Here is a 55,916-nt window from a genome sequence, read left to right as displayed (position 1 = left end):
ATCCTCTGCAGACAACAGTCTCTATGTTGCCAAACACAATGGACTTCTCAGGAGGAGTGGGCGATGTCGTGTCGGCTCTCAGACAAGACAGAATAAGTGACTTGAAGAGGAGGAACGCAGAGTGTGTGTGTCTGTGATTAAAATGCACTGGAATTTCAGTCAATAAGATTCAGTCTGAGAGGAGTGAACCGTTATTATCTTAACTTTTCATCTAGTGACCGGTTTCAAGTTTGATCGCTACACGTTTTTTTTTTTTTTTTAGGCGCTTTAAATCCAGACTAATAAATGATCCGAGGTTAGCCACCCCTTCTGGGAACAACCCTCCAGCCCTGGCTGTCACATATATCATCATTATCTGATGTTCACTGCCATGATTCAGTATTTACTTTATGACAAAGTGCCGGTTATATTATCGTTGTAACTTTACCTCAACCTCTCTCAAAGGCCCAGATACTGTGACCAGCGATTTACCAGAATCACTTCAAACATCCCCCTGAATCAACAGTTGTCTCAAAGAAAGCAGCAGAAAATTGAGATGCTCGAGTAAAGCACCTCGAGATCTGACTTTACTAGAAAGAGGAGCTCCTCGACACGACAGGTGAGAGGGTGAGCAGAAATCAAAAAGATACTGGTCATTCTGCTTCCTCTGTGATCAATAACTCCCATAATGATTTCTAAGTCCCTGTTATTTACAAAAATGCTAATTATTATTGATCAGAATCTGCTAGAAAATACTCATTTTGCAAGATATTTAACGCAATATGGCCACAATCTTCTATGGGAGAATAACAGTAACCTGGCTGTTTTTGTATTTAAATGAATTAACATTCGGTTGTGCGGTCAGTTACAGTTGCAGACTAATATGCAAACTTGCTCCTGTGGGAACGCTGGTTAGTTACATAACCTTCGAAAAATGACAAACGTTTGCGTCACACAGGTGAGCTGTGGTGTTTACCCACAGAGCCCTGCACTCCTGGCGAGGTGAGGTCACACCATTCCCAGCATACCTGCACAGTTTTCACTTGACTGGAGATCTAATCAGCAAGAGTGGTTGAAAACACCTGGCTGAGTGTGCAGAGCATTTAGTTTGCAATGTACAGTAACCACATCTGTTGAATATATTTAGAGAACTATTAGTAGTACCACACAAGTAAAATACAGGAGCTCAAAAGTTGTATTTAGTACTGTCTAGTACTTGAGCACCTCTATTAGTGTGTTTTTACTACTACAAGACATAACATGTACTGGTCTATAAATTTAATTTGTTAAATAGATATTAGAAGTTGTATTTTATCAGGTTTCAAAAATGCATTTCCCACAAACTTCCAGAATTGTTCCTTTCAGTTCAGTCCATCATAAAAAAAATACTTATGAAAGCAGAAAAAATTTGGACAAATGTATAAATTCAAATGTCTAAGTTCTATGCACTATTTACATAAACATGGTGCAAAATGGGAATTGGTGCAATATTGGATGCCCTTAATTCTTGTTTTTTGACATTATGATTTTAATATACTTATGCATGCATGTGTCAATGTGAGTATTGTTTTTTTTAGAGGCTGCACAAGCAAATGTGTCTATCTATCTATCTATCTATCTATCTATCTATCTATCTATCTATCTATCTATCTATCTATCATCTATCTATCTATCTTAAAAGTAAAGAATCAAATGATACGTAATGTATTTAATTTTTACTTTATTTCATCTTCATCATGTGCGTGTCTGCAAATCACTGACATTTAATGTTTACAAAAACTGTAATTTGCAAATAGAGGAAAGTCACTGCTGTGAGTATAAGCATCTGAGTAGTGTAATGATGTAATGATGATGAAGTGAAGTGATGGTGAAGCAACTGCTCTGCCTGCTGTATCAAGTTTGTACATTGCCCGAACAACCAATGATCACATGGAGATAAATAAACTTTGATTATTTGAACGTGCCGTGTTAATGTCAAATAATGTTCTGTTTATGTTTTTATAATGTTTGGATGAGGAGGAGGGATGATTTGTTTTTGGGCCCCTGGAGCCACGTGACGTGAACACGCTTTCCTGTTACTGCTGGACAGCTTTTAGATGAGCTGTCCAACTTCATCATCAGGAGAAAGACCACAGACTGAAGATGGATTACACAACAAACAACGCCTGGTGAGTGATTTATCTCATGTTCCTGCTGAGGGTTCATTAGGTGCCTAATGCACATCTAATCAGATTCTGGATTAATCATTAAAAGCACAAACAATAATGCTTCCCCCTCTCAAAAACGGACCCTGATTGAAGTTGAGCCTCATTCTGTAATATAATAAGCTTATAATAACCCAACCAATCATCAGGTACTGCATTAGGTGTAATAGGCTAATGTGATTGTAACTGGGAACTGACTGTGTTGTATAAAAGTTTCCTGCTGAGTCGGCAAAATCTACTCCGCTGTTTTTATTTAGAAGGAGGTTTTATATTGATCACCGTGGTGAGAAGCACAAAGGGTCAGCACAGGAAAGGGATAGCAACAATGTAAGTGAACAAACAAATCAAAACAAAATAATGAACATGGTGGTGGGGAAAAAAAGTACCTTTGTAATTTGAGGGCTGGAATATTATTCATTTGTGCATGTGACTGTATAAGTGTGCATCTACAGCAGTGATGAAAAGACAAGTAGCCTATTACAATTTATTTTAGTCCAGCTCTGCCTCCACACTAAATGCAATTATGAAACATTTCTAGTACTTACAACACTTCCAGAAAATTGAAACTTATTTATTGGAGAAATGTATGTGAATAAATAAAGAACAACAAACATTATTCTAACTCTAGACTTCACTTTTATGCATTTATGAACAATGAACCTGCCAATCTTCTGTGCACAGTGCAAAAGACATCCAATGCTTTTTACATTTTGATTTATCGGATACTGCCCCTACTTTATACTATGTCTCTATTATGTATGGCTTCTTATTTCATATCCTCTCCTATGTAGACATATTTAAAATGTTGTTATTTTATTGTCCTTTATTGTCTGTTGGGACGCCAGAGGTGGCTTGTGGACGTGTACAGGAGGAGTTTCAGCTGGCAAATCTATTTTTGGAGCATCTGTCATTGGCCTAGATGTCGTATAATGATCAATAACGTATTCTGATTCTAACTGTGACTCTACAAATGTTTATGTCCTGCTATACTGACACGACCTGCTCATCTGATCTGCTACACAGTTCTTCAAGTTTGTACAAATATTGGTTAAACTGCCCTTTCTTATGATGCCCGCAGCTCATGAAATGTACTCCAACACATCCTGAAGTTGGACGCACTCCCTTCAGAGTTTAGGACCTTAATCGTAGATGACTTTGTTTGTAATTGTAAATGTTTTAAATGATTTTCTTCTTTATCAAATGTATTGTTTTGTTTGTAATCATCATTGTCAATGTTTTAATTGTGCCTGTTAACTCAACAACATCGAAAATTAGGGTAACCTCAATGTCCTTCGAGAATAAATAAAGGTTAATAACAATAATAATAGATAAAGGGTCTTAAAATGAAGTACAAACTATATTTACTGTAATAGTAATATGTTTGTTTATTTATCATTGCTCAGCTCTGTTGTCATTATTTTTGCTGTATCATGTAGCCTACCTGTGATGCTGACTAGAGGCTGAACTTGACGACTTTGAAAATGAAAGTAACCTGTCCTTTGAGAATAAATAAAGATTAATAATAATAATAATTTTATATATATATATTTTATATAGCTCTATTTTTATTTATTACTCTCTGTTTTTATTAGTGTCATAGCCACAGAAACGAAAATTCGTTCATACATTCACTGCAAGGTGTGTTTTTTTGAATGACAAATATAAAAGTAATCTCTAAGAAAAAGAATATATTCTACATAAAAGGGTCTTGGATGTGCTAAATAAAAGCACATAAAGGGAGCTTAAGTGTGCGGTCCCCTCTTTTCTGTCTTCTTTATTTACATTTATGTTTGAAGCCAGCACCTTTTTAAATTGGATGTGCGTGACCTTTCTACTTTTTTGTATATAAAGGGTCTTAAAATGAAGTATAAACTATACTTACTGTAATAGTCATATATGTTTATGTTTATTTATCATTGCTTAGCTCTGTGTTTTGCTGTATCCTCCTGTACCTGTGCTGCTGGGTGGAGGCTGTAATGTCCGCTGCGGTCGACAGGGGGCGCTCTGTGCGTGTGTGCGTCACTGACGTGTGGTGGTGGGAGGAGGCGTTGAGCCAACATGGCGGCTGCTGCAACTGTGCCACTACTGATTTGTTTAGCATCGTTTTCCTTGCAAATTAGCTGCTCCAGACTTCTGACGGAGCCCTGTTACAAACCCATCACAGACGACAGACCGCGCTCTGTCCGGTAAGTGACGAGGAAACGTTAACTTCTAACTGACAGCGACGTGTTTCGGTGTTTTTCATCTTGTTATTGTTTCCTCTTGAGTGAACTATTATCATCATCATCATCGCCATCACTCCGGAGCTGCGATTGAAAACGTCTTAACGTCTTTATCAACGGTCAACCGCTCAAATAATGTTAATAAAATCTTCACAGACGTGTTTGTACGTAGGAATGAGTCTCTGCAGTGATTTAATTACGGTAACATCACAGTAACTCAGTCTGTTGTTATACTGTATTGTCACTAGTGGTGGCTGCAGACTTCCTTTTTTTTTTTTAACCAGGGGCACAGTGGGAAAATTTTAGGAGCATAAGCTGAATATTTAGGGGCACACACTGTAAACTGACTTGCAAAACAAATATTCACATTTGATTTCCATTTCATTCATGATCCTTACACACATTGGCCTGCCACCTGGCTGTAATGACAGACACCAGATCCCTTTGCGTCACCCTGCCTATTCCACCCTTTACCAGTGTTAAAACAAAAAAACAAAACACAAATTTACTGGTTGCAGTGCACATGCGCAGGTAGATAAAAAAAAATACTTGCACTGTCACTTTTTAGGGGCAAAATGCCCCCATTGGGCTTTATGCACAGTTCCACTACTTCCTGATATAAGCCAGCTCCTTTATTTCCTGTTTTACATGAGTGGACCAACTGATTAATTCAGGTGTGTCTGTCCATTGTTGTGAGGTCAGACACACCTGGATTAATCAGTTGGTCCAGGAGCTGGCTTATATCAGGAAGTAGTGGAGCTGTGCATAAAGCCCATTGAGGGGCAGTCTGGAGTCCTGACATATTCACAAGCATGTGTTGATGGGTCAGTGGGTGGACTGTGGTTCTTGCCTGTGTAGATGCTTCATAAGAATAAATTGATCTGTTACAAACTTTTATTTACAAAAATAAACAGTCTAGTTGTAGGTTTTTGTTCCTGTTCTCTTTTGTTCTTTTGACATAATTATGATTATCACATTCGGGGTAATGTTTTATTCAGATTTTTAAATTTTAATAAGCGCAAATCTTATCTTGAAAACCTCACAACCTCAGAACAGACAAAGCTCTCTGGACCCCTGAGATCTCTGGCGCCCCCCTGAGGGGGCCCAGACCCCAGGTTGGGAACCAGTGGATTAAGAGATAACTGACCCTCGGACTGACTTTTGTCATTTTTTGATTTATCATACACTACCCCTGCTTCAGTTACACATGTGTGACTACTTTGTCTTCATTATGCATGACTTCTTTTTTCTTATCCTCTCCTATATGTAAAATGTTTTACCAATAATAACTTCAATTTATATAGTACCTTTCAGGAAACCCAAGGTCGCTTTACAGTGAAAAATTAATTAATTAATTAATTAATGAATAAAGGAGAGAACTAAATGATTAATACTTAGTATAATATTCATACTACTATATTTGTTTTATTGTCTGTTGGGACGCCAGAGATCTAATCTTTTTCTGGTAATTTAGTGGGTCTTTTAACATAGCTCTGACTATGCAACAGGAAATATTAACACTTCATGCTTCATGCAGGGCCCCCACAAGGTCAGTTCAAGGATATGGTTTTTAGACCTGACTTCAACCATATAACTCCAGTGAGTGGGTAAAAAAACTGGTCTCAAACTGTTGGATCAAATATCTGACCACACAGTCCTCAGGGGAGGTGTAATTAGTCCCACGGTTTATTTTAAACACTACAACTAGATAATAATAATCTTGTTCTTCACTTACTGCAGGACGGGGCCGCGGCCACATGAGTACGTGAAGGTGTCAGACCTCCCTCCGTCCTGGGACTGGAGGAACATCCAGGGGAAGAACTATGTGAGCACCACAAGGAACCAGCACATCCCCCAGTACTGTGGCTCCTGCTGGGCCATGGGAGCCACCAGCGCATTAGCCGGTAACCATGACAACGGAGCGAGTAAAACAGGAGGGCTAGAGGGAGGAAACAACATTTTTTTAAATTGGGACGGATTGAATAAATATGATATAAACTACAGTAAAAACTAGAAATACATCTTGGTTATATTTGTTATATTATTTTTTGTCCCCAAGACCGGATCAACATCAAACGCGGCGGAGCGTGGCCGTCTGCGTACCTGTCGGTCCAGAACGTCATCGACTGCGGGAGGGCGGGCTCTTGTTTCGGCGGTGACCACATGGGAGTCTACGCCTACGCCCACAAGATGGGCGTCCCCGATGAGACCTGCAACAACTACCAGGCCAAAAACCAAAGTAAGAAATACATAGTTCTCCTCTGGTCGACGTGTCAGCTGTTAAAGTTACATTTTAGACAAAAATATGTGAACATTGATACTTAAAGGGATAGTTCAACATTTTGGCAAATTGGCCCATTGCCATAATCCCTATAGTTTTAGGAGTAGGTTTGTTACCTTTAGGGTTAGGGTCCATTTGTTAGTTTTAATTTAAAGGTGTACAGAAAAGAAAATTTAATTTGAGCCCACTCTGGATCATAAAATTAATGTAATAACTCATCTTTCAGACGATGTAGGCCAAACTTTGTGCAAAATTCTATTTTGAGTAAATCCGGGATGAAACTGTGTATTTTTTTTTTTCGTATTGGATAATGCAGGCGCACGGATTATACGTCAGCCTGCACACGATTCACCAGCCACTGATATTGGATCTGTCATCCGTCATTCAAACGTCTGAGACACGCACACACACGGAGCTCGGGCACGCCCCAAGCTTTGAATATCCCGCCTGCTCGATAACGACCAATCAAATTCGTTTTCCTTACTCGGGTAAACTCGTGTTGCAGCTTGTGACAACTCGGCGCGACAAACAGGACAAATGGCCATTTCTGTACACCTTTAAGGAAATTGTAAAGAAACTATTACAATAACATGTAAGACCACAGTTTGGTTGAGACCCATTCATAATTTATGACAGTACCACCCTGACAGTGCAATGGGTTCAGGGTTAGTTTTCCCAGTTTGGTCTGGTAAGAAGTTGATTGTCTTACACAGAGCCATGATCTCAGTCCATTCAAACACCTTTGGGGGTGAAGCGTGACACTGAGGCCTCTTCATCCATCATCAATCACTCATCGCACTAATGCTCTTGTGGCTAAAATAGGAAATTAGCAATATAGCAAATCCCTGCAGCCAAGTTCCTAAATCCGGAAACCAGAGAAAGTGGAAGGCAGCTATGGCAGAATATTAATACTGAAAGGGATAGTTCAACATTTTGGCAAATTGACCCATTGCCACAATCCCTATAGTCATAGCAGTAGGTTCATTACCTTTAATTGTCGGTGCAAGCTATTTTTAGCACAACGGAGCAGAGCCGCGAGCTGCTCAGAGCTACGCTACGGAGGCTAATGGGATTTCTTGATTTCCCTCATCAAACTCATCAAATCCAACAACTCCAAAACGCTCTGGTGGACAAGTTGTGACCTGCACATTCACCACGCTATGAGATAATAACAGAACGTTACGAGACAGAGTTGTTTGAGAGGTAAATGCAGAGACTGCTTGCTGAAAAGCTGTTCCTGACGGGAACGTGCATCAGCGGTTTTGCATGAATTTACCTCTGTCTCGTAACGTAATGGGCCAATTTGCCAAAATGTTGAACTATCCCTTTAAGAGTGAGACATCCAGCACTCATGTAAGGATGGCATGGTTTGGTGTACACATATTTTGGGACATACTGTATATTCAGAGGCATGTATCCAATTTAGTGGTCAAACTTTTGCTCTAAAGTTACCCAGTGTTTTTTTATTTGGACATTTTAAACACAGAGACTCCTCTTTAAATAGTATCTGTACCGTACAGTCTAAATTCACTAAAAAGTTATGGGTTCGGTTGTATAATGAATTTTGCTCTAAATTATTAATAAACAGTCTTGTTCCTTTTATTCCTGGTGGTGCGCAGAGTGTGAGCTGTTTAACCAGTGCGGCACCTGCTCCTTCTTCGAGTCGTGCGCCGTGGTAAAGAACTACACCGTGTGGAAAGTGGGAGACTACGGAGAAGTTTCTGGAAGAGACAGGATGAAAGCTGAAATTTACACCAACGGGCCCATCAGGTAGTGTAAGTCATCCTCCCCAGTCATTTCTAATTATTCATCCTCCTACATCCTCTGTGTGAAGGAGGAGATCCAGCCTAAACGTTTCACACAGCAGTTCTTAGTCATCGTCCGTTTTTATTAGATATGTAAATTTAATAATATTAAAACCTATGAGGACATTTTACAGCACTGAGTGTAGTTTTATTAAGTATTAAAATACAGGGAATTATATGAATTTAAATCTGCAACGTATTGAAATGATCATAAACAGATGGCTCTGGTTTTTATTATTTATTTGTTTTAATAAAACTCAGAGTTGTTCTTTATGTTATCCTGCCCATATACAGTATCATTTAAACAGCCTGAACCAGCTGTGATTCTTTTAAGTCAAAGTTTGGCAGCTTTATATTGTATTTAAATTAATTCCATGCAGTATTAACAAGGTCGTTTCTATTACCTAGATATGAAAGATCAAACTTTTCAAGAACTTGTGATATATGGGCTCAAGGATCACGAAGACTTTGAATTTATGGATTTAATACGCCTTTAGTTTCACCTTGTGTAAACCTGTAAGAAAACATTGCCTGAGAAGTTTCAGTTTGTGAACATGATTGTTTTTTTGTTTGTCTTTTATTGAGTTTTGCTCCAACAAACACATAAATAAATGATAAGGATGAAAACATATTGAAACACTCCCTTTAGGTTGTAGTTGTAGTAAAAATGTCTAAATAAATCAAATCATACTCTACCAACACGGAGTTATAAGCAGATCTGCTTTAGTGAACACACAAGAGCAGCTTCAAGGCAGAAACTGATGTGTGAAAAGAGTTCCCACACTGGACACGACACATTTGAGGCACAGAACAAATTGTGGCTCGCACAGCCAAAAAAAAAAAAAAAAAAGCTAAATTTTGACCCTTCTTTCACCCTGTAGAAATGTTCTGAGATTTATCACGGCGTTTTAGTTATTAAAGAGACATGAAAAAGCGACTAATAATTTAAAAAAAAAATGTTTTTGAAGAACTTCTGAGCCTCTCCTCTCTGTCTTTCAGCTGTGCCCTGATGGCCACCGACGGCCTGGAGAAATACTCCGGAGGGATTTTCTCAGAGTTTCACCCGCTCTCTTTACCAAATCACATCGTGTCTGTGGCTGGATGGGGAGTGGCCGAGGACGGCACCGAGTACTGGGCGGTCAGGAACTCCTGGGGAGAGTTTTGGGTTGGTTTTCCACTCTTACTGTGCACCACACCCTGCCTGCTCTGCTTTTAGTCTGCAGCTAAAACTTTACTCACATGCTTCTGTCTCCTTGAGTTAGTCCTCATGTAGAAAAGTTTCAGGGAAGAGCAGTCAATGCTATTGTAGAGGTGACTGTACAATGACAATAAAGCCAATTTAATCTAATCTAATTTAATCTAATCTCTCTGACATTGTGCTTCTTGCTTGCAGAGTCAGTAATCCTGTGCTGTCTTTTTGTTTTCAGGGGGAACATGGATGGGCGAGAATAGTCACTAGTGCCTATAAAGGAGGAAAAGGAAACTGGTTCAACCTGGGTGTTGAGAAAAACTGTGCATATGGGGATCCTATTGTTGAAAAGACACTTTAATAAACTTGATACACTCCAGTTTTGTCATGTTGGGTTTATTTCAATAGCTCCAGGTAATATGGTAACATGTAAAATTAAAGGAATAGTTAAAACCCTTTTTATGAAAGAAGTGTGTTTTCTTGCTGAGTGTTCAAACAAAAGTGTAAAATGCCAGTTTGCTGTTTTACTTGCCAAACTGTTTCTTGGCTTGGAGAAGTAAATTTTGTGCAATTTCAACTGGTTCAAGCCAAAAAATAAAAAAAATAGTCAGGCACACAGCTGCCAGTGAAACCACAACATGCTGCTTTTACACTTTGGTTTTTGGTTTTAATGAGAGAGCTTTAGATTTGCCTGTAGGTATTGATTTTTTCTTCTTCTTTGCTTTCAGACTGATTGAGGCTAACAGTTTCCCCCCGTTTCCAGTCTTTGTGCTAAGCTAAGAAAAAAACCTCCTCAGTTTGGCCTCACTCAGCTATACCATAGACATGACAGTTGTGTTGAGCTTGTTATCCAACACACTGCAGAAAGTGAATAAGCTTGTTTCAGTAAATGTCCAACTTGAAGTTATTGGAGGAAAGATTAGTTTCATTTTGATGTTCACTGATGCGTTAGACACATTCATTTTTCATAATTTATAGAAACACATGGACAGCCTTTTTGAGAGTTTAACCACTGTCAAAACTCATTATCAACTTCAGCACAGAGTCAGAACATAAATTGCCCACCCAAAAATGCAGCCTAAACAGATGACCAGCTCCTGGATTCAGTTTTAAACTTGATCTGTCTGTGAAAAAAAACAAAAAAAGAGAAAAAAAGTGCAGGTTCTTCACCTCAGATCCACCATCACATCTGTAGGGAAACTATTCCTGTGAACGAACGACAGGCGAGCTGAGTCACTCGCATTTAAATTCACCTGTGGTGAAACAGCGTTGGCAGGCCTGAAGAGACGGGAACTTACAGTTACACCCCCCACCACCACCACCACCCCCCTTCATACTGCATAACATCTGCAGAAACTGCTTCTAATGAGCGTCTGGAGGCCGAGCAGCTCGACTAATGTAACATGAATCAAATCTGGTTTGACACAGAATCAGAGAGAAGCAGCACACACTGTGAGCAGCTCCTGCGAACGCCAACAGGATGCTTCTCTCTCTCTCTCTCTCTAATATGCTAATGAGAGTCACATGGAAATTGTCCTTTTGTCACCTTCGTTTGGGAGGTTAACGACTCCGTGGTTTCTGAACATTTGAAGAAAAGGTGCCTTTGAGTAGACCGAGGTCACGTCCTCGGCATTTATTATCCGATTATGGAGGTTTTTGGCAACTTCACACGCTCTACAATTAAAAAGCACCACTCTTGAGGAATATTTTTAGACTCTCAGTGTATTTAAATTTTAAATTCAACTACCTCTAGGCTGAGGGGAGTGAAAAATGATGAAACGATTCAACCTTTTACTCTACTTCTCAGCAGAGTGGAGCTTTTTAAAACTTTAAAAAATATTGATCATGTTGAGAAGTTGTGGGCGTGAAGTGTAAAAAGCCACAGCTGTTATTTAAACGGACAATGTTTTTCATCCCAGTTTGTTCCACATCGCGTGCCGCCGACAGGCTCCATGAAAACAGCGAATGGTTCGAGGGCATTTCAGATGATTGTTCCCATCGAGCTGCAGTATAATTCAGCCTGTGAACAGTTAAATGTCATCTGTGACCCTGGAGGGAGCCAGTACAATGATTTAATCAGTCACCATTGAAAAATATTATGGGTAAATTCATGGTCCGGTACCTTTTGGAGTTCGACCAGAGCGTCTGACGTGTGAAGGGTCCTCGCCTTCAGCTGCACAGACTTTGTTTTTTATTACTACTTAATGTAAGCAATGGCAAATCATTAAGAGGAGTTCTCCCTCATTATCAGACATGCTCAAACTTATCACTGAAGTACATTACAAATACATAAAAGCGGAAGTGTAAGGGTGCCGTCATAACGTAATATAGATACATAATCAGTTTTACGACACTTCAAACACTGTATCTGACTAAACTAACACCCAGCATCTTTTCCTGTTAATAAACACTAACATAAATGTATGTTAGCAATCAACCGAATGCTTTACCATAAATCTGAACGGCTGAGATGAATGTTGTGCATTGAATTGCATTATGCATATTGCATATTTCATCATTGTGTCTGCTCCTCCTACACTTTCTGGACCGATTCACCTCTCAGGAATCGGTGTCGGTGTGTGTGCAGGCGTTCGCTTTGTCAGTAGCCCTGCACCTACACATTATGTGTTTGTACTTGCACACCTCTGAGCAACATTCATAAGTAATGACATTATTCAACAGGGAAATGAATGAAAGATATGTATTGTTCGACTTCAGTTTCGGTGTTTTTTGCTGGTTGCATACAGTATGTTGAACCCAACTACAGATTGCCAGATACTGACCAAGGCTGAGCTGACCACACGCACACACACAAAGGGACCCCAGACCTCTAGAGGGAAATGAGGACAAAAGGCTCCTAATAAAAGTCGCCCCGGGGGTTTTGCCCCCTGTGTAGGAGGTCAGTCCAGCCCCGACCCTGCAGTGAGTGGAGGCAGGATTTGTAACATAAAGGATTGTAAATGGTGTTTCTTTGTTGTTTTCGCCTAAAGAAGATCAGCTCTAAATAAAGAAATACAACTCATTGTTGGTTAGTATTTGTGGTGTGGTGGTTTGGTGTTTCTGAAAAACTCTCCGGGCATTTTCCTTTGGCCTGAACGCCGAGGGTATATAGGCAGAGAACAGCTGTGTTGTTAAAGGTTTAAAGGTGAAAGCGAGACGGAGAGAGAGCGAGTTGAGGACTTTTAATGCAAGTTGACATAAAAGCAATGTTGTCAAACTGGTTGAATGGAGTGAACCCATCACGCACATCTGGGGTGCAGAGAAGTTTTCGAGACTCCACCCTTTTGGCTCTGACATACTGAGATGCCTTTCTCTTGAATCAGGCTGCTGTGCTTCAATTTCCCTTTGTGCTGCTGCAGTGCTCTACTTTCACTGCTTCAGCTTCCTGTCTCTGGATGGATGAGTCAAATAATCATACTATGAATGTTTGGATTGGGTGTGAAAGTCACACAAAAAAATTATTGTCCTTGAGCATGCAGACGTGATGCGTGGGCACTGCAACCCAACTGGTTCAGCAGGTAACTCTACTCTGTGGCCATAATTAGCACGGTCCTGTTAGAGAGGTTTTTTCTGTGTGAAACTCCTCAGTGGTTCGAGTCCCTGCACACACACACAACCCCCTGGTGATTAGATTTCTGCTCTTAATCACTTAATCTCATTTGTCCCATAGTTGTTGGCACCTTTCCCTCTGTCAGTGTTTGTGCGTCTGTGTGGGCTGATGCCAGCTTTACTGGTCACTGATCGGATTTATCAATCAAGGTAGGACTTAGTAAGAATAATAGTAATAGTCAGGGTGAAAACACAGCCATTTCATAACTTGGAGTTCAAGTACTCTGAGCTTCCTCATATGGCATCCCATACATTTCCTTCCTAAATGCCTGAAAGAAAGGGGGGAGAAAAAAAAAGTCAAGCTCGCAGTTGTGAGCAAGAATAAGACCGGAAGTTGCTGTTTTTGCTCTTGAGTTGAGTTAAATTTGCTGATAGAAAATGAATACACAAAGAGTAGAGCTTTTATTTATACCCAACTATTTCAGGACACGCGTACAGTAGCTATTTCATTTAAGGATTTCCATTCTATTGCTTCATATAGCTTATTCCACTAGCCTATAAGTTATCTTTTATTTTACTCACAAAATACTTGATTATTAAATTCAACTGTGCTACCCAACCTTTTTCACCTTTTGTCCCCTTACATAAAGGATGTATCATTATAGCATCTCACCTTTGCACAACCCAGTTTTAAACATCTGCTTTGGGGCTCAAGAAGCTTACTCTCCAATATAGGCCTATACTGTCCTAATATTTTTGAATAATCATTTAAGTCGTTTTTGATGCAAAAGCCTTAACATTAGACATGGTTACAGCTTCCCAAATGTCACTACTACTCTTGTTGGTAGTATACAAACCATTTTTGTTTATTTGTAGGCTAATTAATTTTTAAGTGCAAGTAAAATGTGGATTGGCTGGATGGATGAAATAAGCATTGTGAATGTCTCGGTCTGAATTTCTCGCTATTTTCAGATTTTTAAAACAACAAACAATCAGAATAAAATAAATCATTGGGCTGCAGTCATATTATCAACCAAAATCAAATCGACCAGATGCAACACTTTAAAAAAAAACGCTCATTACATCTATAGGGTAGTGTTATTATGGTGGGATACCGTTACAAAGTGCGTCTACTGTTTTATTTTGAAAACCCAGCAGCGGAAGTGTTGACTCTAACTTGACCACAGTGAGCGGAGCGGAGCGCTGCTGTGATTGTGAAACAGCGGCAGCTGACGGTTCCCCGGCTCTCTCTCTCTCTCTCTGTGTGTGTGTGTCTCTCTCTCTCTGGGAGCAGAGGACCATCCTCAGCCTTTTCCCTCACGTCTCATCTCGTCCCCCCCTTTTTGGACTCCGGAGCTTTTGTTTCTTTTATCCTCACTGTGTCAACCTGCCATGAGCATCATCCAGCAGCCGGAGACCTGAGCAGTCGGGTCCGGTGGAAGAGGTGAAGATGCCTCATGGACCGCTCCATCGCCACCAGTGCGCCAGTTCAGGGCATCCCAAACGCCGAATAACAAAGAAATGCCGAGGTTTAGCGTCAGATGGATGGTTGCGGTGGTGCTGATCCTGGTGGTCGGCGGCGCCTTCTTCTTCTGCGAGTATCTCATCTACTTCCCGACCATCCTCAAGTGCGCCTGGCCGAAGATCAGCCATGCTGCCCGGGGCGGAGAGGGCATCGACGGCGGCGGGCCAGCGGCGGACTCGGCGGTCCGCGCTATGGTGCTGTCCGACACGCACCTCCTGGGAGCCGTCGGGGGACACTGGTTCGACAAGCTCCGGAGGTAATGACAGCGTTTGATTTCTATTTTTAGGGGCATGCACGCTGGTATATCTCCCCCCTCCCCTCCTCCCTCCTCTCCTCCTGTGTCCGTCCGTCCGCCCGGTCTGACTGGGGCTCGATCTGCAGGAGCTCCGGTTTGTAAACAAAAACAAGACATAACGCTGACTTGTGTTATCCAAACGCGCAGGGAATGGCAGATGGAGCGGGCTTTCCAGACGGCTCTGTGGCTGCTCAGGCCCGAAGTAGTCTTTATTCTCGGGGACATCTTCGACGAAGGAAAGTGGAGCTCGCAAAAGGTAACGTACTGCTGCTTCTTCTTTCTTCTTTTTTTTTTTTACATCCTTCTTGATGCGTCTGCAAAACCACAGTGCTCATAATGGTGGTGATGCTTTGAGAGACAACAGGGATGTGGAGGTGGAAGAGAGGAGCAGAGGCCAGTGCTCTCCGGTCAGCACCATGCAGCATCATGATCTTGAAGCATCCAGGCCAGAGAGGATGCAGGATGCAGGATGCAGGAGGCAGGAGCAACAACAACAGCAGCAGCAGCAGCAGCAACAGTCTCGCTGCAGCCTGCATCCTCTCATCATCAGCCCCTCATCATCTCATCCTGCTTTAGGAAAAGAAAAAAAAATCCCCCTGGGAATTCACACATCTCTCACTTGGATTGTCAAAAAGGATCCATCAAGACGAGCAAGTGCAGCACAGAGAGAGAACGCCTCATTAAAAAAGGAAACAGAGCTGGCAGGCTAGAAAATCTTCACTAATCTACTATGTTCCCCCTTCAGCTGCCTTCACTCAGTTTTTTTACACTCGGTTTGCATCTCGTCTAATTTTGCATTCTGAGGAGTTTTCCCTCAAATCTTTTAATTTCCAGAGAGAGAGGGAGGGAGAGAGAAGAGCTGCAACTGGTGATTGTTTTCATTATGACTCAATCTGTCCATTATTTTCTGGACTAATCCTTTTATTGTTTGGTCGACGTGTCAGAGCACAGTGAGAAATAACGACTCTGGAGTTACCAACAACCAAACCGACAATAATGATGGCTTCTGTCTGAAACCAAGAAAATATTTCCAGTATTGATCACGCCTCTTAATTATTTTCTCGATAATGAAAGACGTCAAGTTCCCTAAAGGCTTATCATCTGAAAAAAGCCAGAGTGGATTTGACTTTAAATGATTCTCATTGGTTAAGCATCCTCAGCTTCCTCATGCCTGGTTTAGTTAGTCTGAACAGCCCAAAACTCGGATGCATCCCATTTAAAATAAGATTGAAGAGGCATTTTTGAACCTGAAACCAACAAATATTTCACATTTTGCCTGATAAATGACTTTGAAAGGTTGATCGGTGATAGTTAGGGTTCGGATCCTTAAAAAAAAGCAGAAGATTCTCACGTTCGAGAAACTGAAAGAAGCAAATATTTGGTGTTTTTTGCTTGATAAATGTCTTTTAAATGACGATGATTTAGATGATTTAGATGATCAATGACGGACTAAGTGTAGTGTCGGAGAGTCACATCATCAGTGTGAAGAACACGTAAACCCACAGCACTGATGAAGAGTTAATTAAAGAGATCCCTATGTGCAGCTTCGGCCCCTGTAGGTGCAAAATTGAATCCGAGGTCTGAATCAAAGCAGCCGGGGTCACCCACAGGGGGCCCCCGTGACCCCCAGAGACCCCATTAACTCTCATGAACTTCCTTAATGACTGACTCTGATGTTTGTGCGGTGGTTGTTGTGTGGTTGTTGTTTCCACAGCACTGGGAGGACGACGTGCGGCGCTTCCACAGGATGTTCAGGCACTCCACTGACACAGAACTGGTTGTACTGGTCGGGAACCATGACATCGGTTTCCACTATGAGTAAGAACCAGATTTGCAGCGTTTTTTTGTTGTCGTATGATATGTCACCTTTGTGCAGGGATACCGAGCGATCCAGGCGAGAGTTCAGGGACAGATTAAACCGACCTTGATTTCACTACTTATCAGTCCCCAGAATCCCTCCTCGGCCTGATGAGGATGATGTTTTTAGCGTTATTCTTTGCCCTACTTACAAAAATATCTGATAACAGTCTATTCATGTTTTCTTGTCTTTTTTTTTTTTTTGGACTCAGGAAGTTTTTGTAAGTAAAGAAGACACTGCCAGGAAAATGTCAATAAAAAGCCTCTCACTGTTACATCGCAGAGGCAGCCGGTGGTTTTAATGGAAGGACTTTGTCCACGTTGCATAACCTTCTAAACATTTTGGTTTTGAGCCAGTCAGAAGGGAAGCAGCTGAGATTCATGAGGGGCGGGATGGATGCAGTGAAAAACGAAAAAGAAAAATGCAGGTTAAGCTGGAAATGTATAGCTTTTAAAAAAGAATTGGCATTATTTTACAAATTTGTCGACAAATCCCATGATGAGATAAACAACAATGGAATAATGAAAGGAGCAAACACTCCTGCTACTGTGCATCTCACTACTGCGTTATATCCCAAAATTATACGTCAGTGACCTACACAGTTGCACCGGGTGAAAAATACAGACCATAATGAGTGTGTTTACATCCTCAACCTCAGATTCATTCAGTCAAGTCGATGTAAATAAATATTCACCACTATATCAAACCTGTATTAGTCACATTTTTTCTCCCCCAACCCTTTTCATATGACCCATGACAGTGTGTCCTTTAAATAGCGCCCATTAGTTGTTGTCACGGTTACGTTAATAACACAGGAGAGAGAGGCGTAGTACTGTTTGTCACCGTGGTTACAGTCAGTCATGGTTTGGATAGATTGAAGAAGAAATAAAAATCCTGATTTAGGTTAAAGTACTTCCTCAACATTACATGATTTTTGTTGTCATGGCTACGATGCAGTTGCTTTACCTTTTCCCTTCGTCCACGTCATAATTACAGCCACTAGATGTCGCCTAGCAACAAAATGTAACTTTGGGTCATAATAACCTGCGGCATAAATGAATGATTTTGTATTAATCTGGTGAAAACAGTTCAGACAAACACGTCATTTACTGATGTATGAAGTAAAGTTTACTTAAAGGGATAGTTCAACATTTTGGCAAATTAGCCCATTGCCATAATCCCTTTAGTTTTAGGAGTAGGTTCTTACCTTTAATTGTCGGTGCAAGCTGTTTTTAGAACGGCGATAATAGCGGAACGTTATGAGACGGAGGTGCTTTGTGAGGTAAATTCATGCAAAACCACTGATGTGCGTTCCCGTCAGGGGCAGTTTTCCTGCAAGCAGTCTCTGCATTTGCCTCTAAAACAACTCTGTTGTGTAACGTTCTGTTATTATCTCATAGCGTGGTGAATTTGCAGGTCACAACTTGTCCATAAGAGCATTTTGGAGTTGTTGGATTGTGTATTTGATGAGTTTGATGAGGGAAACCAAGAAATCCCATGAGCCTCCGTAACGTAGCTCTGAGCAGCTCATGGCTCTGCTCCGCCGTTCTAAAAACAGCTTGCACCGACAATTAAAGGTAACGAACCTACTGCTAAAACTATAGGGATTATGGCAATGGGCCAATTTGCCAAAATGTTGAACTATCCCTTAAACACACCAGTGCCCAGATGCTGCAGGAAATGAAGTTTTCTTTTTCAGATTGATAATATAAGTGATCATTAGTAGCCTACAATAATGTTGAGAGACCAACAGATTGTGGTTTTTGGTCCTTTCATGGGATTTGTTAACAGTTTGATTTAAAAACACACACCAGTCTGATCCTTTAAAGACCTGAGGAGGAGTTTACACTCCTGTGGTTACATAAAAACTTAACTTGTTGTCACGGCACGGGGAGAGAGGAGCCAAACAGAGAGAGAGAGAGAGAGAGAGAGGCAGGCAGATCCAGCCGAGCTGTCTTTAATAAATGAAGATAAGCTCACAGGAAGACAGGTGGATGAAGGTGAGTAGCTGAGCTGGCAGGCAAATCAGTAGGAACAGATAACAGGAAGAGCGAGAAAAAAAAAACACTCTGGTGGTGACTGACACAAAGGGAAGACACCAGGAAACAAAAATCAGGCAGCAGATGCAGAAGGAAACACCAGGGAACAAACTGACAGAGGGAAACAACACACAGACTAAACGCACGGGGAAGGCGAAGCTAATTGAAAACAGGTGAAACTAATCGAGGCAGGGCCGGCAATCACAAGTCCAATCACAGGTAGTTTCAAAATAAAACGAGGCAGACCATTCGACCGTGGTTTTCAAGACTAATCCTGATCATTTTTGGGGATTTGGTCTCAAATCTCAAGTCTCAAATTTGACTCATTATAGGCAAAAACACAATAATAACACAAGGTAATTGTTTTGCAAGTCACTAGTGCGACTGGTAAGATTTTACTGTGCCAGTTATTGTTCAGTTCTGTCAAGCTTTTTTTTTGGGGGCCTTTGTGAACCTTTAAAAACAAAACAAAACAATAAAAGAAAGTCACCTCTCGTCCTCTCAAAGGTTACACGTTCCTTTTATCTCCGAACATAATTTGAATAACTTTTGTTACCAGAAATTACAGATAATTGAATGAGACTGAACAAAAAAAGGCTTTTGGTCTTTTAAATCGGTGATCTACTCTCGACCCTTCACATTTAGCTTGTGACCTGTCTGCGCGGGGGCCAGACCTCCAGATTGGAGACCATTTATTTAGATAATCATATAAGGAGACGGCATTTAAGGAAATATGATTATTATATTGAAAATCTGAAATATTTAACTAAATAATAATAATATAGGAATTAAAGGGATAGTTCAACATTTTTGAAAATTGGCCCATCGCCATGATCCCCCTAGTAATAGCAGTAGGTTCGTTACCTTTAATTGTTGGTCCAAGCTGCTTTTAGATCGGGGGAGAAGAATACCGAGCGGCGCAGCTACACTACGGAGGGCGGAGGCTAATGGAATTTCTTGGTTTTGCTCATCAAACTCAGCAAATACACAACCAAAAAACTCAAAAACGCTGTGGTGGACAAGTTGTGACCTGCACATTCACCACGCTATGAGATAATAGCGGAAAGTTGCGAGATGGAGTTGTTTTAGAGGCAAAGTCGGACTTTACACTCTAGACGGCTGCTCGGCGGAGTGATTTCAAAAGCGCCTGTTTACTGCAGATACGTCCGTATACTAGTGATGCGCGGGCCGGGTTTTTTTCCAACCCGCGGGTCCCGCATCTATGAAGTATTCTGACCCGCCCCAGCCCGCCCCGCACCACCGCATCTATTTTCACAACCCGCCCCGACCCGCCCCGCTGCTATTAAACGTCAGACAGCGGCCCTTTTTACTTTGAAAGGGCAGACAGAGGTGCTGTGTTGCCGGTAGCTTGTCAGTGTGGACTGTGGAGCTCATGAGGAGCGGGAGAGTCACAGTGCAGCGTGTAGCAGCCGCGGTGGCCGCCGCCTCTCGTCCTCCCCAGTCCCTGCTCTCAGTGAAACCAACCCCGCTCTGCTGATGCTCCCAGCCGCTGTCTCATCCGGTTCCCTCACACCTCCGCCGGCTTTCCCGTCAACATCAGCGCGGCCCTGATAACACACTCTGGACTTCATCGTCAGTTTTTTTAATGACCCGCCCCGACCCGCACCGCAAATAAAGTAAAGATTTCTTGGCCCGCGCATCACTACCGTATACTACGGCACTGGCTGAGGTGCGCACACTGTGTCCCTCCGACCAGTGGTTCACTGAAGAAAGTAGTTCCGAGTATTTGCTTCACTTCTCTTAACTTTCCGCTATTATCTCATAGCGTGGTAAATGTGCAGGTCACAACTTGTCCACCACAGCGTTTTTGAGTTTTTTGGTTGTGTATTTGCTGAGTTTGATGAGCAAAACCAAGAAATTCCATTAGCCTCCGTAGTGTAGCTGCGCCGCTCGGTATTCTTCTCCCCCGATCTAAAAGCAGCTTGGACCAACAATTAAAGGTTACGAACCTACTGCTATTACTAGGGGGATCATGGCGATGGGCCAATTTTCAAAAATGTTGAACTATCCCTTTAAGACACTGAATAAAACGTACTAAAAAAACATGTATATAAGCTTTCCTTGATTTGATCTGTCATATGCATAAAACTATGGTGCAGATATATTTATGGTAATTTCTAAAGTCTTTATGTTGGTGTAGCTTAATTAGATTTCACTATATTGCAGAGATGTTGCGTTCCTGGTGTCCACCCCCTGTGTGTGCACCAGTGTTTTTTTTGGAAGAGCAGCGTTATCGCTAATTTCTCAGGGGACGCAGTGAAAACAAAAAAGGAGGTGGAGATGCATGGAGCCGTCCCACAGTTCAGTTTTTGATGCCTGTGACTCAGAAATGTGGGATTATGCAGACATGCAGCCACTCATATGTGCTTTGATTTGACTTGCGCAGCAGGAAGTGACACCCTTATGTAACAGTGTGTGACAGACAGACGTGACAGACTGAGCACCAGGTTTTTTTTTGTGTGTTTGTGTTGTGTCTCCCTGCCAGGATGGACTGGTTCAAGCTGCAGCGCTTTGAGAAGGTCTTCAACGCTTCCTCCACCAGGATTGTCACCAAAAAGGGAGTGAAGTGAGTGGCGGGCGGGCGGAGGGACACGAGCTGCAGGGCACACATGTGACACAGCAGCGGCTGAGAGGTCACGAGTTTAATCCTCTGAGTCAGTCTGTGCCAAAAAAAATAAGTGCCTTTAAAACAGGACAACAGACATTTGTAGAGACATTGTGTTCTGGAGTATACTGAAGTATATATACAATAGTAGTAATATAGTAGTATATAGTAAGTATATATGTAGTAATACGCTATTTATATGCTTGTGTATCAGTATGGACTCTCAAATTTGAAGAAATCTCCTTTTTATTAGGCTGCTTATACGGTAAATCCTTTAAATCAGGGGAATGTTTAATTTTACTTTTAATACAAAAAAAACCTTATTTTAACTATTAAAGAAAAAGTAAACATTAAAATTACTACACAGGGAAACATGATAATATTACTGTGGTGGCAGATATCAGGCCTTGTAAATCTTTTGTTCATGAGTTCATTTGGTTGCCTAGTTTAAAAAAGAGACGATTATTATTATTATTATCAATAATAATATTATTTCTATAGATACTGCAATATTATTGTGAGTTCTGTCTTCCACAATAATTGCATAGTGAAAATGGGATATTAAGGCAGTCCTATTTTATCTAAAGTATTTAGGATATATTTTATGAACAATATTGGCCATAATCCTTTTGTTTAAAAACAACTTACACTAATTACTTTCCTCCTGTAGTGACATATGACAAATATGTGTATTTATATGAGCTGACCAGTGTGTAATTTTATCACGGTGCACTCCATATTAAGAGGAAGTGACCTTAAACACATAGTATAGGTGAACTAGTTGCTTATCATTTGACTTTTATTGTCCCTGAGGAGAGAATCTTTTCCCACAGCGCTGCACTTGTTTGACATAAATGCAACAAGATGCTAACGATATAGACTTAACAATACTTCAACACAGCAATCATGCTACTTTATGGCGAGGTGTGCTCATAAATGTTGATCACATATAGCTATTGAAAATGGATGAACAGCTATGCTTTAGTTTCCTCCATCCAGGATTGAGAAGCCTCAGTAAAAACACTGTAACATGCTGCGTCTCTGCTGCGGCACCGAAGCACCGTGTGTGTTTTTCACAGTGGAGTCCCTGAGATTGTTTTTCTCTCCTCCTCAGTTTTCTGCTGGTGAACAGCGTGGCCCTGCACGGCGACGGGTGTCCCATCTGCCAGTCGGTGGAGAAGGAGCTGATCAAACTCTCCAGGGACCTCAACTGTTCTCTTCAGGTGGGAGGACTTTTTTGGGGGGGGAAGTCGTCGGTGGCACATTTTCACACTGTCAGCGCCTCGAACACACTCTGCTGCTGCTGCTGCTGCTCATAGAGTGTGAACAAGTCAAGTCATGTGAGCAAGACTGAGAAAAAAAACACACCTCAGCCATTTTCATATCCAAAGCTCAGTCGTTCTCTGTCGGAGCAGGTGTTTTGTTCCTCTCACTCTCATGCAGTGTTTGTGAACGCACATTTAAAGCAGCAGTTGATTGCTCCTCTCTTTTTCTGCATTCAAATTCTCTCAAAGCAGAAGGACGGGAGAGATATCCGAGTGTTTACTGATGTTTGAGGAGACGTCAGGAGCTTGTGGAGAAGACAGCCGATGAATTCTTTATGTTGTCTCTCCTGCAGAACTCGCAGTCGGGCAGCGGCGTGATGGACAGTTGTGAAGGCTCACAGCTCTATCCCCCCACGTCCCCCATCATGTTACAGGTAAACTGCAGGTGTCCTCTTTGAATGAACTCCTTTATGTCTGAAAACTTGACATCATCCTGGGAATCTGCAAGACGCAAAAAAGTCTTGAAAGTGTTGAATTCACTTTCCAAAGAGCGGTTTTAAAGCCTTGAAATTCAATTCACAAAGATGCTGGATTTTTCTTCTTCCCTGTCGTAGCTGTCGTCTTTTTGTGTTTGTTTGTTCTCTGTGGTCATTTTACATCTCTCTTTGATCGTTTTATGTTGTATTTGTTTCGGTTTTGTGTCTCTTTGTTTATTTTGTGGCTGTTTGTGTCCACTTTTTGTCCCTTTATGATAATTTTTGGTCTCCTTGTAATATTTCAGTGTCGCTTTGGGATGGTAGGGGGAAGAAAAACAGGCAGGAGAAGAAAAAGTGCTAAAAAAGATTAATCAATTACAACAGCGTTTCCCTATCAAAGGGATTATAACACCAAGATGTCCCGAGGGTAAATCTGAGGAGTTGTGCGATGACAAAGATTCAGAAACAATAGATTTTTACTAAACAAAGGCCTTTTTGCTTGTGACATCGTAATTAATTGAATAGATGACACATTGATATTCACTTTGAGGTTTCACAAGCCGAATGGTTTGGGAACCATTGTACTACTTTACTTTTAGCCTACATGAAAGAGTTATTTATACAATTAATCATTCATCATATATTTGGTTTTATAGGCTGGCAGCAGTTTAAGCAACTGAGATTCATGCGTCAAAGTAGCCTATTATTATTATTATTACAAAGAGTCATAATCTGGCAGGGTCCCAAATCTGAAATGTGAAGGTTCGCAGCCTTTTCTCCAAGTAAATTTGGAAATGTCAAAGAGTTTGGGAACTTGCTCACACACTTTCAGGACCACGTTTAGGCTATATAAAATACATAATTTCAGTCAAAAACCAAAAGGAAAACTGCACTGCAACGAAGTGCTCGAGGAAGTTAAATTTTCTTTTGCATATTAAATTTTATCGACACACTTCTGTACAAGCTGTTCATTGTGCAGAAATTAATTTACTTTTTTTAGATCAACATTCAAACCAGCTCATTTCCTGATGATACCTGATACAGGCTACATTTCCCTGAAGTTTAGGGACCTTGTGGCCATTAGAATAGTTTAGTCCCTAAAAGTACAAAAACATGCATGAGGGTGTTTAAACAACAAGTAACTTACTTATTTACCTTCCATTTTCTTTTTTACGCAACACAAACAATGCAATTAAGGGCAATTTAAGGAAGTGGGACAAGTGCTTTATTCATGATTTGTGAAAAAGCGGTTGGATTCAATAAGCACAGCTTCTTCTCACTCTTTTTCAAAAGCCTATGATTAAGCTTTTGTGATTTTTTGTTTCCAATTTTTGTTCTTCAATTTGTTTATGTTAAACTAAGGAACAAACTGAGATTGTGCCTTATTTTTTTCACTTGTTCGAAATAAATATAAATAAATATAAAATAAACTGCAATGACCACTAGATGTCGCATTCGACCACTAGCAAACAAACAAACGCTTCATTAGCCACAACTTCCGGTCTCCGTTTTGCTACAACTTTCTCCTTTTCCTTCACGCCACCTGTCGACAAGGTGTCACTGAAACCAGAGGAGGCTGCAACCTGACTCTCAACAAGAAGCACAGTTGAATAAAGTTTACCTGTACGTACCAGTCAATAAATCACCGACAACCGTTAAACCGTTAGCATTTGCCGCCGAACTATGGTTATGTTAGCAGCCAGCTATGAAAAATGTCAGTTGGAAGTAATGTTAGGTTACTGACATAACCATGGCTACAGTAGCCGCTCATTAATGAAAACAGGTGTGTGACATCATGGCGCGGTTAAATTACTCACCTGTAAAAAAGGAGATGGACAAGTTGAGAGAGGAGCTGCGGTTGCTGAGCATCATGTACGGGTTTCCTTCTCGGTAAAACCGGACTCGGCCGAGGTCTGGAGCTGACACAAGAAGCACAGGTGAATAAAGTTCACCTGTACGCACCATAGTCAGTCAACAAATCACCGACAACCGTTAAACCGTTAGCATTTGCCGCACTATAGCTATGTTAGCAGCCAGCTATGAAAAATGTCAGATGGAAGCATAAGCTAACTGAAGTTACCATGGCTACAGTAGCCGCTCATTAATAAAAACAGGTGTGTGACATCATGTCGCAGTTAAATTACTCACCTGACCTGTAAAGGATATTGACAAGTCTCTTTATTTGAGGCCTTTTCACAAAACACTGGTTTCTTCGGTGGAGGACATTTTGTAAAGATGCGACCACCTGAACCACGTGACATCTCACCTGTGGGCGGTCCCTGTCGCACATGCACTGCAGCTACTCCAGTATCGGTAACGTTATAGAAAATAGTTGTTGGCTACACTTTACTGCCTAAATCCATTTACAGAACATTTAATATAAATTTAGTAGGCTACATTGATAAAAGTGAAACTATGACGGGATTAAATTATCAGATGGAGATGGAGCTCTGAAAGGTTTAATAACATCCTAAAAATGACTGATCCACCACTGGGTTTCATTAAAAACTCATGCTGCGTCCACAGCTGGAAGGAACCCACACATTTTTATTCAGGTGGTAAAAATCCAAATGTTTTTAAAGAAACCAAATATCTCTGACTGAACTCTAAAAAACAGTGCGTCTAAAAATGTTTCCACTTGATGTAATTGTGGAGCTGCTGAAAAGACTTAATGCAAAACAAATAGTGTTCAAAAGCTCTCATAATTAATCTGCTTTTTTATTTAATTAATTAATCATTTGGTTCTTATGTGTTGGAAACTGTGGAAAAACGGTAAATAAAGTTGTCAGATTGCTAAATTAATTCAACCAGCAATTGAAAACCTCAAAAATATGCAATTTACAAAGATATAAACCAGAGAAACACAGACAAGTCTTTACATTTTAGACACTGGGACCAGTATTTTTTTGACAAATGGCTTCAACAATTACCTAATATTAAAAATGATTGATGATTAAACTGATAAGCTGCTTCAAAATTAGTGTTTGTTTTTCATTAGTTTGATGGCTGCACAACATTTAGACTGTAAACCGTCTCAGGACCTCTGCTGCACATCTCCAGTCTTTCCTGTTCATTCTGTGAGATACACCAAAATATAATTAATGATTTAAAAAATCACTAAAATCTGGATGAAGACTGTAATAGTCATGTTTCTCTCCCTGACTGACTGACTGTTGTGCTCTCCTCTCCAGCACTATCCTCTGTACAGGGTGAGTGACGCCGGCTGCACAGGACAGGACGCTGCGCCACCTGAAGAGCGACACCTGTTGTTCAGAGAGAAATATGACGTGCTGTCGAAGGAGGCCTCACAGAGGGTGAGCAGCAGTCTGCAGTCTAGTCACACCACCTCTGTGTGTTTGTTCTGTATTTCCGAGCCCGTTTCGGCCCGTTATGATACAGTAAAGCAGCCAGCTGTCGGACAGACAGTTGTGTAGAAACAGCGGGAGGTGATGATGGTGATGCTGAGGGCCGGTGATGATGATGATGTAAACCGGCAGCAACCGCTCGCTCGCTCGCTCTCTCTCTCTCTGAGCTGGATGTGGATTTGTCTCCTCAGCTGCTGCAGTGGTTTAAGCCCCGCCTCATCCTGAGCGGACACACCCACAGCGGATGTGAGGTTCTCCATGACAACAAGTACCCGGAGATCAGCGTGCCATCCTTCAGCTGGAGGAACAGGAATAACCCCAGCTTCATCCTGGTGAGTGAGTAACAACGACTGATGCTCGGTGACGCTGATGTCGATCAGCAGCTCTGGTCCTGTTACACTGTAGAAATGTATCAACATCTTTATTTTTTGTTTTGGTTTGATATTTCACAGTTTTGCATTAAGGTTAAAACGCACAAAGTGGACGACATCTGAGGTTTGTTTATAGAGATGATGTAAAAATCTGAATCTTAAAAGCAGCTATAACAGCTCTGTCTGTGGACTTCATGGTCATGGTCGGTCCTGTTAGACTCTTCTTTATTTTCGTTATTGACAATAACATCTTTATTGTTTTATGTCTGTTTGTTTTGGTTTTGTATTTCATAGTTTTGCATTAAAGGGATAGTTCAACATTTTGGCAAATTGGCCCATTGCCATAATCTCTATAGTCATAGCAGTAGGTTTGTTACCTTTAATTGTCGGTGCAAGCTATTTTTAGAACGGCGGAGCAGAGCCACGAGCTGCTCAGAGCTACGCTACAGAGGCTAATGGGGGTTTCCCTCATCAAACTCATCAAATACACAATCCAACAACTCCAAAACGCTCTGGTGGACAAGTTGTGACCTGCACATTCACCACGCTATGAGATGATAACCGAACGTTACAAGAGTGGTTTTCAAGGTAAATGCAGAGACTGCTTGCTGAAAAACTGCTCATGACGGGAACGCGCATCAGCTGTTTTGCATGAATTTACCTCTAAAACAACTCTGTGTGGTAACGTTCAGTTATTATCTCATAGTGTGGTGAATGTGCAGGTCACAACTTGTCCACCAGAGCGTTTTGGAGTTGTTGGATTGTGTATTTGATGAGTTTGATGAGGGAAACCAAGAAATCCCATGAGCATCTGTAGCGTAGCTCTGAGCAGCTCGCTGCTCTGCTCCGCCGTTCTAAAAATAGCTTGCACCGGCAATTAAAGGTAACAAACCTACTGCTAAAACTATAGGGATTATGGCAATGGGCCAGTTTGCCAAAATGTTGAACTATGCCTTTAGCTATAATCAGTATTATCATAATGACAGCATAAATGACAATGTGAGAATGTAAATTGAGGATGAATCTCCAGACTTTAATCTTAATCTGGGTGGCTGGAATTTTTCTTGTTCACTCACTAGACAATCAGAGACGAGCTGGTGAAAACCTCCTCTGGTTGAGACCAAAACCAGAGCTAAAAGACCACAAGCGCCGATAATGTTGCTCCACATCTGTTAGATGAGCGTCGCAGCTGTTCATCACATCAAGTCACAAAGATGATGATGACGACGATGATGATTCATCAGTGTCGTGTTTCCACAGCTCGTCTCTGCCGCCCCCAAGTGGCCGCAGGAGCCACTGCAGAATTAAATCAACAAGTTTGATGAACATGGAGCTGTTTTTGTTTTCCTGTTATGGTCATTCAGATTTACTTTGAGCTAAAAAAAATAAGTCAAAATAAAGGAGTAATGTCTTCTAAACTCCTAAAATTGTTAATATTACATATGATACAAAGACATAGGCCTAATATGATGGTATGAACAGCCACTTAATGGACCTCTTTTTTGGTTATAGTACCTAAGATTCCTAATGCCTTTTGTTAGGTTATATCATTTTATATCATTTATATCATATTATTTTAGGTTATGTAAGCTGCTGGACGATCTGGATTTCCCTCCTAGGGATTAATAAAATATTTTCTATTCTAAATTACAGGTGCATCTCAATAAATTACATGGATAAATTGATTTTTTTTAAATCAGTATTTCTGATCAAAAAGTGAAACTAATACATTATATAGATCCATTACACACACATTTCATATCTTTATTTAATTTCTTCTAATTGTATTGATTATGGCTTACATTTAATAAAGTAAAAAATGTGAATATTACAAAAGACCAATTTTTTTTTTAAAAAGCATTTTTTAATATGGAAATGTTGGCCTTCTAAAAAGTAGGCTATGTCCATCTATGTGCACTCAATACTTGTTTGGGACTTTTTGACTTAAACTACTGGAGATGCACCTGTACATGTCCTGTTTGTTGTTAATATATAATATCTCCCTCCCTCTGTCCCTCCGTCCCCCAGGCGTCAGTGTCGCCTGGCAGTTACGCTCTGTCCAAGTGTTTCCTGCCGGAGGAGAGCACGGTGATCGGCGTGTACTGCTCGGCCGGCGCCTGCCTGCTGCTGCTGATCCTGGCCCACTGCCTGTGGATGAACGGCCTGCTGCAGTGCTTCAGCCTCTGCCTGCTGGGGAAGCACAAGTCTCTGTGAACTACGTTACCCAGAGTGCACCGCGTTCCCGGACCGACCGAGGCCATCATGAAATAAAAGGGGGGCGGTTTGGTTTGGTTTGGTTTTCCTGATGCGAGGATTTGACAAATGGGACTTCCTCCTCCTGCTGAAGGGGCCAAAAAAATCTGTTCATACAACCTCAAATTTTGTTTGTCCTGATGTTTTACGGCACTGTGACGGACCGGAGTATATATTTTAAATGTCTTTGAGGGACTCAAAAAGTTTTATCACTGGTGATGATGGTGATGATGATGATGATGATGATGATGCTGTGGTTGTTGCCTGTGGTCACAAAGCAGATGTGGGCCAAACTGTTACGTTTATTTATCACAAGTTTTACCTCCCAGACGGGTGAAGTTGTCCCACGACATGTGAATTATTAGAAATTACACACGTGCAGCGTAAAAGTTAAGACAAATCAATCGAGTACATAATGTAAATAGTAATAACTACTGTCCCTGATCTGATTGAAGGTGGTGAAGTGAAGTCGGGTGAAAGTTGTTGGTCGACGCCGCCTCACTCACTCACTGATGTTTAATTGTGATCTGACGTGTTAGTTTCTGTTGTCGTCGTCTCTTCATCCATCCAGGTTTATCTCGTTGTTTTTAAATGATGCATATCTGAAAATAATATATTTACTGCAGACTTTCTGTGCCAAATGTTTGTGAGGGTTTTTGCCACATTGTTGAAACGTTTCTGATGAACTGCACATAATAAATCAGAATCTTAAGGTGTGTTTTTGAGTTTTATAGTGTGTGTGTGTGTGTGTGTGTGTGTGTTGGTATTTCTGTGTGACTGAAAAGCAACATGTCACAGGATGGTCAAATGTCACGGTAACCAAAAGAAATTAAGATAATATAAAATAAAATTAATACAAAATATCAATCTCAAATTTTATCTCAGATAGGGTTTGACAATATCATTTATCTATACTGTCATCACTCTGTATTTACATCTAGGTCATCGCTGAGTTGCATCACAATCATACTTATACTGACAAATTACCTCAATCTGTCAGATATCTAATTTATAAGATAAAATAAGATGATTGGTCATCAACTACTTCATTGATTCTTTTTTTTTTTAAGAACTTGCTTATTATTTAGAGTCCATGAAACGTCCAAGAAAAATTGTGAGATTTTGAAATTGTCTAGCAATAGCCAGAAAGTAAAAGATAATTCATTTTAAGTGATATAAAACCAGAATCCTCTCATTTGAGATGCAGCATTCAACATTTCTGCTCAAAATTATTTCTTGTTAATTGACAAATTGATTGATTAAAGAATAAAAATTGCTTTAACGCCACTCCGCTTATCCAATTCATTTCAGCAAATAAACCTCATGAGATCTAAAATATGTATTATTTAGAGCTATACTGTACATATATCATGTATTCTGTGTTACAGCAATACATATTATATAATTACTGTATTTGAGGTTTATAATATATATTATACAATTGAACTATTATTTTTTCATATATCAGACCTCATTTTGTAAAAACGGTTGACAGTGTTTACAGCCTTAACACCTGGTACAGTAACAGGAAACCTGCTCAGGTGATATAAATCATATGTTGTGTCCTTTTTCTCATTCTACACACCAATACTGTACAGTACACAGTATTATGGACCGATTACACACCATACCAACCAAATCAATCATGTTTTCTACAAGGAAATTGAAAATGATACCAGTAAAAACCTGTCAAATGTTAAAAAAAAGACACTTAAGTATTTAGTTTTGTAGTTTCCTGGGTTGTTTCTGCAGCTATTGATTATCTTCTACTTCGTCCCAGTTGTGGATGTTTGCTCATTCTCATTGTGAACTCTCTAAAAACTTAAAAGCGTGTTAATGTGATTAGGAGTGAACAGCAGAGCTTCACCCAGCTGCTAGCGTACCTGAGTGCACAGGTGTAACAGGGCAGGAAGTGTGAAAGAGAGCCGAAGTTCACCTGTGAGGCTGCGCCGAGGGCTGCACACACCCAGACTGATGTCGCTTCAACACGTCACAGGAGGAACCAATGTATGATACAGCTTATGTATAGATATATTGATACAGCTTATGTATAGATATATAGATATGTGTGTGTGTGTGTGGAAAGAGTTGTATTCACACGACCCATTTCCAATATTAAATCTAAACTAAGATCATAACTGGATTCAGTTCAATGCATCAATGCAAATAATTCTAATGTTCTTATGTTATATAATTATATTTTAATAATATATTAATAATTTAAACATCTCATGTTTTTCATTTTTTCCACTGATTGTGTGTTTTTATTCATTCAACTTTTTTTTCCCCAGCAGGCATTGGACTTAAATCCATGACCATGTGACACTGGAGCTGATTCAACTGAGATTTGACCATTTTAGGGTCATTTATTTCTTACTATGGAGCTTTTTTCTGCTGTGACGTGTCGAGTGTTACTTCAACATGAGCTGTGGTCCAAACAACCATCATGATGTGTGTGTGTGTGTGTGTGTGTGTGTGTGTGAGAGTCTGGGACACTGTGAATCGTGATATCTCAATGAAAATCTGATGAAACACATTAAAGATCTTTTCCATCTAATGCAACAGTCCTGCAATAAACTCCCCTCTTGAATATTACACCGTTGTGTTTGTGTTGTGTGGAACGGTGCTGCTTCATGTGTATGTGTGTGTGTGTGTGTGTGTGTGATCATGTTAGAGGCTGGTACAGTACAGTGCAGCTACAGGTTGTGGTGGCGACACTCACACCTGTCGTACAGTTACACAGCAACACAGACGGACGACTTCCTCCTCCACAGTAAAAAAAAAAAAAAAAAACGGAGCAGTGCGACCTCGGTGAACCTCGACCGACTGGACCGCCGGGATCAGATTGCTGTTATTTTTAGCTCGGTGTACCTAACAAACTGGCAACCCGGGGGCCGTGTGAACCCTCTGCATTTAAATACCACCGCAGCACCACCACATAGAAAAAAAAAATTAAAAACAAATATATATATATATAAAGAAATCTTAAAAGAAAAAAAAAGCAACAACAGCAACACAAAAAAAGGGACAATCATCACCTCATCAGTGACAAATCTGGACACAACTGGACACCAAGATGGAAATAAAGCAAAGTCCTCTAATGTGCCTCTTTATTTAAAGAAAATAAAAATGTCATTTAATCATCCTCCCAGGCCAAACAAGGTTTTTGCACCTCCAGTCAGTTCACTCTCTTTTGGGGATAGACGTGTACTGTAGCAGAAGAAAAGGCTGATGCTGTTTGTACAAGGAGAAGAGCTTGTCTTGTTGGGTGCTGCTCACACATTCATAGTGCCTGTGCCATTGGGTATGGCTCCAAAGGACCAAAGAATTACTAATATTGCACGCTCTCATTTATTCATCTCCATTCTAAACATGCTTTCCTATGTGTGTATGTATACATATTTACCGTATACATACATAGGTATGTACACCTAGGCACACACATAATTAAACATGTATAATTGTACATATATATTTATATAGACCTATAAATTTACATGTACATACATTTATAAAATTTTACACACAACGCACATTCGCCCTCAAACACGCACACACACAATGCGTCTGTGAGTCTATGTTTGTTTTATGTACACATGCGCACAGGCACGCACATCAGTACAGATCTCAGACACACTTCATCATCATATCGAAAAAACGTTGGTTCCTATTAAAACAACACCAGGTTGCAATTTGGACACTTTCAATGAATTTCCAATGTTTGTTTAAAGCTGTGAAATTCAAAAAAAAATTAAAATAAAATAAAATAAAAAGGAGGAAAAAATAAAAACCAATAAAAGAAAAAACAAAACAAAAAATCAAAAAAAAAAGAAAAGAAAAAAAAAAGGCATGGCGCTGCAACATCTGGTCTTCACTGCAGGTAAGTGGTTAATTTGCATAATGTATACAGGTTTTTAGGATTTTTTCCCTATTTTTTATTTTTTACTAAACAGCATTTCCTTTTTTTTTATAAACCAGAAAAAACTAAACTCTACAGAGAAAGTCCCCTACCCGCAGTCTTCCGCTGCCGATAGAGTTTGACATCAAGCTGTACAGCGCAGTCGAAAACATACTTACATCTGAGCTCATTTACAGGTACAGCCATAATCAAGGCACAAAGATCTACAAGTAGATTTGTTTTTCTTTCAATTAAGTTGTACAAAATAATATTACATTTTACAGTCTGTACAGGATAATTCAACCTTGCACAGTGTACAAGTTAACAAAAAAAACAAAACCGAAAAAAATAAAATAATAAAGAAAAACCAAAAAGAAAAAACCAAAAAAAAAAAAAGAACAATACATTTTTCTCTCCCCTCCCGCCCCACCCCGCCCTCCCCTCCCATCAGTATCTCTAAGCTAAAAGGATGGTTTGTGTGGAGAACAAAAAAAAAAAAAAAAAAAAAAAAAAGGAGGCAGGTCCGAGTCCGTGGAGGCAGCAGGGCTAAGGTGCAGAGAGCTCAGTCCCCTTTTCCTTCATTTTTAAATCCTTCTTTACGTCCTTCCGTGTCGTCGTTTTACGCGTTATAACGTCGCGTTTTTAAATCGCTTTCGCTCCACTTGTGTGTCTCTCTCTCTCGGCTGCTCGGTCCGGTCCACCCTCTGCAGCTCGGCAAGCTAACATCGTGACAGGGTAATAAATATTTGTGATGCTACATTGTGTGTATGCTTCCTCTGGAGAAAAAACAACAACAACAACAACAACAACAAAGCAAAAAAAAAAAGAAAAAAAAAAGTTATTAAGGAACCTGATGCAAAGTGCATTTATCTCTTCATCAACTCGGTTTTTCACCCTCCATCCTCTCTCTCTCTCCCCCCCTTCTCTCTGCTTTCTTCAGCGTCCAGTCGTCTTCAACGCGTGGGAGAAGAAGAAGAAGAAGAAGAAGAAGAAGAAGAAGAAGAAGAAGAAGAAGAAGCAGGTCGGAGGGGGTGATGGGGCAAAAAAGAAAAAAGAAGAAGAAGAAGAAGAAGAAACGGGGGGGCAAAGGTCATGGTGGTGACGCCGGCTTTTAACCGGCAGGTGACACACACACACACACACATACACACACACTCGCTCACATGGCATCCCTCCTACTTTTCAACACACACACACAGACACACACACACACACACGCTGCCTCTACACTGAGGTCCTGTAGGTGTGTTTCTTACGTATCCACACCCACCACTTCAGGTCCAATGACAAAAGCCAAAAAACAGAAGGACACGAAGGGGCAAAAAAAAAAGAAAAAAGAAAAATAAGGAGGTAGCCCAAGGCTTAGTGGAATGACAAAAATCAAGGCATTCAAAAGGAAGGAGTAAAAGAAAAAGAGAGAAAAAAGTTATAATAATAATTCAGAAGCGGCACGCAACAACTTTGTTCCCCAACCTTCCTTTTACATCGGTGAAATGGGGATGAATCTGTCTCAGAGAGAGAGAAAAAAAAAAAAAGAAGAAAAAGAAGAAGTACAAAAAGCTAAGAAGTTAAGAAGAGGAAGAGGATTTGACACACTTCAGTAGTACTTCATAGTCCTCGACAGGAGGGGTGGTCAGGGGTTCTTTGGGGGGAGGAGCGGGAGGAGGAGAAGGGGTGAAGTTTCAGGGACGAGGAAGAGGAGGAGCAGGAGGAGGAGGAGGAAGGAGGAAGGTTTTTTTCGTCAAGGATGCAGAATGGTGGAGAAAAAAAACAAAAAAAAAACAAAACAAAAAAAAACACAGAAGGCTGACGGCGGCGGCGGTCTCCCATCACAAGAGTTCGTACTGCCGCAGGTGCATTCTCTGGATGATGTCCCGGCAGTCGTTGAACACCCGCCGGATGTTCTCTGTGTCCACGGCACAGGTGAAGTGGGGGTAGCAGTAGTGTCTGCCGTCGCCGCTCGCAGTGCTGATCCGCTGAGGACGGAGAGAGAGAGAGGAGAAGACACCGATCAGAGGAGGAGGAGGGAGAGGAGGACAAACTGCATCTCTGATAATGAATGAATGTATATATATTTATTTACGTGTCGTGCACCAATTAAGGCGCCCAGCCTATAAGGGCTTATACAAGACACATTATCATCATATTTAGACACCAAACAAAATCATCAGAGCACAGACAAAACCAAACAAAAACAGAAACCACATGGAATTCACATAAATAATTCACTTTTTGACCAGGCACTTTTTTTTTTAATGAAAGTAGCTATAGTAAAGACTTCTTTTCTGAAGAACCATTCCAACTTTACCTCATCATCAACCCAAAACAACTCCGGTTTCACATTTTGCATTTTCTGAAACAAAAACTGCCTGGCTTCGTCATATAACGGACAATGAAACACAAAATGCAGTTCATCCTCAATTACATTTAAATTACATAATGTGCATAGTCTTTCATCCTCAGGTAATGTATTTTCCGGACTATACTGTATGTCGCACCGGAGAATTAGTTGCATCTGTCAAAAAATACGTCATAAAGAGGGAAAAAAAACATACAGCTCTGGAAAAAATAAAGAGACCACTACTCCAAAATGTTCTTAATAAATCAGCCTTATCTCTACATGTGGCAGCCATCGATTCCAGTGTCTATTGAACTCCAACACAAGCACACCTCACTCCTGAACCAAATCATTTAATGAGGAAGAAAGACTATAAATAAATTTAAAAAAAAACACTGCTGCGATTAAAAATTGGGATTATTCCACCAATGTTGATTTCTAAACTCTTCCTAAGTTTAAAAAGTAGTGTTGTGTTGTTTTAAAATGAATATGAACTTGTTTTCTTTGCATTATACAAGGTCTGAAAACACCAGAATTTTTTTTGTTATTTTGACCTGTTGCCATTTTCTGCAAATAAATGCTCTTAAATCGCAATATTTTTTATTTCCAATTTGGGAGAAATTTTGTCAGTAGGTTATAGAATGAAACAAAAGTGTTCATTTTACTCAAACACATATCTATGAATAGTAAAACCAGAGGAACTGATCATTTTGATTTTTTCCAGAGCTGTATATAAGTTGCATCGGTCTGTATGTCGAATTTATTTTGGAAACATTTAATTCATAGCTGGGTCTCATAGTATAATGGCCGGGGCTTTGTTTACACGAAGAAATAAAGAATGAAGATGAGCTACTGAATGAGGAGGGATTTAGAAATAAAAGCCTCCCTGCCCTCTTGTGGTCATAGATGACATAGCATATATTTTTGATATATAAGTTGCTTCTGAATATAGGTCACATGGCTAAATTACTAAAAAAAAAGCACGACTTATAGTCCGGAAAATACGGTACATGTATTATGTGTTATTATTATTATTATTATATTTTTATTTATTCTTATTCTATTTTTATCTTTTTTTTAATCCTGTTCTTATTCTGCTTTTATTTTAGTAATAATATTTTTATTTCTCACCTTGTGTTGATTTCTCTTACTATTCAGGAGTTTGTAACAAAAACTAATTTCCCTCCGAGGATCAATAAAGTAATTCTGAATCTGAATCTGCTATGGTTAACTTAGCACTGTTGCCTCACAGCAAAAGGGGGTTCTGGGGTTTGAACCCTTCTGTGTGGAGTTTGCATGTTCTCCCCGTGCATGCGTGAGTACTAATCCTCCCACAGACGACAGATATGCAGGTTTAGGTTAATTGGTGACTCTAAATCGGCCATAGGTGTGAATAGTTGTCTGTCTCTGTCTATGTTAGCCCTGTGATTGACTGGTGACCTGTCCAGGGTTTACCCCGCCGCCTCGCTGTCCTAACTCAGCTGAGATAGACTCCAGGCAGCTTCCCTGCAACGCTAGTGAGGATAATAAGCTGTACAGAAGATGAATGAATGAATGAAAAACAGCAAAGTACGACCAGTCTCTCCTTAAACTGCTTCCATGAGCTCTGACCAGTCTGAACACTGAACTCTGTCCTTCACCATGACGTTACCCCTGATTTATGCACTTGGTGGTTCTAACTAAACTAAAACTACTATATATACACTATACTATACTATAAAGTATCAACATAAACACTGATTTGATTTCAGTAGAGGTCAGAGGAAAAAAACAACAACTAATAGAGCACAGTGTTGTGATATACGTACATACTGTACAGATACCAACTTTCTATCTTTCCATCCAGCAGCTCCACGGCCTCGGCCAGTGACTAAAGGTGACCGAGCCCCCAAACTGTGTGGTTGCCTGTCCAGTTGAAATAAGACCATAAGGCCAATTCTTTAGCGTCTTTTAAAACTTTCTTTTATGGACAAGCCTTTGTAAATATTTGATGTAGCATTTTGTAACTTTGTCAAGAAAAGCTTATCATCATTATTATTATTATTATATACACTTTTGGAGTTTTTATCCACAGGCCGTCAGGCTCCTCTCTAACCCTTTGCATTTTGCACTTCATGCCCTTTGATTAAGCATTTTCAAGCTTGTATGTGGTTTTATGTACTTAGACACCTACTTGCTACAATGAATGAAATTATCTCCTAATCTTTTTAGCCGCTATCTATATTTTTTAATTTCATAATTTATAGTTAAGTTTCTATTCGAGGGACAGCACAGTCTGGGAGGTTTAGTAAGGACTTCATTTCACTGCTTGTTCTAAGTGAACACTATGCATGTGACAAATAAAGAATCTTTAATATGTTATTATATACTGCAAATGTGAATTTTCAGTTTCTCAGTTTTATGACTGAGTTGGTCAGTCTGTCTAACTTGACAGTCCCACTCCCACTCTCATGAGATAAACAAACTGAGAACTTCATCTCAAAACAGATGCTGACAAAAGTTTTCTCTTTGGGCCAAAGACTGGAGTTGCAAAAATGTCGTACTGTAAATCTCTACTGTATGGGTCAGATATCATTGCAACACAGAGAAAATGTTTAAAATTGTTCATGTGCAACCAGAAAATGTGCTGTTTTTTTGTTTGTTTTTTTGAACACTGATGAAACATCAAAAGACCCTGGACTCTGTCGTTACAGGTGTCAGGCCAGTGTGTGTGAGAATCATGAAAGTAAGTCGATTTATGGTCTGTGCCCTAAATGTTTTGCTTGTGCTCCTAAATCTTTCAGTTAGGGGCCACTGTGCTCCAAGTAAAAAAAAAGTTAGTGATAATATGGTATTGTGATCGTGTCGTACCGTGGAGCCTCTGGTGATTACCGGCTCTAGATTCAACGTTTCTCCCTGTGCGTTAAAAAAAACTGCACCAGGGTCTGTGTGACTTTTAGTGTAACGCAGCAGCAAACAACTCCAGTTAATAAGTTAATGAGTGGACCTTGAGTTCAGAAGCTGCTCACTGTATAGAGTTTCTTTAATCAGTTGCAGGCAGGTCACTGAGCGTGGTTTATCGTGCTCTACATGAAACACACAGCTGCTATGTGTGTGTGTATGTGTATATGTGTGTGTGTTTGTGTAGCGTTGGCTCGACTCCAGCTGCGCCGAGAGCCCAGTTATGAATTAACAGGACGAGGCTGTTGGTGGCTGGACACTCATTAACCCCCGGCTCGCTTCCAACGGGCCACACATACTTACAAGGAACTCATCCCGGATGAAGAACTTAGCTCTCGTCACTCTCGGGTCTTCGCCGGGTTCGGGAGTTGCTGAGGAGGGAAACGACACGTTGACCGTTACACACACACACACACACACACTGGTGTCGCACAGTGAAACAACGCACTGGGATGTCTGGGAGTCTGCTTCGGGAGTTTGGGAGCGGCACAAACCTTCATTTGGTATGGTGTAGCGAGCATATTCAGGGAAGTAGTCTTCAATTTTGGATTTTCCAGCTAATACTTTCTCAGCCAGCATGTCCTGCTTGTTCAGGAATAATATGACCGATATAGTGCGTAACCATCTGGAAAACACACACACACACACACACACACACACACACACACACACACACGGTTAGAGGAGAAACAGCAGCACCGGGGTCAAACACAGGCTCTGAATGTTAAAGCAGCTGCTTCCTATACGAATAAGCTCACACTGTCTGATCGTGTTTGGACTGAGAGAAAGTAAAACTGATGCTGTGAACATTATTTAGGGTTTTTAACATTTTATAATTATGTATTCATTTAAATTAAAGTCTGTTTGTCCAGTTTTATTCATAACTATTCATTTTTAAGGAGTAAACATCAAAAAATGGGAGTGTGCATTTCTATATGCCCAAATCAAGATGTTTGATTGACTTAATTCTTGATCATTTAAAACTTCTCCTCTTCTCTTTAAAGAACAGAACAGAACATATTTTAGTCTGTGTTTTTGTTGTCAGTGGGACACAGGCTGAGATGACGTATTTGTCTGTTCACAGGAGTCTCATCAGCTGAATAGACCTCCAGATTAAACGTATATTTCCCCTGATTATACGATTCTTTTCATATGAGCAGCAGATCTGAATTCAGCCTCGATTTAAAGATAATAATTGTTTTATTGGTTGAAACCACTGCTCACTGGACTTTTATTCGTTATGAAAACACTAAGACAAGAGGAGACTATTAGGAAACTATTGGACTAACATGTTGGTCTGATTGAATTAAAACTAAAAGGAGAAAAAAAAAAAGTCATTTTAATTCCAGCTTCTCTCGACACGGTTGTTTCTGTCTCACCTGTTGTTCCAAATACTGCGGAAGAGGTCCAGGGCTTCCCGTAGCCTGTTGGTGTTATTGTCTTCCCTTATTACCATGTTGTAGCTGCTGCTGGCCACCACGAAGATGATAGCAGTGACGTCTGGAGGGAAGAGCACAGACACCAACATCAGGACCAGAGTTTATCAAACTGATTTTTTTTTTTTTAACTGCATTTAGGAGCTAATCCAGCTCCTGAATTTAAGAATAAAAACTAATTATCAAACTTCTGTTGATTTAAAAACACTCTGATGATGATCATGATAAAAAATATCGTTGTTATTATAAGAGTAATAACAAGAATACTACCACAAAACCACTCTTTTTTTTTTGGTATTTATCAGTGGTGCAAACAAACTAATAATAAATCAGATACGAATTTCGTTTTAACAGTATTTGCATCTTCATTGTTTTTTTGTTTCTATTTGAGGTTATTTCCTTTCTTCTTATCTCTATCTATACATTTACAGATGATTGTTTTTGTGGTATGTATTCTGAGACATTTAAAGACCTCGGAGAGAAAAAAAACTGTGAATAACTTACTGTACTTGCATAAAAACACACCACTGAAGAAATGAGAGGGATTTTACTTTTAAAGAGTGTACAATATAATAAATATATATGATTGGCTACTCCTTCATTGAGCAGACATGTGATCAATCTCACTTGAGAGTTGCACCTGACTGTAAGTAACAGCAGATAAAATAGAAGATAAATGTCTTTTAATCATCACGGTGATGTAGAAATGATGAAGAGTGAGGGACGAGGTGATGAAGAAGCTGTATGGAAGTTATCAGGAAGTACAGACGATGAGGTGTGTGATGGGAGGAGACGGTTCGAGCACGGACAGTGTGTGTGTGTGTGTGTCTGTGTGTGTGTGAAGGAAGACGGGAACACGAGAGCAGAGAGAGAAGAGTCTCACCGTTAAAGCACTGGATCCATTTTCTCCTTTCATCTCTCTGGCCCCCAACATCAAACATGCTGTGGAGGAGAAAAAAAAATACTGGGTCACACTCAGAGACACAACAACAAGGCGCTCGCTCTCTGGCGCCCCCCGGTGGCCGCAGCCTCCTCGTCTCTGCTGGGACGGGGGCTGAGGAGGATGTCAGGTACATACTGTACTGCAGTTAAACAGGAGCACAGGAGGAACTCCACACGCCACTTTTATTTATTTTGACGACTGTTTTGTTTCACGTTTTATTTATTTAGCTCGTCACAAAAAAAAAACAAAAAAAACAGAGGATGCGTTTTCTGGCTTCAACCGGCTCCTGATCTCAGGTCTGTGTCGGCGAGAGGAGATTGTGTTGATCTTAATGGAACCAGTCTGGACACATGAATAATCCATTAATGAATAAATAACATGGGGAGCAGTTATTTGCACAGACTCGGTACCCTGCGTGACCCTGGCTGGATGTTTTGGGAGAGTCATGGTCGCAGATGAATAATGTAAAAAAAAAGCGACCCGGAGCTTTTCTATCAATCATGTTGGGGGATGATATAATTTGATACAAAGGCCTGTTTCACATGGTAGAATAAAGTCTGTTGTGTCTGTGTGTGACTGTGGAAATGGGGTCATCATCTCGTCCGACGTTATCAAAGCAGTTACGGAACATTTACTCCTCCAACTTTTATCGGCAGCTCCTCCGACTGCGAGCGGCGGCCGGTCAATACGTTTGAGTTGCCTCAGAGATCACGCCGGCCGACCGCAGACCGACCGTCTGGGGTTTTTTTTTTTTTTTTGACGACCGGTCGACGGCTCAGAGAGAAATCTTTTCATTCATCCAGTCCAGTTGTTGTTGTTTTTGACCTTGCCTGCTCGTATTTGTGTATTTTTTTTATTTTCCTTTGTAAAATAATCGTTTCAAAGATGCATCGAGATTCTTAATGGGGCGATTCTGAATCAATGCAGTTATGTCACATAATCGATTTTTAAATTCATATAATTCATTCAAGTTTGATGATATTGTTCACATACAGAGACAGTGATTTATTTTATTTTAAAGCACAATGCCAAGATTTACGTTTTGTTTTTAAGTGCACCTTTAAGTAGGCTAAAGGCCTTCTTTTTCTTTGTGTGTTCAGACTCCAAGGAAGCTGCTGCATTGTGGAAATGCATTTAAATTATATGTTCTATTTTATTTTATGTAAATAAAAAGGTATAATATTTATCTATCTGACTATTTATGTTAAATAATGAAAAAGCCATGTGTGGCAACACAGGAAATTTAGGATGTGATGCATCGAGATGCATCGTATCATCAAATCGAACCGAATCGTAGACTGGTGAATCGTAATCGAACTGAATCGTGAGGCCAGTGAAGATGCACAACACTAATGTGAAGACTCATTACTGCTGCGCCGTGCTCTCTGTATGTGTATATATCATCTCTCTTAACCCAGAAATCACCATGAATTGGTACCCGTTCACAGAATTGTTTGCTTCTATATACTCCATTTGTCCTATAATGCACCACACATGGAATAAACTGCTGTTCAAAGGTCTTATCTCTGACATTGTCTTATTCGATCGTAACTGTTTTTAACTTAACAACTTGTCTTGTTTTATTCATCGTTTTATTTTTCTTCCCTATTATTTTCTTTTATTAATTTCTTGTTTTTAACTAATATTGTTTTATGTTTTGTTGCTGTGAATCTGCTCGACGCCATTGTAAATAAGGACTCCTCCTCGATGGTCTTTTGAGATAATTTAAAGGTTTGGGAACCGACTGCTCTTCTCCTCCTCAGCTTCCAGCAGCCGAGGAGGTTTTCGGCTTCTGTGTTTTTGCGAGAGGACAAACTGCTGTTACGGGACACAGACTTATGACATTTCAGGCTCTTAACACGAGGCCAAGGTAAATATAGCGATAACACCCAAGGGGGGAATTCTTAAAACTGGGATTATTGGTGCAACAGTGATGCAATACGGACGTACTGAGAAATGTTTAAAAAAAGGCAAATCATTCGCAGAAAGCGGAAAGCGCCTGGAGAGCCTCCTCTTCAGGACTGGGTGACGAGCTGCTGCATAAGAATGAACGTGGTGCCGGATGTGGACAGGACAGAAAAACTTTTGTGGTGTGCGTGTGTGTGTTTTTTCTTTTCTTTTAATGTGGAGGGATGATTGTGGGAGCACACTGACATGATTTCCATGTGGGAGTTATTTATGGACTTATTTGTTCTTTCTGCAGGGTTTGACCGAGTGAAACATATAACTTTTGAAGACGTGTTTTAATACCGCATAGCTGGCTCTAATATTCGTTTCAGTTATGACAGTTTAAAAAAAAAGTTGAATGAAAAAAAAAAACAGTGCAGATGATTAGACCCATCTGATTCATTCTCATTTTGTCGGTGTTTTCCAGCCGTATGTAACAATCATTTCTAATATCATTAATTAACCGTTAAACATGACTCAGACCTTGATGAGTAGCAAAAAAAAAAAAAAATGAATTGAAAAATCCACCGACTAATGGAAAAATGAGCAGCCCAGATTCAGCCAGTTTCACCATAGAAACATCTGAAATAACAGCGTAGCCACTTTTTAATTCCTTCTAAGGCCGTGTGAAGTCCCTCGGTGTGTGTTTGGTGGGAGCTCTGTGTTTGTAAACAGGCCTTACAGTATTTCAATCAGGTTTCATTTGCTTCCAGAGTTAGATGCTAACATGATGCAAGCATGTCAAGCGTTGTGTCACTTACTGAAAGTTCACTTTGTCTACTTGGAACCTCGTCTCGAAAATCCCTGAAGTTAACACTCGGCAGCGTAACAGGTCCTGTGAAACATGGGAGAGCAGAGACAGAAGAGATCGTGTTCAGGACAAAAGACTGTGGATTTGTGGGTTTTTTTTTTCTTTTTCTTTTTTTTTTTCGGGCTCTGATAGTGAGCGGGTGAGCTGCAGGACTGACCTGGTCCGTTGGTGTGTAGTCGCTCTGTCTTACAGAGTCGATTCTGTCCAGGAAACTGCAACGAGACAAACAGAACAGACTCAGATTTAGGTACTTTAACAGTTTCTATGCAGGCTGCTGCAGGGACAACAAAGTTTTTAACATTCAAGAGGATTTAAAAAAAAAAAAAAAAAAAAAAAACAGGACATAAATAACATCTGTCTCCATAAATAGTGACTCCACAGCCGTAAACAGTGAGAAAGTTCATCTGGGATAAACCCAAAGCCACTTTCATGCTAAAACCGACCCATAAACAAACAGATCCACTTCTATCAACACATCCCTGAGCTGCTTCTGTACCACACACACCTTCAAAACCTGATCACATCACACAATGCAACGCCACTTATTTCAATCCATCCCTTGTGCAGCAGCAGCAGCAGCAGCAGCAGCAGCAGCACCGTGAAGTGAATATTTAGCCCCGTGTTCATGTGAGCCACAGTGACAAGAGGCAGCAGCAGCCGCCGCCATGTCTGACTCCCTGTCGAGGCTCCACAGGCCGGTGCTGAGGCAGATGGTTACCACAAGAGGGCAGGGCTGCTCAGTCTGAGCTATTTTGGTCTGTCTCTAGCCAGAGTGATTACATAAGGCGGTTATTGTGGAGGTTAGACAGCTTGCTGTTGCCTTCCCTTCACTACTGAGAGAGCATGTGCAGCAGCAGCAGCAGCAGCAGCAGCAGCAGCAGCAGCAGCTGGGCCTCTCTGCAGCACAGCAGGCAGGCTCAGGACACCGAGGCTGGGGGACACACGGTCACTCAGGCCCCTGGATGATGGTCTGGATCTCACAGCACCACAACGCACCGATCCAACAAAGGCCAGACACTGAACCAGAGTTATAAAGCGTCTAGGGCTAGGCTAAACCAAACCAAACCAAACCAAACCAAACCAAACCAAAAGACTGTTAACACAGCTGTGGAAACCGCTCTTAGAAAGGTATTTGATGTGACTGCTCATGTATACACCGCTCAAAGAGGCCTTTAACGTTCAATAGGTCTCTTCAGTACAGTTTAGGTTTAGGTACATTTAGCCTCTCCTTGACTGGCTCAATACGGGGGCGACAGTGGACCACACCGGGGGTAGAAACCAAAGTAAAACACCACTGGAGAAAACTGGTGGTGTGATTATGTCTGGAAATGTTTTTATCGCTGTAAACCAAAGATTTTTTTTTTTTTTGGGGGGGGGGGTGGTGGTCTAAAGACAGAAATAGAACAAGAGGAGATGGGATTAGACTAAATTATCTATTAAAAATCATTTCTTGCAGCTTTAACTTGTTGTTTAACCTGCCGACATCCCAACATCCAGGTCAGCTCTAACAGACAGGAAGCTGACCAAAGTAAAACACCCCTGAACTTAGATACCGGTGGTGTGATTATGTCTGGAAATGTGGAACAGTCTTAAAAAGTCAGTCTCTCTATTGTAAACGGATTCAATAATACAGATAATTGATTAGTGGATGAACAGAAATGTAATTATTACAGGTTCTGAAGTTTCCAGTTCCTCCTTGTATTTAAGCATACAGTACATTGATCATGTTTTAGGTTTTTAAAAAATGCAAATAGTTGTATATTCTGCACTTTATTTAAATCTGACATGAGGCTGAGCCCAATCTGGATGTCTGAAGAAGAGCCGTGTACCCGAAACGTCACATAAAGGTGATTATAAAGAATAACTTTGGAGCAGTTTTACCATTTTGATGCTGCTGCTTCTATAATCTGTTCCTCCCTGAATTACCTCTAATTTAAAATAAATTCAGAGTAGGAAATAAAAGAGCAGCGGTCGGTGCAGGAAGCGGCCATGTTGGTGACCTGGCAGCAACACTGTCAGGTATTTTTTTTTGCATGAGAGTAAATAAAGTAAAGAGACGGAGCGGGAGAGACGAGGGGCGTGTCAGGTGTTTCTTGAGGAGAAGTTGGTATGTAGGACACAAATGTGGACCAAACAGCCCGGGCGGCGCTGCATCTCGCCGTCCGTCCGTCCGTCCGTCCGTCCGTCCCCCCCTCAGCTTCCAGATGCCACAAGACGACGCAAACTGCAGCACACACACACACACACACACACACACACACACACACACACACACACACACACACACACACACACACACACAAGAGAAACCCGATTCAACGCAGCCTTAGTCGTCAGTGGGGGTTTGTGTTTCTGTTGGGATAGTCGCCGTTTTTTTTTTTTTTTTTTTACCCCACCTCTCACACACACACACACACACACACACACCCATCCAGGATGAAATGACTGAGAATGAATGCTCCATTATGAAGCATTAGATAACAGAGACACCGCTCATGTGCTCTGACAACAATGTTTTCATCACAGCGACTCACACAAAAGGAGAAGTAAGGCTATTTCTGAAAGAGCACTCGACTTTCTCACACACACACACAGTTCATGTTCGTATGCAGCAGATGCAGCTCCTGCATTTCCCAGACACAACACACACACACACACACACACAGAGAGGAGGGAAAGGAAGGAAGCAGCATGTAACCTAAATATGAACGACAACGTGTCTGATACCAAAAACTACACGTACACCATTACATCATTTTTATTTCCTCTTATTTAATCTTTGAACTGTGACAGAAATGACGAGGGCATGCCAGCTTTTAAAAAGACATCTAAAAATGGCTCCTTTATTATTTTAGGACACATTACACTATGTACTTATTAACCAGACGAGATACGTGTCGTAGGGGCCGAGTCATCTCTACAGATCTAATCTAAAAAATTCCCATTCTTCTCCTCTGGCCTCAGACGAGGAGTTCAAAGCTTTAACCTCCACCCACGACCTTCGAACTGCTGATAGTTTTTGGCCGAGCTGCAAAAATGAACCTGAACTTTGACGTCTCCTCTATACAGACACCACACACACACACACCCCGAACCTGAAGATTAAAACACACTGTGCTGATGAACAGGTGCTCATCTTGGGTTGTTTTTTTTTTTTAAATCTCTGATAAGATGATGACGAGGTAGTAAAGGAAGTTGTGGAAACTTTGATACAAGTCTGAAGTTGAGATTTCTTCTTGTTGTGAATTAAAAAAGGAAGAGACAAAGACTATAGATGTCATATTTTTCTAATTTCTCTAATATATAGTTTCATATACTGTAGTTCTGCAATTGATTGACTAGTCAGTTGGCAGAATAACAATTAAGTATCTCGATCAATTATTTGTTTCTAAAGAAAACAGACGACAAGATTTGCTCCTTTTATCGCCGTAAACCAAAGATTTTGGGGGGTTTTGGTCTAGAGACAGAAACAGAACAAGACGTGAAGAACAAGAGGAGATGGGATTAGACTAAATTTCTTGCATCTTTAACTTGTTGTTTAACCTGCTGACATCCCAACATCCCAGTTAGGAACCTCAGCTCTAACAGACAGGAAGCTAAACTAAACAGGTAGGAATTAAAAATCAAAACGCTTGTCCTTCTTCATTACATTAGCGCTATAATTGATATTTTCCCCATTTATATTATCGATTGCCCTGCAGATCAAGTTCAACAACTAATTGTGTGATGTCACAAAATACTCAATCGTGTCCAAAAACCACAGTTGATCATCTCACAGACAAAACTCTGAGGAATCAAACCACGCTGACACAGCTGACACAGCTGACAGAGACAAGATCACACACACACACACACGACCTCAGCAACCAGTGTGTCTTTGCTTTGTGTTGGTACAATAAGTTGGACACACATTTAGCAAACCGCACTATTAACGAACGACATCTGATTTTTTTTTCCTTCTTCTTCAATTAGTGCTTCTCTGGAACCAAAGCAACCAGCAAAACCCATCTGACTGCGTTTGAAAAGACACAGGAGAAGAGTTTCTCACACACACACACACACACACACACACACACACACACACACACACACACACACACACACACACACACACACACACACACACACACACACACACACACACACACACACACACACACACACACACACACACACACACACACACACACACACACACACACACACACACACCTCTCGCCTGAGCAGACACAGACACGTATTCACACACAGGAACAGGCAAAAAAAAAATACAAAAAAATAAAAACCCTCCAAAAAACCTCCAGCTTTTTACCCCATCACTCCAACAATGTGGGAGTATTTTTAGCCAAGCCTTCCTTGCAGAAACCTAGCTAGGTTATAATTACTGAGCGCTTTGTGACTGCCATGTGACAGAAGTACTATTGGTAGAGCAGTGGAGAGCCAAATATAGTCCCTGTACCCAGCAAGCAAAAAAAAAGAAAGAACGAAAGATAGAAAGAAAGAATGAAAGACAGAAGAAATGATCCTGGATGCATGAAATAGGCCATAAAAAGATATTATAACATTGATGAGCGAGTGTCTACTCTGTCCACATAGTCTGCACTCAATCAAAAGCTTTAGGTGCAGTTTTCAGTGAGTCCAGCTGTTCTGGTCCGGTGCTACGAGGAGGAGACGAGACGCGCTGCGTTTCAGGTCCAAGGAAATCTGTGGTGTGTTTTTTTTTTCCCCCAGTTTCCTCCCAGAACTGTTTCCAGATCATTATGTGATGTGATGTGGTCGCTCTGGGTAAACGAGGAGGATTTGAGGGAATGAAAAAGGGCCAGTTGGTTGGTTGGTTGGTCGCTTTGTTTTCAGTATATCTCACTCTACCTGCATGGAAAAAATATTTTGTTATGAATATTTTTCTTTCTTTTTCTCCCCCTTACTCTTGAAGTCTTGTGTGCGACAGCTGCAAGTTCTCACTTTTTATCTTTTTTATCCAACCCCCCCCCCCTCTGCCTCCCTCCCTCCTCACTTTTACTATTTCATAACAGTTTGTTCTGAATTGGCAGGTTACATTTATAAAAAGCCCATGCACTTACTATCTTGTCTATTACAGTCCCTCTGTCTCTGTCTGCGGGGCTGGGGTGTCTCTGTATTTAGCCAAAACACATTGTACTCGTCCTGCGGGCCAGTCTGTGTTGCTATGTATAGGCTTTGTTGTGGACAGTATCACTTGACTTGGCCTGGTCTTTCTGTGTTGTTGGCCTCATCTTTCCATAAAACACAGACACAAGCATGACTACACACACACACACACACACACACACACACACACACACACACACCAATATGTTGAGGGACAGTTGATGCTGGGGGGCCTCAGGCTTCAGCCCCCACGTGGTCCAGGTCACATGTTGCTGCCCATTGAGCAGAAAAGGGGGTAGAGAGGGAAGATGGTGGTGGTGGTACATAAACCCATATAAACTCTCATACCATTAGGGTTGGCTTTCGCAGGAAAACCACAACAAACAAACACACAAAGAAAGAAACAAACAGGACTAAATACAAATAAAGCCACAAACAAGATCGCGTACTGTAGCCAACTGGAAAACACCGCAAACGACTCAAACTTGTGCCAGAATAAAGTGAACGTATCTACAGGGTATATACAGGAATCTTGAAGTTAATTCTAACACATTTTTAAGACTTTTTCAAGACCCTCTCAATGTTTTTCAATACCTCACCGCCACTTCAAGTTGTAGCCATTTACATCAGTGACACTTTTAACTTAACAGTTTTAGTTTGTGATAAAGACTATAGACCATTATGGTACAACAGAATTCAAAATAGGCTGGGATAATAAATCAAAGAAAAAAACATTGCTCCACTCTCAAAAAACAAAAACAACTATCTTCTTTTCTTTTTTATGTACTGGTTCATCTTTGTTTTTTAATAAAATGAATAAATTCACACACTTTTACATTGTTTTTTAGGATTCAAACTCTTGGACAGCTAATTCAGAAAAAATACCTTCAAAATTTAAGACTTTATAAAGTCGTGAAAATACGTTTTAATACTTTTTAAGGGTCTTAACTTTCCCAAAATTGATCACCTTTTAATACTTTTCAAGACCCCGCGGATACCCTGATCTACACAACAGCATAGGTTAAAAATAATAATAATAAAGAAGCACTGATGAGCAATAAAAGACGGAGAAAAGTTGAAAACAAAGCTGGAAGTGGACGGCTGGAAACAAAGAGTCCCCTGCAACAGACAGTCAACCTTCACACCGACCAGCAGCGCCCCGGCCTCATGTGCTCATTTGATAATTGGGTTGACTTTTTACAAATAGTGGACCATCTTTAATTAGCAGAGCAGAGGATCCGATCAATAGTTTCCATATTTTGAGCCGCTCGGGCCCAGCATAATGGACTTTCACTTTAGTCTCCAACTGGCTGGTGACAGCGCTTTAAAACTCTCTGCTGGACGGGACGACCACAGCAGCAGCAGCAGCATCACACTGCGGAGGCTTTTATACTTCATCTCATATCATACATCCACTGTAACCAAAGAGAAACATGTAAAGTGACGAATCATGACGCTTGTGTGTGGAATTAATTGGGAGAACAAAAGCAGCATGAAGTGAGAGAGAGAGAGAGAGAGAGAGAGAGAGAGAGAGGAGGGGTCTAAAGTGACACAAAGTTCATTTGCAGGAAATCGACGACTAGCAGCATCACTGCTCCCACCGCACTTAGTTTGACAAACAAATGATGTCTGGGAAATGCAAAAGAAGCAGGAATATGACAGTGACAGCAACGACTGCTAATCTCTTAACACGACACACGACAGGAGTGAGTGAGATACGAAACAAAAAACAAAACAAAAAATAAAGCCGGTCAATCAGTCAGTTGCTGCCTTGTTTAAAGCAGAAGTAAGCGATCCGGTCGTTTTGGCTAATGCTGCGTTCCAGGCAGGCTTTTGAAACTGTAAGTTACAGCTTCAAGTCACGACTTACGACTTTGTAGCGTTCCAGGCAACCCGTAACTCGTGTTTTTCCGACCTGTTTTACCTGTGAAAGTCACTATAACGGCCACTCGTAACTTCTGACTCGTGAACTTGCACCAGATCGAACTGGTACGACTTCACAGGTCGGAAAAACACGAGTTACGGGCTGCCTTGAACGCACCATAACTTCTTGTCAGCCGATGGAGTTAGCAGCCCCCGCCCTCGTCATGGATCTATTGGTCCTCGTCCCTACGTCACTACATTCAGGCGCATCCCTTGGCTGCACACACAGAGAGGACCGCACCTTTATGCCGTTCTCTCTCCTCATTGGATAAAGCTTGTAGGATACTAGAAAAGTTTTCTCCTCGGCTCAGAGCAGAGTGACTGACAGACCCGTGTTTCGGTCCAAACACTCTATGTAAGTGATTGCTGTCGGAAGATATAACTATTTAAGACTTATATTAACACAAAAATATTGCTTACTTCTGCTTTAATATGTTGTCGATAGGAGGGTATGCACTGTTGCTGTTTGTTTGTTTTTTGTCCTTTTTGTTTCGTTTTCTTTGTTGTTGTAGGTTTCTGTTTGTTTATTTGCTTTCGTTTTTGTCAGGGATGGTGTTAGTGGATGTAAGTGTTATTATTTTTTCTTACTTTCTGTAAAAAACAAAAAGAAGGGGCGGTGCGTGGCGCAGTGGTTAGAGCGGTCGCCCCATGTAGAGGCTACAGTCCTTAACGCAGGCGTCCCCGGTTCGAATCCCGCATCAGGCAGCCCTTTCCTGCATGTCATTCCCCCTCTCTCTGCCTCCCCCTTTCCTGTCTGTCTCACTGTGCTATCAAAAAAAAAAAAGGCCAAAAAATATACTTAAAAAAAAAAGAATGAAAAGGAAACATAACTGTCGACTGTTAATTGATTGGTTTCCCAATAAACATATTTGAAAGATTAATATGTTGTCAGTAAAATGTCTGAAAATAATAAAAGTTATTATGTCTTACATTAAAATGTAACATAATCCAGTTTTTTTCTCCAATAATCCTCACATTTGGTGCTTTTTCCTCCCACAAATTATAAAAACTTTTCCGATGGGCGCGGTATTTAGCTCAGTTGGTAGAGTACCCGCCTCATCCCGGTTCGAATCCTGCGCCGAACGGCCCTATCCTGCATGTCATCACCCCCCCCCCCCTCTCTCTGCCTCCCATTTCCTGTCTCTTCCTGCCACTCTCTCTCAACTCTGCCGTCTTTAAAGGTGTTCAGAAACGGCCGTTTGTCCTGTTTGTCGCGCCTCCTTCTACGAGTTTCCACGAGTTGCCGCAAGCGTTTACCCGAGTAAGGAAAATGAATTTGATTGGTCGTTATCGAGCGTTTGGGGCGAGACCGAGCTCCGGCGTGTGTGTTGTCTCAGACGTTTGATTGACGGATGACGGATCCAATATCAGTGGCTGGTGAATCGTGAGCAGTGTGACGCATAATTCGTGCGCCTGCATTATCCAATGTGAAAAAAAACGACCACACTTTCACCCCGGATTTACTCGAAAATAGAATTTTGCACAAAGTTTGGGCTCCATCGTCTGATAGATGAGTTATTACACTAATTTTCTGACCCAGAGTGGAATCAAATTCATTTTTATTTTCTGTACACCTTTAAAAAGATGAAAAAGCCCCCAAAAATATACTTTAAAAAAAACAAAAAAAACATTTCCGATTAATCAATCATCAGACTAATTAATCATTCTCCTGTTTCATGATCGGCCGAACTGAACCGGCTGCACAGCTCAGCTCATCACGTAACGCTCGGCCTGTCGGAGGTATCGAGCTGGTACAAGTGCTCTCAAGCCACGTGCAGATGGACGGTGGATGGACGGACGGACGGACGTGGGGCGAAGGTGGCGCCGTGCAGAGAGAGAGAGAGAGAGAGAGATCCCCTCCTGGTCACCTGGTGGAAAGATCTGAGCCCCGGGTTCAACTCATCCATCCAAACAGGAACACTGTGCAGTCTGGGGAGATGGATCTGAAACTAGACAAATCCATCAACGGCTCAGTGGGTACTTCCTAAATATAGGAGCGAGAACGGAGACACTCCTGAAAGTCAAACCAAATCTTGTGTAAACAAAAGTGCCTGCTTTATCTCAAGGCCGCCAATTCGCCTTCCAGGGCCGCATCAAGTCATGGTTTTGAAAGGTGTTGTATAAAAATGTAAAATACATTGTAATGCCCTTTTGTCTCTGCTCAGTGTCGTCGACGTGGACCATTACATTACCTCGGCTCGAAATAGACTCAGCCCCCCAAAAAATTCAGTGTTTCAGCATAGCGCTCCTCAGTGGGGACTCGGGCCTGAGCCGCGTCCCATGCGGAGCTCCCGACCGCGGTTCTCACAGTCAGATTGACTTATGGGTTCCTCTAAATAATATTGAAGCCCAACATCGATATACTATCTGTCAGCTACTGAATTAGTCTGCGCCAAAAATAGAAAACCCGAGTAAAAATAGTCTAATCAACAATATCGAGCAGGTTTCTATTCTCTCGCCCGCAAACAACCGCAGCCTCCCATGTCAGATTAGTTGTTCCGCCAGGAAGTCGTCAACCGGTGACCCAGTGAAAATGAGCTTTTCCTCTTTTCCCCCCTAATCAAAACTCAATAACCAGCGACTTATATCAGACAGTGGGTGGGTGGGGGTCCTACAGTATCTGTGCACATTGTATAAGCCGAGCTGTGAGGGGCTGCTGGTAAGAAACCAGCCGTAATGACACAGAAATAAAATAAATCCTCAGTAAAAACATAAATAAAGTTAATTTCTTTCTTTCTTCTTTTTTAACTCATGTTGTGAGAGTTTAAACATGTAGATTGTGTGGGTGTAAGTTAGTAGAAGAGGTGGCGCTGTGCAGGTCTGTGTGAAGTGGTGGTCGGTGATCAGAAACCAGCCGTAATGACACAGAAAATAAAATAAATCCTCAGTAAGAACATAAAGTTAATTTCTTTCTTTTCTTTTAAATCATGTTGTGAGAGTTGAAACATGTAGGTTGTGTGGATGTAAGTCAGCAAAGGCCTGTATGAAGTGGCCAGTGATCAGAAACCAGCCGTAATGACACAGAAAATAAAATAAAAACTCAGTAAATACATAAATAAAGTTAATTTCTTCTATTCAACTCATGTTTTGAGGGTTTAAACATGTAGAATGTGTGGATGTAAGGTAGTAACAAAAAGAGGTGGAGCTGTGCAGGCCTGTGTGAAGTGGCCGGTGATGAGAAACCAGCCGTAATGAGACAGAAAATAAATTAAATCCTCAGTAAAAACATAAATAAAGTTAATTTCTTTCTTTTTCTTTAAAAAAAAATCACATTGTGAGAGTTTAAACATGTAGGTTGTGTGGATGCAAGTGAGTAAAAGAGGTGGCGCTGTGCAGGCCTATGTGAAGTGGCCGGTGATTATAGAAACCAGCCGTAATGACACAGAAAATAAAATAAATCCTCAGTAAAAACATAAATAAAGTTCATTTCTTTCTTCTTTTTTTTAAAAATCATGTTGTGAGAGTTGAAACATGTAGGTTGTGTGGATGCAAGTCAGTAAAGGCCTGTATGAAGTGGCCGGTGATCAGAAACCAGCCGTAATGACACAGAAAATAAAAGAAAAACTCAGTAAATACATAAATAAAGTTAATTTCTTCAATTTAAATTATATTGTGAGAGTTTACACATGTAGATTGTGTGGATGCAAGTCAGTAAAAGAGGTGGCGCTGTGCAGGCCTGTGTGAAACCAGCCGTAATGACACAGAAAATAAAACAAATCCTCAGTAAAAACATAGTAAATAAAGTACATTTCTTCCATTTAAATCATGTTGCGAGAGTTTAAACATGTAGATTGTGTGGATGCAAGTCAGTTAAAAAAAAAAAAAAAAAAAAAAAGAGGTGGAGCTGTGCAGGCCTGTGTGCTGTTTGTGTAGTTCACAAACTGGCCTCCGGGTGGCATCCCTTCGCTCCTCCTGCTGCTTCTGCTGCTGCCACTGCTGCACACAGTCTCTCTCTCTTCCACACTGACCCTGCCTGCTTTTAGCAGCTGGGTTCCCATGGCAACCCCAGTCAGTCCATACCACTCCTCTCTCTCTCTCTCTCTCTCTCTCTCTCTCTCTTTCTCTCTCTCTCTATCCCCCTGTCTCTTCCTAAGCCAGGCTGCACTTGTATCCTTCCATTCCCAGACTCTCCCATACATCAACACAAAGCAGAACCATGCTCTGTGCTCGCTTTCTGCACTGTGTGTGTGTGTGTGTGTGTGTGTGTGTGTGTGTGTGTGTGTGTGTGTGTGTGTGTGTGTGTGTGTGTGTGTGTGTGTGTGTGTGTGTGTGTGTGTGTGTGTGTGTGTGTGTGTGTGTGTGGTGGGAGGGCACAGCAAATTTAGGCTTATGAAGACAGATTATTTTAGTTGAGTGTCACCGTTTTTTTTAAAGCACACACACAACCAAAAATAAGAGTCTCATTTTTTGGGGAGGAGGAGGAGGAGGAGGAGGAGGAGAAGAAGAAGGCAAGTACGGGACTTGTTGTAAATGTTGTTTGTGTGGCTTTAACAGAACAAAAAGAATAAAGTTTGAATCCCTGTCACAAACCTGCTGGCAGACGGCGTGTCAGTTGTGACAAATTAGATGCACAGGGTTATATGAGTTGAGAGCAGAACTGTGGGGATAATTGATAAGGATGTTACAAGTCACGGAGCGAGTCAATAGGAGTCCCGTGAGATGAGGGCCTGGCCACGGTCATACACGCTGGAAAATGACCCTTCACAGCCGAGTGGTAACTGTTGTCATGTTGTGACGGGGAATGGGATGTAACAACCCAAATCAAAAACTCACGGCAGCTTTAAATTTTTTTTTTTTTTTTAACGCGACTCTATTGTGTGTGTGTGTGTGTGTGTGAACTATTTCACTCTGTCGATTTCTGTGATAGCAGCAGATCAGTCTGATTAGTGGGATGTGTGTACGGAGTGATGAGTGTACGGTGTCATTACGGGGTCGGAGCGAGGACCCACACACACACACACACACACACACACGGTCGCCGGTCGGGTACCGCGGATTATTTCAGCGCTTCATTGTAAAAACAATATTAATCACATTGCAACAGTTCAGTAAAATTAGATCCTTTGTTGACATTTTTTTCTGGATACACTAGACTGGAGCTGGAACAATTAGTAGATTAATCGATTGGTTGGTCAGAAGGAAAAAAAGAAAATCAAACTATTCTGAGTATCGTCCTATTTCAAGCAAAACTGTCAAAATATACTAAAACCATGCATCCTATATCTTTGTCTTATGTGAAACTAAAATGAAT

The 55,916-nt window shown here is 40.9% G+C and overlaps 3 protein-coding genes across 6 annotated transcripts in view; 2 read left to right on the top strand and 1 right to left on the bottom strand.

Annotated features, from left to right (window-relative positions):
• Positions 1-4,225: 4,225 nt before the first annotated feature.
• LOC310999985 (cathepsin Z) lies at positions 4,226-10,051 on the top strand. Its single transcript, XM_083990617.1, has 6 exons — positions 4,226-4,369; positions 6,146-6,309; positions 6,465-6,644; positions 8,306-8,456; positions 9,491-9,656; positions 9,919-10,051. Exons 1-6 carry the CDS (start codon positions 4,242-4,244, stop codon positions 10,039-10,041), a joined length of 912 nt encoding a protein of 303 aa, XP_083846743.1. The 5' UTR covers positions 4,226-4,241; the 3' UTR covers positions 10,042-10,051.
• Positions 10,052-14,331: 4,280 nt separating this feature from the next.
• mppe1 (metallophosphoesterase 1) lies at positions 14,332-30,016 on the top strand. The gene is made up of 9 exons (XM_083991108.1): positions 14,332-15,010; positions 15,197-15,305; positions 16,764-16,867; positions 21,453-21,533; positions 22,687-22,795; positions 23,191-23,271; positions 26,505-26,627; positions 26,870-27,010; positions 29,078-30,016. Exons 1-9 carry the CDS (start codon positions 14,751-14,753, stop codon positions 29,261-29,263), a joined length of 1,194 nt encoding a protein of 397 aa, XP_083847234.1. The 5' UTR covers positions 14,332-14,750; the 3' UTR covers positions 29,264-30,016.
• A 4,648-nt stretch (positions 30,017-34,664) lies between these two features.
• Positions 34,665-55,916, bottom strand: part of gnal2 (guanine nucleotide binding protein (G protein), alpha activating activity polypeptide, olfactory type 2) — a gene marked incomplete at its 5' end in the record, with an annotated part of 52,462 nt that continues 31,210 nt past the window's right edge. For 3 of the 4 annotated variants that reach the window (XM_083992210.1, XM_083992212.1, XM_083992213.1), the window contains 7 exons: positions 34,665-35,176; positions 38,782-38,849; positions 38,973-39,103; positions 39,858-39,978; positions 40,798-40,856; positions 43,566-43,639; positions 43,773-43,827. In XM_083992210.1, the coding sequence (XP_083848336.1) occupies positions 35,030-35,176; positions 38,782-38,849; positions 38,973-39,103; positions 39,858-39,978; positions 40,798-40,856; positions 43,566-43,639; positions 43,773-43,827 (655 nt within the window). In that variant the 3' untranslated portion in view covers positions 34,665-35,029. Of the gene's footprint in view, positions 35,177-38,781; positions 39,104-39,857; positions 39,979-40,797; positions 40,857-43,565; positions 43,640-43,772; positions 43,828-55,916 lie in introns of all 4 variants that reach the window. The other variant, XM_083992211.1, reaches the window with a different exon arrangement.

Source organism: Trachurus trachurus (assembly GCF_905171665.1).
Source record: "Trachurus trachurus genome assembly, chromosome: 17".
In the NCBI taxonomy this organism is placed as follows: domain Eukaryota; kingdom Metazoa; phylum Chordata; class Actinopteri; order Carangiformes; family Carangidae; genus Trachurus; species Trachurus trachurus.
This window is presented reverse-complemented; position numbering and strand designations above follow the sequence as displayed.

What these genes read in the sequence shown, in the direction of transcription:
- LOC310999985 (XM_083990617.1), top strand. Translation starts at nt 4,242, where the DNA reads ATGGCGGCTGCTGCAACTGTGCCACTACTGATTTGTTTAGCATCGTTT. An exon ending in GACAGACCGCGCTCTGTCCG is followed by an intron (nt 4,370 to 6,145) that starts GTAAGTGACGAG and finishes CACTTACTGCAG; the next exon opens with GACGGGGCCGCGGCCACATG. An exon ending in CTACCAGGCCAAAAACCAAA is followed by an intron (nt 6,645 to 8,305) that starts GTAAGAAATACA and finishes GGTGGTGCGCAG; the next exon opens with AGTGTGAGCTGTTTAACCAG.
- mppe1 (XM_083991108.1), top strand. Translation starts at nt 14,751, where the DNA reads ATGCCGAGGTTTAGCGTCAGATGGATGGTTGCGGTGGTGCTGATCCTG. An exon ending in GAAAGTGGAGCTCGCAAAAG is followed by an intron (nt 15,306 to 16,763) that starts GTAACGTACTGC and finishes TTGTTTCCACAG; the next exon opens with CACTGGGAGGACGACGTGCG. An exon ending in GACATCGGTTTCCACTATGA is followed by an intron (nt 16,868 to 21,452) that starts GTAAGAACCAGA and finishes TCTCCCTGCCAG; the next exon opens with GATGGACTGGTTCAAGCTGC.